Source organism: Grampus griseus (assembly GCF_964374135.1).
Source record: "Grampus griseus genome assembly, chromosome: 17".
In the NCBI taxonomy this organism is placed as follows: Eukaryota; Metazoa; Chordata; class Mammalia; order Artiodactyla; family Delphinidae; genus Grampus; species Grampus griseus.
Genome location: NC_139011.1, coordinates 35,495,852 through 35,567,940, shown reverse-complemented (window position 1 = coordinate 35,567,940; position 72,089 = coordinate 35,495,852). Strand labels below are relative to the sequence as shown.

At 40.8% G+C, this 72,089-nt stretch overlaps 1 protein-coding gene and 1 pseudogene across 2 annotated transcripts; one reads left to right on the top strand and one right to left on the bottom strand.

The window, feature by feature from the left end:
* The first annotated feature begins 4,859 nt into the window (after positions 1-4,859).
* On the top strand, positions 4,860-6,191 carry LOC309835632 (transcription factor-like 5 protein; annotated as a pseudogene). Its single transcript has 2 exons — positions 4,860-6,006; positions 6,149-6,191. The product of its transcript is annotated as a transcription factor-like 5 protein (transcript).
* Positions 6,192-25,233: 19,042 nt separating this feature from the next.
* Positions 25,234-58,075, bottom strand: YWHAZ (tyrosine 3-monooxygenase/tryptophan 5-monooxygenase activation protein zeta). The gene is made up of 6 exons (XM_082674393.1): positions 57,470-58,075; positions 54,292-54,596; positions 32,624-32,747; positions 31,679-31,842; positions 31,503-31,598; positions 25,234-27,435 (listed from the first exon to the last, which is right to left on the bottom strand). Exons 2-6 carry the CDS (start codon positions 54,583-54,585, stop codon positions 27,376-27,378), a joined length of 738 nt encoding a protein of 245 aa, XP_082530519.1. The 5' UTR covers positions 54,586-54,596; positions 57,470-58,075; the 3' UTR covers positions 25,234-27,375.
* Between the last annotated feature and the right edge of the window lie 14,014 nt (positions 58,076-72,089).

The window sequence follows — 72,089 nt, the reverse complement described above, 5'->3', positions numbered from 1 at the left end:
TGAAGAGGCCCCTAAATGCCAAATCTTGGACAATTTAAGCATCAGAATAAATCATGATGATAACCAGTTATAACCCACTGAACCAAATGTAAATAAATTAGTGAAAACTGATATAAATAAACAAATGGGAGAGAAGAGCTCTTTCTTACACTGGAATAAATTAAACACAGAAGGAATGATGAAAATAGAAAATTGTCATTTGGCAATCATCATGGTAATAACTGATTCATCAATTCATCAATGGATACTAAAGCTAGTGGATCAAAGTATCGTGATAAACAGCATATTTACATGGTCTCAAAGAATCTCTCTGTAAGACACTTATTAATTACAAAGAAAAAGATAGTAACTTAACATGGAGAAAACTGTCACACGCCATCATAACCAAGTTCACATTCAACATCACTGGTAATGGGACAAATCAGTATTGCATATCTCCTGACACGATGCGCTAAAAAAAATACAACATCTCTTCTGTAGTATTTCCTGCCAAAAATGTATAACCTGAATCTAATCATGAGGAAACAACAGAAACCCAAACTGAGGGACAGTCTACAAACTAACTGGCTAGAACTCTTCAAAAGTGTCAATGTCATGGAAGGCAAAGAAAGCCAGAGGAACTGGTCCACTCTAAAGGAGATTAGAGACATGACAAGCAAATGTAATGTGTGATCCAGGATTTTCTTTTGCTATAAGGACATTTTTGGGACAACTGGCAAAATTTGAGCCAGGTGTGTAGATTACATGATACATTATAAAAATGTGATTTTTCTGGGCTTCCCTCGTGGCGCAGTGGTTGAGAGTCCGCCTGCCGATGCAGGGGACGTGGGTTCGTGCCCCGGTCCAGGAAGATCCCACATGCCGCAGAGTGGCTGGGCCCGTGAGCCATGGCCGCTGAACCTGCGCGTCCGGAGCCTGTGCTCCGCAACAGGAGAGGCCACAGCAGTGAGAGGCCCGCGTACCGCAAAGGAAAAAAAAAAGTGATTTTCCGATTTTGTAATTCTACTGTGTTAATGAAAGAGAATTTTCTTGTTTTTAGAGAGATACACACTGAGTTATAGAGGGATAAAGAGTTATCACGTTTTACTTTCAAGTAGTTTAGTGTGGTGGAGGGTAGGTGGATGGAATGTTAACATTTGGGCAATTTGGGTGAAAAGTATATGGGATTTTTGGGGGGTACTATTTTTATATCTTTTCTGTAAGTCTGTAATTATGTCAAAATAGAAAGAGTTTTAAAACAATGATTTTCTTGTTCCTCCTGCTTCTGTGGGTTGTGGGGCTGGTCAGTTCTTCTTCTGGTCTTACTCAGGACCTCTTTGCCTCTACAGTCAGATGTCAGCTGGGGCAGGAATATCCAAGATGGCGCCTTGCATCTCCACTTCTCATCCCCGTGTTTGGTGAGGGTGACCGGGAGGCTGGGCTCAGAGGGACACTGAGGTGGGTGGGGGGGGCGGCTATCTCTCATATAGAAGGAGGGCTTCTCTATATAAGAGAAGGGCTTCTCCCTCTCCAGGCTTTTCCATGTGGTCTCTCCAGCAGGGTAGCTGGACTTCTTCCATGGTGCCTGGGGGATCCTACAAGTGCCAAAGAGGAAGTCGCCAGGCCTTCTTGAGCCTTAGGGCCAGAAGAGATATTTGTCACTTCTACTGTGGTCTGTGTTGATTCAAGAGAGCCACAGGGCCAGGCAGACTTCACAGAGCTGTAACTTTTGGGTGGCACACGGGTGCAGGTCTGGAGACCAGCTACCATAACCATAACGGAATTTGATTAGGGAAGTAGAACCACTGAGGGTACAAAATAAGAGGTTTGTTATATGAATAAGACCTTACACAATTGTGGAAGAAACTGAGAAAGAGGGGTTTAAAAGAAAGGGCTGGAAGACCAGCCTAAGCACTGGCATGGACGGACCAGTCAGTGCTTTCAGGGACCCTGGGGAGCCAGGAATGCCCAGCAGTTGGAAGGACCACACAAGGCTGGTGGATAAGCCCACGAGAGGTTGTTACCTCTGTGCCTGGGGTTGAGCCTGAAGTTGCTATTGGTCAGCAGGGCCAATGGTCAGAAAAAAGAGCTGGTCACAGATGTGGGAAGAATGAGGATAAGCTGGAACCTGCCAGCCCCTCTGGATCGTAATTTCACTACATTTAAAACAGCATGACTTTCAGAGACTATTGGTTAGCTTAGGCTAAATTCTTTTCTTTCTTTAATTTTTTTTTAAAGTTTTTTTTTTTTAATTAATTTACTTTTGTCTGCTGTTGGGTCTTTATTGCTGCGTGCCGGCTTGCTCTAGTTGTGGTGAGCAGGGACTACTCTTCATTGTGGTGCGTGGGCTTCTCATTGTGGTGGCTTCTCTTGTTGCGGAGCACGGGCTCTAGGGGCGCAGGCTTCAGTAGTTGTGGCACACGGGCTCAGGAGTTGCAGCACATGGGCCCTAGAGTGCATGGGTTTCAGTAGTTGTGGCACGTGGGCTCCGTAGTTGTGGCTCCTGGGCTCTAGAGCACAGGCTCAGTAGTCGTGGAGCACAGGCTTAGGTGCTCCGCGGCATGTGGGATCTTCCTGGACCATGGATCGAACCCATGTCCCCTGCATTGGCAGGCAAATTCTTAACTACTGAGCCACCAGGGAAGCCCAGGCTACATTCTTTTACAAAGAGAAAAAGCAATGCAAAGTCAGAGATTTATCCAAAACCATTTTCTAGCTTATATGAGCAATAATGATGATGATACCCAACATTTTTATACTCACTGGTATTAACACTTACCAGGCACCGTTCTTCTTCTTCTTCTTTTTTTTTTTTACCAGGCACCATTTTAAGAGCTACATGTGCTGGGCATCGTGCTAGCCTCTGGGGTTACCACGGTGAACAAAGCCTGACCCAGACCTCATCTGGTGGAGTGTCCAGACCAGTGGAGGTGGAAGCCATCATTTCAATGCACTCACAAATGAGAGTATAATTGCAGGCTGGTGTAGGATGAGGCAGTCATTAGTGATTCTATTATTCCCTGCACCGTCCACATACTAAAGCAGGAAAGTATATATTTTCTGGATAATTTTTTGCTAAAAGGGTCAAATTCCTTCTTAATATCTCTGCTCCCTGACTGCCTCCATCTGGCCCCTCCCTCTGAGGTCTGGGGCAGCATTTAGCTTCCCGTGTCTGTCCTGCCTCTCCACCTCACTCTGATTGTCTAATTTTCCCTTCTTGTCCTAGTATTTCTTCGCTTGTTGGGCTTGTTTGGCTACCAGCCCTCCTCCTGCCTCTGTTACAAAAAGGTAATTACAGAGATTAAAGGGAAAAAAGTAGTTGGCTAAATATTAAGTAGCCTTTCCCAAGAACGCTGAAGGCATTTTAAAACTGTACACAGCTATCTCCCCATTAGGTCATGCAGGCCTGGAAAATAGTGAGTGGTTTAAAATTTCTTCAAGGGGAGCATGAGTAGAAAACCGACAATTTAATCAAAAACAATCTCTGTAGGGCCCTAAAATCTTAATTGGTTGGAATGTGCTTTCATCCCGACTGACATCCTTCCTGGGGAAAATTGAAGCTAGGTGACAGCCAGTGCAAAGTCCCTAAACACAAGGAAAGGGCTTTTTATGAGTGACTGTCAGTGTTACCTATTAGAGAAAGTGCTTTGTTTTGGGTTACTATTTCGCTTTGGGGGTTGCAGTTGGAAGGGGTGAAAGTATAAGGAAGTGGAAAGAAACATTTAATAGACTTTGTGAGTTTTCTGAAGTCATTATGTCTACTCATTTACACTAACAAAATTTTTGTATTCTCAAATTTGATACTTAAGAGTCTCAACTCTTTAAGAATGAACATGTGCTATGGTCTGAATGTTTGTGTCCTCCCAAAATTCACATGTTGAAATCCTAACCTCCAAGGTGATGGTATTAGGAGGTGGAGACTTGGGAGGTGATTAGGTCATGAGAATGGAGCTCTCACAAATGAGATTAGTGGCCTCAGAAAAAGAGAACCCAGAGAGCTCACTTGCCCCTTTTGACATTTAAGTTTACAGTGAGAAGACAACCGGTTGTCTAGGAGGAAACAGGCTCTCACCGGACACTAGTGCCTTGACCTCGTACTTCCCAGCATCCAGAACTGTAAGAAATAAATTAATTTTCTTTATAAGCCACTCAGTCTGTGATATTTCTTATAGCAGCCTGAATGGACTAAGACACCATGGAAGTTCCAAAATCTGCAAATGTAACTCACCAGTTAAATTTGTGTCCCTGAGGTTACTGAGCAGGAATAATTGTTGAATGGGGCTAACTAGCCTTCTAGAAATCTCTTCTCAATGTGGCTGTGTGGTTCTCAGGGATGACTTGATCTCATTTAATCATCGCCTCTACCCTCTGGAGTAGTGAAATGACATCACTGCTGCTCACCACTCTGTCAGGTCCTCCTGTCTTTCTGGCAGGGAGGATTATGCTTCCTTTCCCCCTTTAAACTAGGCTTAGCCATTTAACTTGCTTTGGCCAATGAAATGTGAGTCACTTTTGCACGGAAGCATTTAAACTCTCTTCCCCTGCTACAGTGATCTTGGAAGCACATGTTGGTATAGAGGTGCCTTAAGACCAACGCACCCTGGAAAGAAGAACCAACTCATGGAGAACAGCTGCCCTGGAGAATCACTGGACCCACGGCTCTACTATGGAATTGCTGGACTTTTTGCGTGAGTGAGAAATAAACTGTAGTGGTATTAAGCAGCTGAGATTTGGGGGTCTTTGTTACTGCAGCATAAAATAGCCTATACTTTCTGATACCAGTAAATATTATTACCTTAATTTAGAGATAAAGAAATGGTAGAGCCCGCCCGGCCTAGCCCCGCCGGCCCGTACGCGCGCCCCACGCCGTTGGCGCCGGCATGTCGGGCCCCGGACAGCCGGAGCCGCCGCAGGCGGGCGGGCCGGCGGGCCCCGAGAGCGCGGACGCGGCGCTGGGCGAGGCGGGGCTGAGTTTCACGACCACCGACCTGAGCCTTGTGGAGATGACCGAGATCGAGTACACGCAGCTGCAGCACATCCTCTACTCGCACATGGAAGCGGCGGCGGCCGACGGCGAGCTCGAGACGCGCCTCAACTCGGCCCTCTTGGCGCGGAAGGCGGGGGTCTTCGCGGCGGCTGGGGGCGCGGCGGCGGGGGGCGCGCCGCCCGTGTACCCGGTGCTGTGCCCGCCTGCGCTGGCCGATGGCGGCTTCGCGGGCGCCAACCAGTGCCTGGGCCACATCGACTTCCAGGAGCTGCGCATGATGCTGCTGAGCGAGGCGGGCGCGCCCCCCGCCGCCGAGAAGACGCCGGGCGCCGACGGCCCGGGCGCCGGCGCACGCCGGCCCAAGGCGCCCGACGGCGCCGGCAAGGAGAACGTGGAGGGCGCGCCCGAGGCGCGGGCCAACTCGGCCGTGCGCGTCCGCCTGGAGGACCGCTTCAACAGCATCCCAGCCGAGCCCCCGCCAGCCCCGCGCGGCGCGGATGCCCCCGAGCCCGGCATGGCGCTCAACAATTTGGTAACTCTTATTCGCCATCCATCCGAATTAATGAATGTTCCTCTTCATCAGCAACAAAACAAATGTACAACATTAGTGAAAAATAAAACTGCTGCTGCAACTACTGCTCTGCAATTTACATACCCTCTGTTTACTGCAAATAGTTGCTCTACTAGTGGAAATTCTAATCTTTCACAAACACAGAGTTCTAGTAACTTATGTTCTGTACTTGAAGCTACCAAGCATCCAAGCTTTGCCTGAGCAGGTTTGGATTAAAGTAGGAGAAGCGCTATGTAAACAAGCAATAAATAAGAGGAGTCGGAGTAGGGTACGTCAGTTGGACACAAACATAGAACGAAGAGCCCTTGGAGAGCTCCAGAATGTGAGTGAAGGCTCCACAGCAGCGCAGGGTGCTTGGCAAGTCGGTGGAGTCGTCCCAGGCCACCCTCGGGGAGCAGACCCAGAGCGGGCCCCAGCGGGGCAGGTCCCAGCGCAGGGAGAGGCACAACCGCATGGAAAGAGATAGAAGGCGCAGAATCCGCATTTGTTGTGATGAGTTGAATCTTTTAGTCCCGTTCTGCAACGCCGAGACCGATAAGGCAACGACTCTGCAGTGGACCACAGCGTTCCTGAAATATATTCAGGAAAGACATGGAGATTCTCTTAAAAAGGAATTTGAGAGTGTATTTTGCGGTAAAACTGGCTGAAGGCTAAAGTTGACCAGACCAGACTCCTTGGTGACGTGTCCCACACAGGAGAGTACAGAGTAGCCCAGCTATGGAGATCAAGTGACTGGATGTGAACACTAATGCCTGGGAAGTAAACGGCTGTTCCTTCGTGACCCATAAACATTTCCTAAGACCCTGGAACTCAGCTCTGATAGTCTAACTCTAAAGGAACATGATTCAGCTGATGGGACTCCAGTGGGGACTTTGAAAGCACATTTTGTAAAAATATTTATCTAAAACAAAATGCTTACCGATTAATGTCCTCTTAGACCATTTGGGGAGGAAGACATCTTGACAATTAGTAAGTAATTTTTCAATTATCTGTCTGATTCCATCATGTTTTCTTAACATGATAACTTGAAAAATTAACATCCTTTGTAATTTCTTTAGTCTTAGAAGGTACATTGCTTTTTACTTATTTTATTTACATTTTAAATAAGCCCCCTTAGCAACTAGAACAAGTTAAATTGTTCTTAACTATAAGTAGTTTGGACATTTTATTTCATTTGTTTATCGCTTCCCCTTGTAATGATTTCTAGCTGCATAGAACTGTATTGCAAAATGCAGTCCTATTTTAAACCTTTCTGCTAGAAATTTTCCAGAGATCTCCTTTAAAGGTACTTTTGTCCATAAATGAAATATTGTCACGGTAGATTGCTTCAATGCCCTCATTTTCATATTGAGAGTCATTACTTTCTGTGTAATAAACTGTAGTGTTTGGAACTGAGTTTTTCAAATGAGTGGCTTTATTTATTACAATAGATAATACCAATAGACTTTAGGGCAATACAGTCACTTTCAATAAATACTGTCAATGGGAGATAGTTAAATGTTTGTACACAAAGGAGGCAGGTAAATCAGACGAGACCTTTGTATGGAAGGGATACTGTACATTAAATTCTTTATTTTTTTTGTAATACTGTGGCCAGTCATTAATCTGAAGATTTCATATATCGTTTTGTTTCCTAGCTATAGATCACCAGAACACTGAAGAATAAATATTTGAAAGTGAAAGTGACCAATGATTGTTTCTTTAATCACCCTGTATTTAGGATATAAGTCGTATGTTGCAGACTTCCACAGACTATGAGTTCCAAAGAGATCAGATTAATGTCAATCTCCAAAATACAGTGGTCCTGAGCCCCCAGCTGCTTGGCTGCAAGCCCATAGGCCTTGTCCCCGCCCTCACTCTGTTCAGTTCTCCCAGTTACTTGTAGGAGCCCCTATGTGCCCTCAAACCAGACTGTCTGTTGCTGGCAGTCACCATGGACTGTCCAATGTTACTCCTCTTATGCTCCAAATCCCACTCATTACTGTTCACTGCCTGAGATGCCACTGAAAGCTGTCTCACCATTGCCACTGCTGACTGGCCTTGTCACGGATGCTGCCCCAGGTGCAGTCTTGGCCGCTGATCCCTGGTGTGAGACGAGCCCGGAGTCTCACGAGGTCTCTGGTGAAGCCAGTTCCTTCAGTGCTGGTCCTCGGCCCCTAACAAAGGCTGTGTCCTGCTCAAGGAGCCAGGTGGGAAACAGCCAGCCCATGGTTGATCCCTTTCTCCTGGCCCTGCGCCTCTCCAGTGGCCGCTACACAGTCTACGCAACCCACTCACTCCTCTTCTCCACCACTCACACAACCAGGGGCTCCCGGGCAATCAGGGTGTACAAAGGAGCCAACAGAAGGAAGCCTGTGGTCCTTCTCCCCAGCTGCCCGGCCAAGATGCCCTGTTTGAACAATTCACAAGGATCTTGGGGGAAAAAAGAGCAACAAACAAGCAAAAACCTATAAATGTTCCTACACACAAAGCCTTTTTAAGTATGATGAAGAATTGGAAGAATTCTTAACTACATCTTTCCTCTTAGACTCTTGCATCTCTGCATGTGTAGGATGACAGCATATGGGTGTGGAAAACTGTACAAAATCTGAAAGGTGTCCACACCATATGATGGGGAACAGACTCAGAGAAAGAGTAGAAAAAGGAGATGAAAATGAAGGGCTGAGAAAGGAAGGGAGGAGTAACGGGGTAGGCATCCAGGCTGGAGCTTAATAATGAATGGTGTTCGCTGGCTCCCCGGGGAAGCCCTGGAGCCTCTACTGCTGATATAATTGAATTATTGATAGGAAATATATGAAGCTCTGGCCCAAACTGACAGCTGGAAGACAAGCTGACAGCAATTGAAATTGATTTTGCCCCCAATAAAGTGGAGGCATTTCTGATCTTCAGAGATGCTCAAGGCCCCTGTGGGCAGAGATGGTGAGGAGATCCAGGTTTTCAAAGGGTCTGTGACTCTCCCCGACCAGGTCTGGAAGCAGCAGGGGACCTTGGCCAGAATCATGGGCTTACCCAGTGATGTTATTTTTTATTTATTTTTTTTGTGTGTGTGGTATGCGGGCCTCTCACTGTTGTGGCCTCTTGCGTTGCAGAGCCCAGGCTCTGGACGCGCAGACTCAGTGGCCATGGCTCACGGGCTGAGCCGCTCCGCGGCATGTGGGATCCTCCCAGACCGGGGCACGAACCCATGTCCCCTGCATGAGCAGGCAGACTCTCAACCACTGCACCACCAGGGAAGCCCTGTTATTTTTTTTTTTTTAATTTTTATTGGAGTAGAGTTGATTTACAATGTTGTATTAGTTTCAGGTGTACAGCAAAGTGAATCAGTTATACATATACATATATCCATTCTTTTTTAGATTCTTTTCCCATATAGGCCATTACAGAGTATTGAGTAGAGTTCCCTGTGCTATACAGTAGGCCCTTATTAGTTATCTATTTTATATACAGTAGTGTGTATATGTCAATCCCAGTCTCCCAGTTTATCCCTCCCCCCTTCCCCCGTGATGTTCTTTATTTTAGTGTGAATCCCTGATGGCTCCTCCAGGACTCTGGGCATTTCTCAAGCAGTGTCCAGCTCCCACTCTAATCTGCTCACTCCAGTTGGAGCCTGTACTACTTTGCTAAGGGCTGATGTAACACAGTACAGTCGACCCTCAGTATCCACGGAGACTGGTTCCAAGACCAAAATCCCATAGTCAGCTTTCTGTACCTGCCATTCTGTATCCACGGCTCACCCAACTAGGGATCATGTCATACTGTATTTACTGCTGAAAAAAATCCACCTGTAAGTGGACCCACACCATTCAAACCTGTGTTGTTCAAGGGTCAACTATACCACAATCTGGGTGGCTTAAAAATGACAGAGATCTATCTATTGCCTCAGTTCTGGAGGTTAGTAGTCCGTGATCAAGGTGTCAGAAGGGTGGTTCCTTCTGAGGTTTCTGAAGAAGGCTCTGTTCCAGGTCTCTTTCCTTGCTGCTGGTGGTTTGCTAGCAATCCTTGGTGTTGCTTGGCTTATAGACACATCATCCCAATATCTGTCTTTATCTTCACACGGCACTCTCCCTGTGAGTGGGTCTGTCCCCATATCCAAATTTCCCCTTTTTATAAGGACACCAGTCACATTGGGTTAGGACCCACTCTACTGACCTCATCTTGATTATCCATTTGATGATTCTGTTTCCAAATAATTAAGAAATAAGGGTCCAAAGGGTCCTATTACCACAGTTTGCAATATATAAGTGTATCAAATCAAATAAATAAATGTACACAATGTTATATGTTAATTATATCTCAATAAAGCTAGGGAAAAAAGAAGCAGAAAACAAACAAACTCTATTACCAAATAAGGCCACATTCACAGGTACGGGAGCTTAGGACTTCAACACCTTTCTCTCCCGTTGCAGAGCACAGGCTCCGGACGCGCAGGCTCAGCGGCCATGGCTCATAGGCCCAGCCGCTCCACGGCACGTGGGATCTTCCCATACCAGGGCACGAACCCGTGTCCCCTGCATCGGCAGGCGGACTCTCAACGACTGTGCCACCAGGGAAGCCCTTCAACACGTTTTTGAGGGAGACAGTTCAACCTATAACAGAGCGGTTTACACCAGACCTGGCTTTCTCTTCTTTGCAATGACTCCTGGCCCTCTTCATATAGAAGACTCTGCATTCTGCTTGTCTCCCGGGCCCGGCCCCAGGGGCATCCCGGCTCAGTCCTGGAGCTCCATGCCTTGTCTGCGCCCAGCTGGCTCCAGAGCGCTCTCAGGTAGGCACCGCTGGCCCTGAAGGCCCAGGGCTTTTGGACAATAGTGCCCTGTGTCACCGCCATTAGTCTCATCAGCTTCTACAGGGTTCGGACCACTTCTGTTCACCTAGTGTGCTCAAGCACCAGCCCTGCTAAGATGTGTGCGAGCACCATCCTGACAGATGCTAAGCCCGCAGAGCATCTGTTAGGGTGATAATCAACATCAGGAAAGTGGACTTGCTACAATGTTCATGTATCTCAAAGGTTAAGGGAAAAAAACCCTGTGTTTTCTCAGTCTCTGGGGTCATCTCCAGAGCACAGAACTAGTTCTCAAAGGATCTGTGTAGGAGTCCCAGCTCCCACTTACCAATTGGAGTGGCTTTGAGCAGATCATCAAACTCTCTGGCACTTTCTTCTCTCACCTGGAACACACATGCCTTGAACTAGGCATTTCTAAGTTCTTTGGCTCTACAATTCAAGGAGAACAGGCAGAAATCAGGCAGGAAGTATGTGTGATATATGGTGATATCTATTCTTCCTGGAAGCTACAGGGCAAATAAAGTCTCTGTTGTTCACTGGTGAAAATTTAGGGCCCAGCACACTACCTGGGGTATGTAAGGTGCTCAATTGATATTTGCTGAATAAATACAAGAATCCACGAATGAAGGAATGTCACAGAAATGCAATGATTTTCATAAATTCTGACCCTCTCACCCTGCCTGAGACAAGCTCTAGGAATAAGATTCCTTACAGTCACACTGTGTTCCTTAACTAGATCGGAGCAACTCTGGCATTAGAGGGGCTGAGTATGCCCCTAAAAGGGGGCAGGGACCCCAGGAAGGAGACCAGCGCTGAATGGCTTTTCTGAAACAAATTTTATCTGCAAGTTTCTCAGACACCCTTTTCTCAGCTCCCACTCTCTTAACTTGGTGTTGACTCAATCGCCAGGCCACCTGAAACTCTGGCATTTAACTATTGTCCCTCCCCAGGAAAATTCTCAAGAAAAGGGAAAGCCCTTGAGTAAAACAAACATGTTGGCTTCCGTGCACTTGTTTGTAGAGGGGAATCCCAGAAGACAAAAAAATTCTCTCAGGATAAAAAAATGTACAATTTTTTTCCTCCCTCTGCTTCTTCCCCTCACTGTCCTTCTCTCCAACCTGGGCCTCTTCCCCCACCCAGGGCTCAGAAAAGGAGAAGAAGATAAAATAATTGCAGGAGAAACAGAGGTAAAGGAAAAGAAATGGACCAAACAAGGGATGTCCGAAGTTCTGGAGAGACTTTTGTCCTTTTTTTTTTACCAGAAAAAGGAAAAGATTATGTACATCCGGCATCTCAGCAAAAGAGAACTGGAGAACTCTAACCCCTCCTCCACCAAATCCTTGCACAACTGCCCCAGACACTGTGTGCCTTTCAGAATTGCCTCATCTGGCCCGGGGCCCCATGACCTGCAGCAGATCTGGAGCACCGTCCAGGGGGCTGGCCCGAGGGGCTGGGCAAGGGGGCAGCCGCTTCAGGAGCAGGTGTTGCAGGCCCAGGGCCAGGCGCGATGCTGAGTCCTGGAGATGCCTAGATGGGAAGGCAAAGGCTACAGGAGAGGCCCCGCAGGCACCACGGGGACCCACGGGGACCCACGGGAACGAGTTCTTGATTCTACATGGGGGCACCAGGGAGCCTTCACAGAGGAGCTGAGACTTGGGGGATAAGTAGGTGTTTGCCAAGGAGAAAAACAACGAGGGCGTTCCAGTCAAGGGAACAGCATGTGCAAAGGCACAGAGCTGTAATGGGAGCTGGAATAGTCTGTCAACCAGAAGCAATTAAGTAGGGCTGGATGGCACAGCTCGAGGTGAGAAGGAGAAGAAGGTGAGGTCAGGCTGAGAGGTGTGACTGTTGCTTGATGTGCTGAAGGAGGATACGGGAAAGGGACAGGGTGAGATTTGTGACCTAGACAGGGTTAGGATTCAAGGTCAGGCGACCAGAAAGAGCAGTTGCTATGGACTGAATGTTTGTGTGCCCCTAAATTCCTAACCCTCAGTATAATGGTATCAGGAGGTGGGCCTTTGAGAGGTGCTTAGGGTATAAGGGTGGAACCCTGGTGAAAGGGACTGCATAAAAGACCCCAGAGGGCTCCCTGGACCCTCCCACCACGTGAGGATGCAGGGAGGAGTCTACCGCCCAGAAGAGGGCCCTCACCAGGCCATGTCTGCACCTGCTGTCAGTCTTTCAGCCTCCAGAACCGTGAGAAATAAATTCCTGTTGTTTATAACTACCCGGCCTCTGGTATTTTCTTATAGTAGCCTGAATGGGCAAAGGCAGAAGCCAAGAGGGGAATGAGCTCTAGACGCAGCATGGCAAGGTGGCGGTCAGGGGCTTGGCGGTTGATACTATCTGGCCGTCGGACAGTTCCTTAACCTGTCAGGGTCTCTCCTGTGAAATAGCACAGCATCTACACTTGAAGGCATTGTGATTATGAGAAATAAAGCAGGTGCCTGGCCTATAGGAGGCCCTCAGTGCGGAGAAGCCATGATTCGAAGTACAGTGGAGGCCCACTTAGTCACACTAAGACTGTGCAAATTCAACTAGCTACGCTCAGCAACGCCCTCCAGCCCCCCCCCCCCCAAAAAAGTGCAAGAGAAAAAAAGGATTTCATTTTACTTATTGTGGTGCTTTAAAGATGGCCACAAATTCTTTGACACTCCTCCCATAGATAGCTGAGGTCTGTGTCTTGTCCCCTCGAGTTCAGACAGGCTCCGTACATGAATACAATGGAAACTTATCCAGCTATAAAAAGTGAAGTACTGATATCTGCTGCAATGTGGATGAACCTTGAAAACATCATGCTAAGTGAAAGAAGCTAGACAGAAAAAGCCACATATGCTATGATTACATGAATATGAAATGTCCAGGTCAGGTAAATCCACAGAGACAAAAAAGCAGATTGGTGGTTGCCAGGGGCTAGAGGGAGAAGGAAACAGGGAGCAGCTGCTTAATGGACATGCTATTACCTTTTGGGGGTGATGAAAATTGTTTAGAACTAAACAGAGGTGGTATTTGCACAACATTGTGAATGTACTAAATGCCACTGAATTGTTCACTATAAAATGATTAACATTGTGTTACATGAATTTCACATAAATACAAAAATAAAGGTAGTTGCCTTTGTGGAGCATAAAAAAGTATTTCTCATAATTTGGGGACTTTTTTCCCCCGTTGTAGAGAGCTTCAAAGGACATTTTGCATTTGTCAAAAATCACACATACTGGCCTGCCATGGAGGACTGAGTGCAGAATAAGAGAATTAGCCTTTTTCTTGCGGGGGAGGGGGGGGCATTTATTTATTTATTTATTGGCTGTGCCGGCTCTTAGTTGCACCGTGCGGGATCTTCATTGCCGCGTGCGGGATCTTTCATTATGGCATGTGGGATCTAGTTCCCTGACCAGGGATCAACCCACGCCCCCTGCATTGGGAGCGTGGAGTCTTAGCCACTGGACCACCAGGGAAGTCCCGAGGATAAGCCATTTTCTTTGACAAACTTGGCAGCATTTCCAAAATGATAAAATGGTTTTAATCACATTAGTAATTGGAATATACCCAGACTACTGGTTTAATATGTATATTCCTAGTAGTGTAATATCCTATATGTAGGAAAAAATCCACTAATGTGAGCACTTAGAATTTGTAGACTCCACTTAAAATTCTGTAGAGAATTGTTCTCTTATCAGGAGCGTATTGATTAAAGGGTAACAGTTTGAGGACTAGACATCCCACATGTTAATGCTGGGGGGGTGGGAAGGAGCGGCTAACAGAAGCAGGGAAATACGACGCTTGCTTCTGGGGCTTGAGTGTTTCCTTTAGCATTCCTGGTGGTACCAAGAAATGGTGAGTCGGGTGGGAATCACTGGGAATGCTTTGGCAATACGATGGATGAGTTGAGGACGAATTCTGGGGAATGGGGACAGCGTGGAGCTCAGAGGCCTGACTATTATGGTTTTGTGTGGGGTTACAGTCCGGGAGATCAACCAGGGAGACAAGTGCTGCTTTGAGCGGCAGTGCCGCCCTAGTTCCTAGGGAGCCGATGTTCTTTAAAACCTTGCCCTAGATTCGCTGAGCAGTCAGTCCTTGGAGCAAGGTGAGGGTTTTCAGAGGTGGCCCTTAAAAAGCCTTCTTCAAGGATCGACTTAGCATTTGGGGGGGTCATCACAACCTATTTCATTAAGGTGGAGATAAATACAAGGATTCAGATTACGAGCACAGGAAATACCCCGATTCGGGGTCAGGAGACCCGACTTACGGTCTCAGTCATGTCACCAACTGCATGACGTCAGGCAGGTCACTGAACTTCTCTATTGCCCGCTTCTGTCAAGTGAGAGGCAGCCCCAGAAGCCCTCCCCAGCAGTCGGTTCTAAGTCGGTATCATTCTAGAAGAACACAAACATATAGTTACATTGACCAGCTCATCTCTAAGCTAGAAGCCTGGGGATGAATATGTTTTATAAACTATAAAAGCCATGCGAAGGTAAGGAATTTTCTTCCGGAGGCTGAAAACACTAAGGTATATTTAATTCTCTCAATCAACAATCATACATAGGGCAACAGATACTTAGCGAGCTCTGTGCTGGGTGCTGAGAATATCAAAGAAATGTAGAACAAGCCCCTGACCTGGAGATGCCTAGAGTCAAGAGAGGAGACAGCCAAGGGCAGTGACTGTTGAGACAGGGGAGTCCTTGCACAAGGAGGCATTCAATCCGAGTCTCAAAGAATAATATTGTAGCCAAGGTGCATTTGTCTTCAAGGAATAGAAATCTCTTCAAAATAGGAATTGAGAGATCTCCTGGAACCTAAGCCAGGAAATGAGTTATGTAGTCCAGGGTCGTTAATCTGGAACAGGACAGTGGAAAGTGTAGAGGAGACACAGAGGCTCCCTGCCCCTCCCTTCCTCTCTGTCTCTCTCTTTCATTCCCCCTCTCTCTCTCACTCCTTCCCTCCCTCCCTCCCTGCCTCCTTCTCATTTCTGACTCCCTCTGTGTGTCTCTTCCTTCTCCTCTGTAGATCAGCTTCTCTGCTGGCTCATCAGTTTATAAGTGATCCCCAAATGGCTGTCATAGGCTCCAAGCCCAGAATCCAAATAAACTTCTACTACCATTTTTTTTTTTTTTTTTTTCGCGGTACGCGGGCCTCTCACTGTTGTGGCCTCTCCCGTTGCAGAGCACAGGCTCCGGACGCGCAGGCTCAGCGGCCATGGCTCACGGGCCCAGCCGCTCCGCGGCATGTGGGATCTTCCCGGACCGGGGCACGAACCCGTGTCCGCTGCATCGGCAGGCGGACTCTCAACCACTGCGCCACCAGGGAAGCCCTAGCACCATTTTTGATTTGCTTTGTTTTTGTGTATTTATCACTACCTGGCCACAGTGTATAGAAGCTGATGGATCCAGCTCAATTCTCCAATCCAGGACACCCAACTCACTAGCCAGCCAATGGTCAGCTGTTTGGGGCTCAGCTGACCATCTCTGGTCCAATCAACAGAGCGCGTACTATCGGGAACTCTCTCTTCCAAGGGCCAGGCAAGCTACGGAGGAGTAGCTGGCTTGTTTGTTGATGTTGAATCTCGTGGAGAAGAGGTAGGAAGAGAGATGGAAAGGGCAAGGTAGTAGCACGTGTGAAGGACCGTAGGTCCATCTTGGCATAATGAGGCATCTTGAGAGGCTCCGTAAAGGACACCTCCATCCAGAGGTACTATTTGAATAACAACATCTTAACTGGAGAGAACTGGGCACCAGCGCATCAGAACAGGCAGCGGCTGTCAACAGCCGGAATGGCATTAATGGCTGAATATCAGGCCTGCCTTTACGTATTATGAAAGCTTTTCATGCACCTGCATTTTCACTAAAGGGTGTGGCCCTCTCTTATCAGACTCCCCTGACCTCACTTTCTCTTTTATCAAATGGACAGTTCTCAGACCGGGGAGAAGAGTCGGCTCTGTGGGCTGGGTCCGGGCTGGGCTTCACTTCCACACCGCCTGTGGAGTGGATGGCACGGTTGTGCCTTCTGCCTGCTGCTAGGGTCTTAGGGGACTTGATCTGCCTGAGGGAGTTTAGGAGCTGATTTTCCCTTTCTCAGCCTTTCTGAGGAGAAGGAGAAGGAGGGAGCTAAGTGTTCGAGCCCCATTGGAGGCTGCAGAGAATTCTGGAAGAGTGAGTACTAAAAACAGGGGAAGTTTCTGAAAAGGGTTTCTCAGCCAGCAGTACTTTAGCCCTGGCTGGGGCGAGTCACTGCCATTCTGTGTAGACGAATGACTCATCTGAGTGACTCTCTCCCTCGCCAGAGGGGCCACTGGTACTTATGGAGCACCTCCTATGCGCCAGACATTGAGCTAGATGTGATGTGTATCATCTCATTCAATCCTTGCAAGGATTCGATCCCAGACTGTCTCCACAGCCCACACTCAGATTCACTGCATGAACTTTTGCATCCCAAACATCCTTAGAGCCCACCTATTTCATATGAAGCTCTGGGTACTGTCAGAAAAAACAACCAACATTTGGAAATAAGGCAGATAAGGTGGACGGCACATCCTTTCCATATCATAGCAGGAAAAGACCACCCAAGAGTGTCTGGAATTACCCTGCCCAATGCAATGGCCACTAGCCATTGCGGCTACTGGGCTTCTGAGTGGTTGCCTCTGAATTGAGACACGCTGTAAGCGGAAAATCTACACTGGATTTCATAGACTCAGCATGGAAAAAAACTGTAACATAGCTTATTAATAATTTTCATGTTGATTACATGTTGAAGTGATAATATTTCAGATATATTGGGTTAAATAAAATTTATGACTAAAATTAATTTCACCCGCTTTTTTAATACGGCAACTCAAAAATTTAAAATTACGTATGTGGTTTGTATTTTATTTCTATTGTAAGCACTGGTCCAGTGGAATGTACTTAGTACATCTCATTGTTTCCTATTGATTAAAAGTCCCACACTTAGTGATGTTACTTGTTAATTTATAAATTTTGTCCAGGGACTTCCCTGGTGGTACAGTGGTTGCTGGGGCAGTGATTAAGAACCCACATACCAACGCAGGGGACATGGGTTCGAGCCCTGGTCTGGGAAGATCCCACATGCCGCGGAGCAACTAAGCCCGTGCGCCACAACTACTGAGCCTCCGCTCTAGAGCCCGCGAGCCACGACTACTGAGCCTGCGTGCCACTACTACTGAAGCCTGCGCCTAGAGCCCGTGCTCCACAGCAAGAGAAGCCACCGCGATGAGAAGCCCGTGCACCGCAACAAAGAGTAGTCCCCGCTGGCCGCAACTAGAGAAAGCCCGCGCACAGCAACGAAGACCCAACGCAGCCAAATATAAATAAATAAATGAATTATAAATTTTGTCCAGTAAAGAGGCAGATAATTTCTGTTGAGTGGAACAAATAACCCTTAAGGATTAACTGGTTTTATATCTAACCCAGCCATTGTATCCTAACATTTTGTTATTAAATTTCGTTGTTAAATCCTAACATCTTGGCTTCTCACATATTGGTTCCCTCATTAATTAATGAGTTTCAAAGAATCCTTGACACGTTCATGACACATTTGAGAGTTGTGATTTTTACTTCTGAGACAAGCACTGTCTAATAGAAATAGAATGCAAGCCACATATGTAATTTTAAATTTTCTAGTAGTCACATTAAAAAGTAAAATTAGGACTTCCCTGGTGGCGCAGTGGTTGAGAGTGCGCCTGTCGATGCAGGAGACACGGGTTCGTGCCCCGGTCTGCGAAGATGCCACATGCCGCGGAGCGGCTGGGCCCGTGAGCCATGGCCGCTGAGCCTGCGTGTCCGGAGCCTGTGCTCTGCAACGGGAGAGGCCACAACAGTGAGAGGCCCGCGTACCGCAAAAACAAAAAGGGAAAATTAATTTTTAAAATATATGCCTTTTAATTCTATATGCACCAAACATTATCATTTCTACCTATAATCAAGATAAAAACATCTTGATTGATAAAAACGTTATCAATGAGATATTTTACATTCTTTTTTCATACTAAGTCTCAGAAATCCGGCACAGCTCAGTCTGGACCAGACACATTTCAAGTTCTTCACAGTCACCTGTGGCGAGTGGCTCCTGCACTGGACAGTGCGGATTTTGACTTTATCCTTTGAAGTAAAGAATATGACCAACAAATAAAGGCAGCTTGAGACATCTGGGGTCCATGTGTGAGCTGGAAGGCAGTTGTCTCTATAAAGACAACCAGAGGCCTGGGCGGAGCAGGGCTGTACCTGAAAGTGTGTCCCAGTGCTCACATCACTTCAGTGGGACTCCTGAAAAAGGGCACAACCTGAAACTAATGAGAAAACATCAGGGAAAAATAAACAATAAAAAAAGAAACATTCTATAAATTAATTGGTCTGTACTCTTCAAAATGCCATGAAGACAAAAACCGAGATTAAAGGAAACTAAAGAGACATAACAACTAAATACATACAACTGAAGATCCTGGATTGGATCTGAGACCCAGACAAAAAGTTTTTTTCTTCTGCCACAAAGGTCATTTGTAGGATAACTGGTAGATTTGAATAAGGTCTGCAGATTAGATATTAGTATCACATCAGTGTAAATTTTCTGGTTTTGATAATTATATAGTTTCATATGAGACTTTTTTTTTTTTTTTTTTGGCTGTGCTGCGCACCTTGCGGTATCTTAGTTCCCGGACCAGGGACCCGGCAGTGAAAGCGCTGAGTCCTTAACCACTGGGCTGCTGGGGAATTCCTGAGACTATCTTTTTTTAAAGAAATAAACACTCAAGCATATAGAGGTAAAGAGGCATCATACCTCTCAAATTTACTCTCAAATGATTCAGAAAAAAATATTTAAGGAGAAAAATGTGGTAATATATTGACATTTGGAAAATCTAGGTGAAAGGTACATAAAAATTCTTTGTACTATTTTTGCAACTTTTTTGTAAGTCTAAAATTTTAAGAAGACTATTTCACGTTTGCTACTCTAGTTAAGAATATGCAACGAAAAAAGGCCTTTAACTCCAAATTACCTGAAGTTCCACAATGTTGAGTCTATTTCTTTGATGAGAGGCCACTCTCAAGTTTTGCTAAATGATACAATCAAGATTTAAAAAATAAGATACAATATATAATAAATGTTTTTTTCTTAATAAAAGACAAGACTTTATTCTCAGGAAAAAATAGTTGCTGTTTTGTGTCATTAGGCAGAAAAGATTTTATTTCCTGGGAAAAGTAAAATTCCTCATTGTTAGTGTTTTGCTTTAAAGTTCCTTGAAAGAAAGAAAAAAAAATGAAACAAAAAAATCAAGTAGGAAATAGGAACATGTTTTCTTAGTTTGTTGAGCTGGGTTTTAGTTCTAAATTAGATTACTGGCCAGATTACTCAACTACCTGTTCAATTCATTTTTTTCAGTGTCTTTTTAATTTTTTTCATTTTTGTTTCTATTCTTTCTTTCACCTTCTTAATATATCAAACACATTTTATAACTTCTTTCAGATGGCTCTTTCACTCAAGCTCTTGGTGAGCTAATCCTTTGTCTTTTGCAGACTCACCCTTGTCATTTTTCACTGAGCTGAGATTGTTTTATAAGTGGGGATGAAGATCTAATTGCACTTCCTGTTAAAGCTCCTTTCCTTTGTGGTCCACTACTGGAGGGACTTGTGGGCAGCTTCATTCTCCATGTCCTCACCTGGCCCACTCCTCCCTCAGCCACTGGCTGCACTCGCTCCACCGCGGTTGCCTTGGGTGGAGGGCGGAAAAGGTCTCACAGGATGGAACCTGAAGGAAACTAGGCACTGCTCTCCTCTGACCATGACAGTTGTTACAGCCAACTTTCTTAGTCACTCGCTGATTCTTTGGAGACAAGTCACAGGTTAGATCTTGAGCACTCTCACCATCAGCTGCTGCTGCTCTGCCCCTCAGACTATGGTACAGGGATCCTATCCAGGCAGCCCTTTTAGGCCAAGTTCCTTGTCTTGATCCTGGCTTCCTGGAAACACGTCTACATTCTTCGCCTCCACAAACCCTGAGAGAGCGGACGATTTCTTAATGCAGTTACTTCTCACGGCTCTGCCATCAGCATTGCCAGCTAGACACTATCTCGACTTGAGAATTTCCAATGAGCCTAGCTTCACTCTGTGTCGTATATTAGATTCCAGAATAGTTTGTGAAGTGCCCCCCTCCTCTCCTCCACTGAGCAGGCAGGTGATGCTGGAGGGACATGCCCAGCACTCTAAAGCATTCTCCAAAGAAATTGTCTCATTTCCAATTTTTCTGGCTCTTCTACCTTGATCCTTCATAAGACCCTCCAAGTATGGACTAAAGTCACCAAAAATGACTTTCTGGACACCTCTCTTGGAAATCCTGGGAAAGAAAATAAAGGACCAACAACCATATGTCTATTTGACCTAGTACTGTTTATGGATCATATAAGTAGATTTTGTACTTTAAACTCAAGTCAGTAGACTTTCCCTACAGAAGCCAATTAAGAACTCTTCAATCCAAGAGAAGATGAGGAAAAAATATTGAAAAATTTAAGACTTGGCTATACATAGGGTACGATAGGAGATGCCTCAGTGATTCAGGACTGAATGCAGTATGTTTCCTCTAAAGGTTAAGAAGTGAGGAACCTTAGGCTGAATCTGCTGGCTTGGCTGGTATGACAAAATTCCTCAGGCCTCACAAGGACAGACTCAGAACGTGCTACCAGAAGTTCTTGAAGACTTTCCTCTTTCGAAACCCTTCACTTTTCACTTGCTTCCGTATTTCCTAATACAGCCTTCCCAGCTCAGTCATTCTGCCCAGATCTCTGGTTCTTGCTTCACGCTGCTGCGGAGTTAAATGGAAAGGATCGTAGGACAGTTTTAGGGTGTAATGTATGGGGCAGCAATTTTTAAGTCTCTATTGACAGTTTCACATGCTGTTTCATCAAACTTGCTATTTTTCATATTTTAAAACTGTGCCAATCTCTTTACCATTCAAGCAAGCCTTTGACTAATGAATTTATTGGCCTACTGTACTGTCTCATTTAGTTCCTTTCCTTTCTGTGACTTCTCATGCCCAGAACTGGATTAATCATAGTCCTTGTTTCACCCGTTCTTGAATGGATCTTTCTAATGAGTATTTGTGAACCCACCGCCCTGCTCCCAAGCTGATAACTTACACTTACCTTGTCTTCCTGACCTAGCCTGTCCCCCTGCTTCTCCTCCAGTTAACCTCTAAATTTTGTACTTGTCATTCATACCCTTGGCAAAGGAAAGTTTTGTCACATATTATGTACGCCTAAGCATAAGATCTGCTCATTTTTGAACTTTATAAAGATATTGTACTGTTTTATGTAGTTTACTGGGGCTATTTTCCCCTCAATATTGTTATTAAAATTCAACCATGTTCCCGACTGGACTATAGTTGACTTATTTTCACAAATGAAGACGATGTCATCAGGAAAATATCCATTTCCTTTCAATGAACATTTGGATCGTCTCCAATTTATTCGAATTCAAATTGTGCAGCTCTGAATAATCTTTTTCAATTTCCTGAAAGCACACATGCAAGTATTTTAAATACTTAAAAAAGATATGCTCAACAGAGAATTGCTCAGTTGTAGAGATGTGGAATGTTCAACTTCACAATACCAAATTGTTTTCCAAAGGGATGTACTAATTTAAACTCCCATCAGCAATGTATGAGATCTCCATCCACAACTTCTCTAACGTCTGGTATGGCCAGACTTTCAAACTATGCTAATCAAGATTGTGGTCTTGGTTTGCATTTTCCTGGTTAAGCCTCTTTTCATGTATTTATTGATCAGATATCTCTTCTATAAAAATGCACTTTTAAAATCTTTGTCCATTTTTCTATTTTCTTGTAATTCTTTATATATTTATACCAACTTTTTGTCCACTAGGTTTTTTCTCAGGTGCTTCTTTCCACTTCCTGATATAAAAATTTCTATGCAATTGAATTTATATTAACGTTCATATATAAAGATCCTGAATTTACATATAATTTTTCTAGTTAGGTTTTCTATGTCCATCTTAAGAGATTCTTCCTCACAAACTTCAAGGTCAGCAAGTTATTCATTTACATCTTATGAACATTCCAAAGTTTGCTTTTAAATCTTTCATTTTTAATTTGACTTTTGCCACGCCTCGTGGCTTGCGGGATCTTAGTTCCCCAACCAGGGATTGAATCCGTGCCCTCGGCAGTGAGTCCTAACCACTTGACTGACAGGGAATTCCCTGGATTTGATTTTTATGCATGGCAGGAGTTAAGGAAAACAGTAGAAACGGCATTCATTAAAAATACAAACAAACAAAAACCCCCATAAAATCATGTGTTACCTTTCTTCTCTTGACACACTAGAAGTTCTAAAGTACCTACCTGTTTCCAAACTAAACCAGGATCATTGTGAAAAACCTTTTGTGACAGGTAAACTTTATCATTAATCTCTGCTTGGGAAACATGATCTGCTGAGCAGATCCACAAACTTTTGTTTTGCAGACTGAAGTTCTCAAGTTTAGAAACAGCTTTTATTTTTGGGGGCTGGGGGCCGCCATGGTTTTACACGCCCTTGTTTTCCCAAACGTTACACATTCCCTCTCCTCCTATAGATTTCAGCAATGTGGACACTAAGTTATTACAGCTCATGAAGTAAATGCATATCCCTGGGCTTTAGAAATTAGAATCCCAGAGACTGGGTGCTGGGAATAAGCACTTTAACCCTGATTTGATCAAAAGCATTAGAAGTGAAAGCCACTTGCCTGTTACTTAGAAAGCAGAGCCTATTTCTTCTTCCTACACTCTCTCACAGAGTTCCTCACCTGTGAGTGCACGGAAGTCGTCTTTAAATTCTCCTATCTTGATGCCTTTGTTCATACGCCGTCGGATACCATCCATTCTGCAAGTCTGACTCAAACATAAATCTTCTCTGAAAAGTCCTTCTTAATCACTCAGAACAGTGACTGGCCCTAACCAACCTCCGATAATAAAAAAAAAAATGTAAGCCCCTACTGAAATACTGATAGGTTTTAGAAGTTCTTGAATTGGAAATAAATTTACTACGGACAAGTCTTCGACTAACATTAGTTAAGTTTGGTCTTTCAGACATTTTATGAAATGGACTTATAAGAAAAAAAGTACTCATCACCAACGGAGTCCCTGGCATCACCTAGGATTGATAATAGCTGTGCCTAAATATATGCATTCAATATATTCTTGGTTTCTGCATCCAAAAGACACATATGCTTGCTTGACCAGCAGGATGGTTGGATGTTCTTACAAACTGAGTAATTATGGTACACAGGTCAGAAGCATATGTCTTCCAAATAGTTGGTCTACCATCAAGTTTTGAAATACTTGGGGGTTGACAGTCATACATATCAAAGGACCCAGGTGAGTAGCATAACCAGACTTGGATGTATACAAGCAACATTTTTAAGGTTAGTTTTCAGACTTTTAAAGCAGATCTACCACTGTGTTGGGTTCTTGAATACCATGTTGTTATCCAAGAGTATCAGTTTCCTTAGAGGCCTGTTGTAAAGTTTCTAAAAAAACAAAAAACAAAAATCCTACAAAGACCCAGCAGTATCTTATGTTTAGGTCTCCAGTCTATTAAAAGGAACTAGAATTAATCGAGATTGTGACTGCTATAGGTCACACTAAAAATAACAGAAAAGTACTTTACAGATGCAATTTTCAGAAAAGTATCCAAGTCCAGCCATTTTCCAAGGGCCCCGTCTAAGCCACCACCTTAAGACTGTAGATATTTCAATTCCACCACTGTAATTTCCTATATGGTGTATAACGAAGTATAATAAAGCAATTTATTTAATGATTCCTTCACCTTTTCCCACAGGAAGGTGTGTATCTCTTAGCACCAGTTAAAGTTCCTCACACACTGCAGGCTCTCGTGCAGTGACTATGATGTACTTGAATCCAAACACACTGCCATTCTCTCCTAATGGAGAGAAACCATTTAAATGATGCCACCACCGCTGAAAAGGGTCACATTCTTAGATCTACATTCAGAGCCTCCTGAAGATATTTAAACATCTCACCATTTTTAGAGTTCCCAAATTATTCAATCAAGTTGAGACCTGACCTCAAATAATCTAAGATTGCAGATTACAAATTGGCTTTAACTAGTTTTAAAATATGTACTGGGCCATGGCAGGATTGGTGACTATTTTTAGGGAAGACAGGAAAAGGACTGAGCTCCTATAGTTACTAAGCCACTTGACATTACATTCTTTTAATTCTTTTGCTCCCCCACACCAATTTCTATCTTCATCACACAAAAAACTAACAGCTATTAACTGGAAAAGCCAAGACCATAGGCCAAAGTGGCAGCAAAATCCATCCTTTTAACTGATCACACTCCTGCCCACTCTCAAGGCACAACTCTGAAGTGGACATAATACATTTAACAACTCCAATACTACACACACACACCAAATACATTACATTGCTGGAGTCTCCAAATTCCTGAAACTGTTGACAGAAACAGACATGAAGCCTGAATTTGGGGCAATTTAAGAAATGTTATAAAAAATTTATTGTTCAAATCTCAAGGCAAAAAAATCTCAGGTTGAAATCTTCCTTTATCTACTGGGCACTACTATGTAGAAACCTATTAACACCTAATATTAATGAAGTATTATCACAATTTATTTCAGAATCAAAGTAGTAGATAAGACTGAGGCACATAAATAGGCAAATGAGAAAAGCTTTAGATTTTATTTATAATTTACTTGAATAAAACCCATCTCCTCAGTCTTACTTCATTCTCCATAGCTATAAAATGATTATTTCATGTCCTTGGCCTGGGGGTCAGGAAAAATCAATAGAAAAAGAAAAGAGCTGTGTGTGAAGATGCATTATGATGTTGTCCCAAATGCATAAGAGATCTTTTTCTCCTTGAAAGAAAGACCCCAAGGCCTCCATTGCACTTTTATTTGAATGTAACATTTGGGACAATTGTCCCAAAGGGCTGATATTTCCCAATTTAATCTGAGGTCATAATAAAACAAGCAACAAAACAGTATTCGGGATTTCAGTTCTCACCCTTATCATCAAGACTCACTGCCTCCCATCATCAGTATTTATTGAGCATTTACAGTGTACTAGGCACAATAGAACATACAGAAAACATTGTCCCTGCTCTCAAGGAGCTTACATTCTAAAAGAAAAAAAAATACACCTCTTTTAAAATGGTATTTTTGTTTGGTGTTTTCTGCAAGGTACTGAGGAAATAGCTTGTAGGGTGAGCTTTGGGTATAACTTAGCCCCATCATTATTCAGAGAGGAAGAGGAAGGATTTTAAAGGCAAAGACAATGACAGACCATTCAGGATAGGTAGGGTTTACAGGGAGATAAACACAATCTCATCAACTAGGGAGAGATTTGCTGCAGTGTATAGGATGAGGGAAATAGTTTGTGGGATGCAAGCAAAGGAAGCAGGGTATCCTTAGGCATTGAGTGGAGCCAGAAAGATCATGCGGCCTTTTCCCCAAGAACATGGCCACCAAGTAGGAACGGTTGGTGACAAGACACAAGGCTTAAAAAAGGTAATCCTGTGCACCTGACAAATAGAAAGAATAAAAGATCAAAATTGAAGGCAGGCTATAAGAGTATCAAGAAATTCTTAAAAACAAAAGTGATTTGGAAGCACGAAACTTACAGTTAATGCTACCCAATGTCATGATGGGCCAAGAACATTGCAGCTTCCTAAGTTAGAAAATGCCATATACCAAAATTTTAAATGGAACACATTACTTTTTTTTTCATTCAATCCCCCTGTCTCTGGAAAAAAAAAAAAAATTTTTTCAGGGGGATGGGGAAGTAGGGACATGGTTGGGAACAGTAGTAGCTATCTTAGTAGTATTTTGCTGTTATGATAAACTTTGTATTCAAACTTAGTAAAAGCCCATTTAGCTGCCAAGAGGGAATAAGGAATAAATTTCCAAAAATGTACAATTTTCTTTAGAGAAGTTTCAGAACCAAAAGACTAATTTACATGAAAAGCTGTAGAGAAAGTAGTTGAAAAGTCCATTCATAAAACTTTTATTCCACTTACATGAACTTAATACACATGTTCTTAACAATTATGCTTGGATTGTTCATGAAAATCTCATAAGACATTAAACAAAGCTAGCCATCATCTCAAGTTATTTCCCTGTTAACTATTTTTACAGCACATGCATGTTAGGCAAGTATCAAAAAAAAAAAAACCCAAAAAACAAAACAAAAACAAAACAAAACAAAACCCACAAAAGCAAAAAAAAACCTAAAAAATGTTAAATACATGGGTTTTTTGTTTTACTGCTGCGCTTGATACACATGAAGTAATGAATATCAAGCAATTCATTTTTACTGCATCTTTACTTGTACATTTGTTCTTAGGTTGCCTAAAACATTTAAATACAAATAAAATGAGTGTAGCAAAAATAATGAAAGCAAACAGCAGTTAACTTTACAAATAATGGAATGTGAACCGTTTCTGCCCTTATCCAGAGTAAATTGAGTCACAACTAAAGGAACGCTTCTGTAGCTGTAGTCAATGGTGTGCACATTGAGACTTGAGTATTCCACAGATAACACATGGTTTAACATGTAATATCCATGGGGTATCTATTTCTACTATAGCCTTATAAGTGCTCCAAACCTTAAAGTACCCACAGCTACACCTGTGACTGGAACCAATTATCCCTTTTATTCCCCACCAGGACAAACCAATACGAGGCAGTTTTCTTTGCTTAGACATGGAAGCAGTTTTAACACTGGCCCTTGTGAAGCCACAATGTACCAAAAGTACTATGCCAAACATTTATAACTTGTATAAAAATTCCACATTCCCATATTGGCCACCTCAAGATGAAAACAGATAACTCCCTAAATGTTAACTGGCTCTACTCCCCTAATATTAAACATAAAAACCACATGGGAAATATAGAAATTCAAATAGAAGTAACATAAACCTGTCATAAATCGTAAACAAAAAACTATTTGTGGGACAGCATGGATGACAAATGGTCTACTGTGTAAATTTTAGAATGAGGCAGACAAAAGTTGGAAGGCCTTTTAATTTTCCCCTCCTTCTCCTGCTTCAGCTTCGTCTCCTTGGGTATCCGATGTCCACAACTAGTTAAAAGAGGAAGGGGGGGGAGGGAGGGAGGGAGAGAGAGAAATTTTAGTATATTTCAGTTTAAAAAAACCTTAATATATATGCCAAAGTACCAGAATCTAAGCAGTTTTTGTTGGAAGGCTTTCTTTAAAAAATTGCAGCATTTAAGATAGCTTCAAGATGTAAAACGCCTCCAGGGAATTATATTCAATATCCTGTGATAAACCACAATGGAAAATAATATGAAAAAGAATGTATATGTGTATAACTGAATCCCTTTGCTCTATAGCAGAAATTAACACAACATTGGAAATCAACTATACTTCAATACAATAAATTTTAAAAAAAGATATAAAAGACATCAACATAATACATTTATTTCCTCCCTAATCATTCTGTAAGCATAGTAAGTACACAACAGAGTTGTCTTCAAATAACAAAGTCAGATACAGGAAATTCTTGGTTATTCATAGGTGAAGAAAAAGTAGAAGAAATCATAGAAACACTACAGTTCTAAATATCAATAGCTATCAGAATAGTAGATTGTCCCAAATAGCCCCAGTGAGAGACGGATGTGTAAGTTTAGTGCAACTAAACCAGAATCATCAAATTCAGTCCCCATGCTCAAGGAGCTCAGGCTGACTACTTTCCCCTGGTAGACTTTAGACTGCCACTCTAAAGAGAATACCACACTCTATGAAACTCAAGAGTCAGGATCAAGTCAGAACTAAAATACAAATTTAACTAACATTTTTAGTTTACAAAAAAAACACAAAAACTACCTTTGTGAATTTGTCTGATTCAAAATAAATAGATGAACACAAAACAGTATGGTCAGAACCAAATCTTCGAAGAGGTAAAAACTGAATTGTCCCATAGTAGTAGGCCTATGGTGTCTACTAATTTTTAGATTGTTACAGTTTTTCAGCAGTTTAAAAAGATGATTTCAAAATTATCTCAGCTGTTTCAAATATTTTTTTTACAAGTCTTAGCACTCTATAATGATTTTTAGAGGAAATTATAAAAGGATTGTTTCAAGATACCTTAAATTTTATATTGCTTATACACTGCAGAATGAAGGGGGGGAAAGCTCAATATTTTTCTATCCCCCAAATCACCCATTAGTTTTATTTATTTATTAACCAAATATGTTACTGGCCTGGAAAGGAGACTTCTTTGAACATCATACAGTTATCTGAATGACCTAGAAGTCTGTAAGCTTCTATTAAACTGGTGGTCTTGTAAGACAAGATGGAATTATTTTTTTATCATCTCTTTCCAGTTCTTTCATGGATCCTGTTTTTTCCATATAAACATTAAAATTTTGATGAAGGATATTTATATTTCTCTTCCTAGGGTTATGTGTTAACAATACTGGTCAACCAGATCCAGACTCAGATACTAGATAGTTTTGACAAAATTTCTTTACTTGACAGATAAGTGATCCAATCAACCTATAACGATAACAGGCAATACGACAAGAGCTCAGAGAAGGCACATAGTAAATAGTGACAGAATCAGAATCAGAACCTTGGTTTTCTTCTTACTCAGCTGTTGTAATACGCTCTTCATGCTATACTGATACCAAGATTCAGCTAGAAGTATATATTTCAGATCAGACCTTCTCAAAAAGTGATAACACAACTCAGTAGTGACTAGGTCTCAAGTTCTACCTTTCAGAACTATCTCATCATTTCAAACCAGAAAAATTTGAAAAATTCTTAATATTAAAATTAGCTAACAAACTGAAGTGCTTCTTTCATTTGATATACATAAAAAGATTCATTCTTTAAGGAACTCTATACCTTATCCTCTTGACTGAAATAATCTCCAGAGTGTGTAGGGAGCCTCCAATTATACTTTCTAAAATAATTTTCAGTGTTTAATAATAAACAAGTACATAATGACATTCAAAAAACTGCTGAGAATATAACTGGTTCAGAAAATTGGCAATGGGCTAGATAAAATAAAGCTGAGAAAAGTTAAATGTATACAATGATGATGTACAGTCCCCAAAACAAATGCCCCAAAGCTAATAAAAACCAGTAGCACTAAACTATAATCTTCATTCCTAGCTCTTTATCTGGCACACAGAAGATACTTGCTACTTTTTTCACCCAAGCCTCAAAACTTCAAATTTAATATTCATGTGAAGGAGAAGAATGTGAAAACCTATGGGACCAAAGAGACATATCAACCAACTGCAATATATAGACTATTTGGATCCCAATGTAAATAAAAAACTGTTGGAAGAAAAAAAAAAAAAGACAATACAAAGAAACACAAAAAGACAACTGGAAATTGAATGCTAGAAATTTAATATTATTAAGGTATTAACTATATATTTTTTCAGTGTGGTACTGGCATTGTGGTTTTTTTTTTTAGTCTGCAGTATACCAAGGACAATCATGACCTGCCACAGTAAGTCATTTTTTTTTTTTTTACTAAGAGACTAGGCAAAATAGATGTCCACTTGGACTCTGTAGAGTATCTGAAATTTTGTAACTAAAGTTATTAATGCCCTACCATAGCTACAAAAATAGAGAAGCAACTTTATGGTCACTGTTTTTAATGGAATTTAAATATGAAGAGAGGGCTTCCCTGGTGGCACAGTGGTTAAGAATCCTCCTGCCAATGGAGGGGACACGGGTTCAATCCCTGGTCCGGGAACATCCCATATGCCTCGGAGCAACTAAGCCCGTGCACCACAACTACTGAGCCTGCGCTCTAGAGCCCGCGAGCCACAACTACTGAGCCCACGTGCTGCAACTACTGAAACCCGAGTACCTAGAGCCCATGCTCCGCAACAAGAGAAGCCACCGCAATGAGAAACCTGCGCACCGCAACTAAGAGTAGCCCGACTTGCTGCAACTAGAGAAAGCTCGCACGCAGCAACGAAGACCCAACGCAGCCAAAAATAAATAAATAAATATGAGAACTTAAGGGACTTCCCTGGTGACGCAGTGGTTAAGACTCCATGCTCCCAATGCAGGGCACCCAGGTTCGATCCCTAGTCAAGGAACTAGATCCCACATGCATGCCACAACTAAGAGTTTGAGAGCCACAACTAAGGAGCCCGCCTGCTGCAACTAAGATCCAGAACAACCAAATAAATAAATAAAAATTATTAAAAAAAAAAGAGAACTTAAGTATGCTTTTGATACTAAAAGCAAAACTCTTCTGTGACTAAAATGGAAAGAAAAGAATCAACTATATTGAAATGAAAAATAAAACGGCTTATGTAATTGAAAGTTCAAAACCATGAATTACAAAGTCATTTTAAAAACCAGAATTTTTGGGCTTCCCTGGTGGCGCAGTGGTTGAGAGTCTGCCTGCCAATGCAGGGGACACGTGTTCGTGCCCCGGTCCGGGAAGATCCCACATGCCGCGGAGCGGCTAAGCCCGTGAGCCATGGCCACTGGGCCTGCGTGTCCAGAGCCTGTGCTCCACGACGAGAGAGGCCACAACAGTGAGAGGCCCACATACCGCAAAAAAAAAAAAAAAAAAAAAAAAACCAGAATTTTAACAATGGCTATATGTAACTAATGAAAAGATACATTTTTAGTCCTTAGTCTAATATTTCAGTTTCTGTAAGATGGTTTTCTTCAGAGTTTTAAAAGCAGATAGAATCTTACATTAAAAAAAAAAGAATAAAAAAAGCGAATATAAAAATAAACTGAGTCACACGAATTTTTTGTTTCCAGTGCATATAAGTTATGTTTACACCATACTGTAGTCTATTAAGTATGCAACAGCATTATGTCTTTAAAAAAAACCAATGTACATACCTTGTTAAAAAAATACTTTATTGCTAAAAAATGCTAATCATCAACTGAGCCTTCAGCAGTTGAAATTTTTGCTGGTGTAGGGTTCGAAACACTGAAAATTACCAAAATGTGAACTCAAGAGACATAAAATGAGCAAACGCTTTTGAGAAAAACAGCACCCATAGACTTGCTCAACACAGGGTTGTAACAAACCTTCAATGTGTAAAACTCGTAGTATCTGCGAAGCACAATAAAACAGAGGTATGCCTATAATCTCTTCGCCATGTTAACCGCTCATGATGCTGGTATGTACTTACTGTCAAGTTGTCTCTCAGTAACTGCATTATTAGTGTGCTGTCTTTGTATGACTCTTCACTTAATGTATCAAGTTCAGCAATGGCTTCATCAAATGCCTGTGATAAAAAAAAATACATTTCAATGCTCCAATAATAATGATTACTAAATTTCCACATAACAGGTAAAAAATACATACCGTTTTTGCAAGAGAGCAGGCTTTCTCAGGGGAGTTCAGAATCTCATAATAGAACACAGAGAAGTTAAGGGCCAGACCCAATCTGATAGGATGTGTTGGCTGCATTTCCTTTTTGCTGATTTCAAAAGCTTCTTGGTATGCCTGCTGTGATTGATCCACAATCCCTGGATAATAAAATGCACCAAAATGTATCGATAAAAGTTTGCACTTCACCTTCACCCCTCAAACCAAACCTTTACTATCCAATTATAAACTCTGAAATATTAAGCTGTAGCAACCTTAACTGATTAAGGCTCCTCAATTTAAAAGAAAAAAAAAAGAAAAGCTTCGTTTGGAAAACTACACTAGCCATTGATCAATGTCAAGACAAAATAACTCTAACCATCTCAGTATTATTTTTAATAATTAGTTTGTACTGCTCTACAGTTATACTATAACCACTATTAAAATTGTGAGGAAACATTCCTATACATAAAATTGGCTTGTTAACAAGCATACATTTCAGAATACCAATTATTCAGCAGTAGATATATAGTTGACCCTTGAACAACAAGGGGTTTAGGGATGACAACTCTTCATGCAGTCGAAAATCTGAGTATAATTTTGTAGGCGGCCCTTCATGTCCAACCTTGGATCATGTAGTACTGTAGTATTTACAGAAAAAATCTCTGTGTAAATGGACCTGTGCAGCTTAAATCTGTGTTCCTCAAGGGTCAACTGTTTAGTTGAAGGAAGGACGGGGGGAGGGAAGAAGGGGGGGGAGGGAAGAAGGAGGGGAGGGGAGGGAAGGAACAAAAGAGAGAGAGAGAGCGCAAAGTCCATTATTACTCTTCATTTAGTGCTCTGAACAATTAAAAAACAACAGAACAATTCTCTAACTCCAGAAGGGACTCCTTCCGTGCCGTGTCATTTTCTAGGCGCCCAGCGCAGGCTGAGGCAGCATACCTTTCTTGTCGTCACCAGCAGCAACCTCGGCCAAGTAGCGGTAGTAGTCTCCTTTCATTTTCAAGTAGAAGACTTTGCTCTCTGCTTGTGAAGCATTGGGGATCAAGAACTTTTCCAAAAGAGACTTGGGAAGAAAAGAAACAGTCATAATAAGACTAAAATATTTACAAAACTGAAAGAATCTGCATTTTTTAAGAGCATACTATAGCCTAAGTTATAAAACTTTAATACCCAGTCATTGCCAATAATACAATTTTTGAATGCTGTAGACTCGTAAATTTGTGGTTTAAGAGCAGAATGCTTTGGACAGTAATACTTAAAATTTGAAATTAGTGTTCAGCTTATTATTTAAGGATGATAATTTGAATATTGGCATCTCCCCCACAGTGCTATCAATTTACATGCTGATAAAGACTGCATGTTTCAATGAATGTGAAAGCATGATAGCTCATAATATTATATTTGTTATTATGCTTTATTATTATATTATTTAACAAAATGGCAAACTTTTCATTTTCAAGGTAGTCATGACACTAGAATGCAAAGAACATAAGAGATTAACTTTTTGGTACTCTGGAGGAATATATGACTTAAGCAGAAACCGATAGTATAATAGACACTACCAGAGTCCATGACAGAGGAAACAGAACAAAAGAACAAAACGTCATTTATAAGACTACAATTAAAGTAATACCTCACAACAGGTAAAAAGCTGTTCAAAGTTTTATTTTTCCTAACTAAATTAAGACACTGGTAGGAGTATGAGAATTAAAGATCTGAAGAGTAAACCTTTAGTTTCATTAAAGTGATTTTCAGCTAATAAGATACATATTTACCGATCACCCCAAACGGGTTAAACTTCATTCTACGTAATTCTGTTCAAAACTATAACAATCTAAGCTAAGTAAATCCTAACATGCTAATAATTATATTCTACAACGGATTTAAAGAAAAACTTGATTTCACTGTATTAGGGGGATAAGGCACAATAAACTAGTATTTTTTTTTTTAAGGGGGAGAAAGATAATTCCAGTAGTAGAATTAGGCAAAAATTTTTTTTTTAAACACTCCACTTCTTCCTACTAAATACACTCTAGGAATCAAGGTGAAAGTCAATTTTCAACTGGGCTTAGCCCCAAACAATTCTCAATTTTTACAAGGAAAAAGGGTATCTAATTCTTGGTTTCTATTCTTCTGGTAGTAACCCAGTAGTTTATATAGCACCTACTTATATGCCAAACAGGCTGAAAAATGCTTTTAAATAGTAACTCTAACTTTGTATGTCTACCTCATTATGTTCCAAATGGTGAGTGGGAGAGTAAGCTTTAACCCGGCTTCTCCCCCTTTCTGCAACTTAAGCAACAGATACTCAGATGAAGTGGGTAGTTCCAAGTTGGCAGTAGGAGCAGGTTGCAATGCATTACAGGAAAGGGTTGGAGATGAGAATTCAACCTGAAATAATGTTTCCTGTGATTATTAACTGATATTTGAAACCGTTGGCCTGAAATCAGAAGACCACTTTGGTTAGGATAACAAAATTCTTACTACACCACACCCAGACTTTCATATTCAAAGATCTCTCAGCTGCAAAAGTGTTTTGGAATTCATTCATTCATTGATTCATTTAAACTGTGAGGCAGCTTCTAGTGTGAAATCTCAACCAAACTAGAAATAAAGGAACCCTCTGGGCTTGGAAGACCACTGCTTCCTCCGAAGAAGGAATGCCTATAACCTAAGACTTGGCAAAATTCAAACTTCCCGTCATTTTGTCCTTTAAACACCATCATCCTCTTTGAGGCATGAACACTCTGTGAACACTATAGCTGCTCTTTGGGGATCTGCGGATCTGCCTAAACAGCAAAAGATAGTTCCATTTAGTATAGTAAGTGTTTTTTTTTAACTTAAGAAACAAATGACCAGGCTTTTTCAAGTTTTATATCTTAATACAAAATGCATTATTCATTCCACTATGGGAGACGGTATAGCATAATGGCTTTGGATTCAGAAGTCTAGGTTTAACCTGTGGCACTCCACACTTGGAAGGACAAATTCCACTTTTGACTGGCTAGGCTAAAAGTTAGACTATGAAGTCCAACTAAGGAAAAAGTGTATTGAGATTAACCAGAATTCACAAATCTCTTCAAATTAAATAGCGGGAAAAATATATATAAATCTAAAGAAGGTTCCATGTACAATTCGATTGTGAACTGCTCTCTGGCTCATTTATATATATTTAAGATTGACAAAGAATATTTTCAAACGAAAGAAGTGACAACAAGTAAAAGCCTAACCATGAAATCAATTCTCTACCTAGGCATTTCTGTTTCGTATTTTACTGCTTCAACATATTTTTTACATTCATTTATTCTTCAATACTTAAATGGACCGGGCTAGGCACTGAGAATAGTGAGCAAGACAGTCTCTAAGTCTGAGGATAAAATGTCTAGCAGGGAAGACAACAGAAACAGAATAACACTGCCTCATCATGTCCTTCACTTTTCAATGACTTTTATCTAACCCACTGTATATATGTAAAGATGAGGGCCACAAACATGTGCAGTTAGTTAAGGGTGAATCACTTAAAATGTAAAACTTTAAAGTATACGTCCGAAAACTTGCAGAAGTTATTTAGGCAAGGTGTCAATAAATGTCATAAGAAATTGTAACTCATCTTTTATGAGTAATAACTTCTATATCTCTAAAAACTGTTGTTTTACATTTGGGTAACCCACACTGAGAATTTTTTAAATTAGCAATTAAGCACCTCTTCCCTCAAGCTGAACACTGAATTTAGCCATAACATCTGATTTAAACAATAACAACGGCAAAAACTACTTTAAAGCTATTAACCAGAACCTACAAGTAACAAGAAGGCAAGATACCAGCAGTCAGGCTGTTTATTGGCCTAATGATAGACTAAAAGGACGAAGGATCAACAGTGGCGAATGTTTCTGGTAAAATGCTGACTACAAGAAGTTGAAAAAGCAAACTCATCACATTGTACCCATTAAATGAATACGTGCAGTTCTTTGTATGTCAATTATACCTCAATAAAGCTGTTAAAAATAAAAGAGTTGAGAAAGGGATGAGAAATTTTTTAAATAAAAGAGTTGAGAAAGGGATAAATGACAAACTTTTAAAATCTTCTGATGACATAAAGGTAAGAACCATTAAAATTTAAAAAACAAAAAGCAAGATAGACTGGATTAAAGATTAAATTTGGTTCAAAAAGCTAACTATGAAAGAACAGAATGTCCTCCACCAGTTCCCCTACCATCCCTGTTCATGTATGCCACTCCTCCTGTCAAGAGGTGGAATTCATTTCCTTTCTCCTGAGTCCGAGTTAACTTTGTTGTCTTGCTTTAACCAACAGAATGCGGTGAAAATGACTCCTGTTCCAGTTCTAGGCCTAATCCTTAAGAGGACTAGCAACTTCCCCTTTTGCCCTCTTGGAACCCTAAGCCAGCATTAAAAAAAAACAAAAAAAACCTATCTTTTAAAAAATTTTTTTAAGGTTTTTTTTCTTTCTTTTTTTCTTAAGTTAATTTATTTTATTTTTGCTGTGTTGGGTCTTCGTTTCTGTGCGAGGGCTTTCTCTAGTTGTGGCAAGTGGGTGCCACTCTTCATCGCGGTGCGCAGGCCTCTCTTGTTGCGGAGCACAGGCTCCAGACGCGCAGGCTCAGTAGTTGTAGCTCACGGGCCTAGTTGCTCCGCGCCATGTGGGATCCTCCCAGATCAGGGCTCAAACCCATGTCCCCTGCATTAGCAGGCAGATTCTCAACCACTGCACCACCACGGAAGCCAAAAAAAAAAAAAAAAAAAATCTATCTTGCTGGAGAGAAAGGTCAAGTCAGCCCCAGTCATGAAACATGTTTAGTGAAGCCATTTGGATATTTAAGCCCCAGCTGAAAACAGCAATGAGTGACCACAGCCAACACCATGTGAAAAACTGTCCAAAAGAATCCAGACAAGCCACAGAGTTACAAAACAGAATAAATCACTGTTTTAGTTTTGATCGGTTTGTTATGCAGCAATAGACAACTGAGAAAAATAATAAAAACATCATTTTCAATAATAAACATGCCATTCTTGATACTTAATCATTTTACATGGATTAATTTGATCCTTCCATAACCTTACCTATGAGGTACAAACTACAATTATCGCCATCTCATAGAAGACAACAAATGGCGCCAAGCTCAAAAACCACAGCTAAGTTGTGACAGTACAACTCCAACCAGGCAATCTGACCTGTTCTACAACATTATTCTACGTTTTCTCTGCCTCAGCAGGATGATATGCCTACTAAGAAGGAGAATATGATTCCAAGATACCAATTAGAAATCAAAATGAAGGATGATGATTCAGTTCTACGCTGTGCTGAGGAAACCAAACCTAGAGTATATTGTTCCTTTAAAAATAGGGACTTCCCTGGCAGTCCAGTGGTTAAGACTCCAGGCTTCTACCACAGGGGGGGCATGGGTTCGATTCCTTGGCCAGGGAACTAAGATCCCACATGCTGCATGGCTCACCACCCCCCCAGCCCCCGCCAAAAGTATCAAGTCAGGATTTGACAAACTGGAGAGTATCCAGGAAAGCAAGCAAGAGTGTTGATGAAAACTGGAAACAGTCATGAAAACTGAAAGAATATGACATGAATGGCTCCAGAAGACAAGACTAGTTAAATCTGGGCAGAGGCAGATTTCTGCTCAGTATGAGAAAGCTTACGAAACAAATTCGGAATAGGCCATCTCGTCAGATAGCAAGTTCTACTCTTCTTACAGAGATTTTCAGGAGAAATGAGAAAAATCACTATTTTTTAGAGGAGATTCACAAATAAGATGTGGTCTCATTCAACTCTAAGATATGGAAGATATAGAGTTCACTGAATTAAGTTAATTGTAACACTACAGAGGTGATTAAGTATGTTAATTTATCAAACTAACCAAAGAGAAATAAAAGTTCAATTTTCCGGATTTAAAAGCCAGAGGAGAAAGGCAAATGTAGGGAGAAGACCATGATGGAAATAAAAACAGGGGGAAAAAAGGAAGCAGCACTTATCAGAAAGCAGCAGTGACAAGAAAAACTGGAGAAGAGAAAATGAAGAGAGGAAAGAACTAATAGCTATTTTCAACATACAAAAACTTCAGAAAATACCCTGTGCTAAGTATACAACTTCCTATAGTTCATTCATGTTGTAGTAGTAAAGTGGAGGTGATGACAACTGTGGGACATTGTGAGAATCTAAATTTAAAAGGAGACATAGCATTAATATAAGGAAAGAAGCAAATGAGGTGTCACAATTTCTACTTATAAAATAATGGTTAGGCTGACTACTGATGAACCTTCCACTTGTAAAATTCTCCATATAACACTGACTTTCTAATCTAAATGTAATTTATAACAGAAAAGGATTTTCAGGTCAAACACAAACTTTAATAACATCTTACACTCAAGCACTTAACTGAGACTACAATGTTAATATTGAGCTGATCTCCATTTTAGCCAGTCAGAGAAAAAAATAACATGAAGGAGCATGTAGCCTGGAGTCAGTACCCACGGCCCGCATGTACATTCCATTGGTAAAAACAGTCACTTGCCTGCATTTAAGAGGGACACTGGGAAATTTGGTTTAGCTGTGTGCACAGGAATTAGAGGGGAGCCTCAGTTTTATTAAACAGATAGCAGTTTCTGTCACACAATTGATGGAAGCATTTTTTCTTAGTTACTGGTATTGATTATGAATTATTAATATGAAATTGAAAAGAACTAGTGAAAATGGAAAAATGGTATATTTTGTAGAAAAAATTAAAAAGCTAAATCTTTTTATAATCACTACCTATATGGTTTTTTAAAAATTTTCACATCAGCATTATATGCTAAATATGAACGTTAAAATGTTATCACACAACAGGGAGGGAGTAGTTACTTGTCTGAAGAGCAGTTGTACTGTATATAGTGTCAATACGGATCTTGCCGAAATAGAATTTGTTTTAGAGATTCACAGTAGTTCCCCTCAAGCAGTTTAAAAAAATGTTTTTGATGACAGCTACTGTCTTTTAAAGATAACCATGGCCATTTAAAAATACCTAAAATTAATCTGCTGAATTAGAGTTAATGCATATTCTGACTTTATACAGTAGCCATCCCCATTTAACATTATGTGGGATTGAAAGCATGAAGCCCACATCTGAAATGTCTCTGTAAATGGTTTATAATCCAGAGCTAAATACATGCTATAGTTCTGGAGAGGGCGCTGAACCTTAATCTAATCAATGGATAAATTATGTGGAGCTTGAGATTTTAGAGTTAAAAGATTTTTTTTTCCTCTACAGCACCATGTACAATTAACCTCTTAGGTTGTAAGAACACTTAAGATATGGGGTCAAGTAATGATTTTTTCCCCCAAGCCAGTCAATTTACCCAGGGCAGAATATATTAACAATAGTTTCTAGCACGTGCTCGATCCAAAGATGGTCTACATAACATCAATGCTTTGACTCTGGAGTGGATTAACATTAAGGAACCACACAAACTGACAGGTTATCTAGTTCTGACTGCCCTTCTTGAGCTAGGCTCAACCTGCCCCCACTAGGAATTTCAATAAACATTCAATTCTAACTGTGGTCAAATATTTCTAATAAAAAGTCTGTAAACTGAAAATCCATCTCTATTCTCGTGATATACCTCTCTCACTGTCCTTTAATATGATTACAGCTGGAAATTAAGAAGAGTAAAATATCAAATCTGTAGGAACAATCAAGACTACAAACTATCTAAAACACCAAAACTGCAGCCTGAGCTGGTGGCAAGGCCCTAACCTCTGGGCATCCAAGCACTTCTTGGAGCAACAGATTGGTGTAATAGAAACAGTATAAACTAAAATCAGGAAGACCTTAAATCCCACTCTCATCAATTTTGAGATTTCAGGCAAGTTAATCTCTCAGAGTCTTAGTTTTCTCATCTATTAAAGAAATAAATTTAATTTTATAAAATGATTTTTTAAATAAAAAATATATTTACAAATGATTAAAATGAAAATCTACTTCAAAAGGCCGCTACGAGGTCTAAATGAGAGTATAGTTTATATATACAGGAAAGCACCAATCACAGCTCCTACTCAGTTAGATGTAAATATAAGACATGGGGATCTTGACAACCAAAAAATCTGCTTTAGTGCACTTGTACTCTCAACTTTAGTACTTCAGTTCAGGTTCCGTAATCAAAAATTTGTGTATCTAATAAGAGCGGTGAAATAATGCACAAAAAACTTTCATTTAAAAACACAAGATTAAAGAGGGCGGGGACATGCTGAGCTCTGGGCTTTCCCACCTGGTTTTGTGGTGCCTCCTGAAGGTTCTGATGAAGGAATACACTGAAGTAATTACAGCAAAACAAAAACAAAAACAAACCTACAGGATTAAATTATATCAAAGTACATAAGATAAAGGAAACATTTTCTGTTAGTACTTGTTCTTCTTACAGCAGACTTGTAAAAGGCACAAGCTTACACTGCTTACTACCTATGTTCAAATCCCAGTTCACTGCTTACTAGCTATGTCAACTTGATGAAGTTCTGAAATTTCTCTGGGCCTCAGGTTTCTCATCTGTAAAAGAGACAGAAAATAGGTGTGACCTCATGAATCTCCCCCCAGCAGGACTCCCAGGGGTCCACAGATCACTCTAAGAACTGTTGACTGACTTAATCTGTACCATTCACCTTTCAATATACCCAGCTCTAACACTATGTTCTCCCTCAAGCCAATTCTCAAAAATATTCAGTTTAGTCTACATTTTCTGTACCTCTCAGGTCTGAAGAGCTTTCAACTGAAGGAAAAACAAAAGGAAATATCCCAATTTCTGTCAATATCAACAATGGACTAGCTAAATAAATTGCTACACTCATCAAACACTATACCGACGTTAAAAAGAATGCGGTAAGTGCCAGTATGGAATGAAGCATAAGATATACAACAAAGTGTGTGGGTTCAACTTACAGAACAGTTTGTATATGATCCTACCTGTGTATATTCTTCAAGGACAGAACTGTTTGAGTGGGCACTGCAAGTTCCCAGGAGGATACAAAAAAGATTAGACATTACCTCTGAGGAAGTGGGATGACATCAGAAGAGTTTTGTTTTTTGAACTTTATATCCTATGCTCTGCAACATGTTATCCAGAGCAAGTGTAATTTAAAATAATTATGATTTTGCACCTTTGACTTTTCACATACGTATTCTTAATCTACTTATAGGCTCCTTAAAGACAAACGTTTTGCACATATTAGGCACTCAAACATCAAATCCCCAGGCCGAATTTGTAGACTAATTTGAACTGCTTCATTTAAATATAGCAGAGGAAACTTAGAACAATCTTAAAGGAGAAAAGCCTAACATCAAGACTATCAAAAGTTCATCATCTTACCAAACTTCTAAATATATAGTTAAGATAAAATGTAGTAAAAATTGAGGTTGATATTGTAGGTTACATAATGAATATTTCGCTCAAAAAGGAACAATGTTCTGATTCTTTAAAGACCTAGAAATTGCTCAAAAATGACAGGTGTTTGGGTGCTGTACTAAGCACATATATTCAGAAACAGCAGCCAAAGGGCAGCCAAAGCATACCCTAATATGCTTTCAGGACCCTTGGATAAGCGCCAGGTACTATGTAATGCCTCTGGAGGGGGCAACTAAGGGAGACAAACAACTACAAAGCTTCACCAGAGATAGGGTGGGAGGACAGTTCGAAGCAGCAAGGTAGAGTAAATTTCTTTGCAAGTCAGGACACCTAGATTTTGGTACTACAACTCTGCCACCAAGAGGAGTGATGGGAGTTTCAAACAAAAATCATGACACCTCCTCATTCGATTTTCTTGTGTTTCACAGTAGCATTCATTTCAAAACCTTCCTTCTAAATTTCACCCCAGGAAAGCTTCTCTAACGCACTGAACACGTCCCGCCCCCCACCATTCCTCACTTGTCCTTTCCTTTTTTTTCTTAAATGGGAATCAGACAATGTAGAGAGTAAGGGTCCTTAGACTAAACTTTAAAAAATTAACAAGAACTCATTGTAAACCATTTATATATTTATTTCAGCCCTAAAGAATGACCACCTGCCACTATGCAAATTAAATCACTGGGCTAGTGGCTGTGATTTAGCTTGTCAATTAGAATACATGAAGCCAAGTAATGAAAATGTATTTCAAAGGAAAATCACAAGTTATAGAGCTGGGATTTTTCCCCCTTTCAAAAGAGTAATCCATTCATTATAAAATTGCATTACCCATTTAAAAAGGACTTTGGCAAACTATACTTAGTTCTAACCTTTGATAAAGTAATCATACTTATGGGGCATCTATCTTAAAAAAAAAATTGATACTTTTGCACCACAGGGTGTTTTTAGAAGTCCTCCCTGCTGTTTAAATTAGAAAATATAATGTCCTACCTAAAGACAATGGTTTGGTAACAGAACAACATGTGTCTCCTAATATGATGCACCAAGGAGGGCACAATATCATTTCCAGGAATTCTTCCCCAAAATGCACAATCTGAGTTTACTCATGAGGGATCACCAGACAAATCCAAACTGAGGGATATTCTACAAAACAACTGGCCAGTACTCTTGAAAAAAGTGGCAAAAGGCAAGGACTGAAAAACTGATCCAGATTAAAGAAGAGTAAGGAGACATGACAATGAAATGCAAACTGTGATCCTGGATTGAATTCTGGACCAGAATTAGGCAATTATAGTGGTATAATTTGTAACTGCTATAGGTTATATAATAGTTTATTTTATCCATTATTTTATTAATTTATTGATTTTGATCATTATACTGTAGTTACACATGTTAACATTTGGGGAATCAGGTAAAGGATATACGGGAAAATTTGAACTTATTTCAAAATAAAAAGTTAAAAAATAAATGGTTAGAAAGGCAGTTTAATTACCATATGTAGAAGAGGCTATTTTCACTTTTGGTTACTTAATACTACACTTATATAAAAGTAAGTTTTAAAGAAAAACCTTCTTAATAGTGACTATTTCTAGGGGACTTCCCTGGTGGGGCAGTGGTTAAGAACCTGCCTGCCAGTGCAGGGGACATGGGTTCAAGCACTGGTCCGGGAAGATCCCCACATGTGGCAGAGCAACTAAGCCCTGTAACTACTGAGCCTGCGCTCTAGAGCCTACTGAGCCACAACTACTGAGCCTGCACGCCTAGAGTCCGTCCTCCACAACAAGAGAAGCCACCGCAATAAGAAGCCCGTGCACCACAACGAAGAGTAGCCCCCGCTCGCCGTAACTAGACAAAGCCCGTCAACAACGAAGATGCAGTGCAGCCAAAAATAAATAAATAATTTTTTTAAAGTGATTAAAAAAAAATGACTATTTCTGGAAGACGACATTATCAGTGAGTTCTGTTCTCCACTCTTATACCCTTTATGTGCTCATCTATGTTTTTCAAATTTCCTTATTGGCCTGGTACAACTTGTATTTAGGAGAAAAAAATGTCACAAAAATAAGTGATGTGTTTGCAAATTAAAATGAGGGGTGGAGAGGAGGTTCCCACTTTGTCTTGGAGAGTATTCCAACAATTGGTTATACTGTTAAATTCAATTTCCATTAATTAATATACATTAAAAAGTCACTAAGCAAACAGTAAATAGTCCCAGAATAATAAAGCAAAAGAATCAACCTCTAATGAGACATTTACGGACTGCAATTTGAAAACATAGCTGGGCAAGTGTCTCCTTTGACTTGATTTCACCAGATGTGTGCACAGGGAAGACCAAGCCTCTACAACCCATTGCTCTGTTTTAGACTGTACTATCATGGCCCTCTTCCCTGAACACAAAGGAAAAGAGGCCAGGATATAGATAGTGCGCTTTCATACCAATCAGGCACAAAAAATGCCGATGGCTAAAAGGGAAAAGGTGCCAAGAACTTGAGGCACAAGGCCCTCAAGTGTGATTCTTGCTATTTTCATTTTAAGTACAGAACCCTAAAATATAGTCTAAAACTAAAGCCATCACTTAAACAAAGTGGTAATTTTTCCAGTTATAAGATGGGATTTAACCTTCTCTAAAAAACACTTCTAACTTCTCTAATGTCCAACTCATTAAACAATTCAAATACATGAAATTCCAATGCAACAAAAATTGGGCACTCCTCGTAAATTAAATGCAACAGGATCTCTCCTAGATTAACAAACAAGCATACAGGTCATGCAACTGGACAAAGTCTTATTTTGCTTCAGCTTCTTGATCTGTGAAAATGAAAAAGCTAGGGTAGATGCTCCTTCAAGCCCCAAATCCAATGATTCTATAAAATTCACCTCCCAATTTATTATTCAATTAAAAAACTCAAAAGCCCCACAAATGTCATTTTAAATAATATCCCCAATATGAAGTTTAATTCAAATTCTATAGCACAACAGAGAAGTTCACAATTCTGGTCCTGCACAATTCCCTTGTGCACAGAGAATTTTCTCAGAACTTTCACTTTATTCTGTAGAGCCCCTGAGACTTTTATCATTCCTAAAGTCTCAAAATTCTAAAAGGCAAGCAGCTATTTTCATTGCAACGAAGGCCCATCAATTTAGAAATTATTCTCTTACTCCCTCTTGTGGCTGCATTGCTCTCCTTTCTTTCAATTGCAACTCCACCAGTTGCTCCACCAAAACTGCTAATGAATTAGATGGTGTCAAGAACTAATTTGGTACGTATTTGAAGACTTTCTGTGTAATGTTGGCACACAGTAAAATTTTAGGTATTCTATAAATGATAAAGTCATATAGATATGAAGGGACAGAGCTTCTTAACTTCAAGGATGGAACCATAGAGGACTCTGACCAGTCACTTAACTGAATGCATTTTCCACTAATAAGAAATAGATGGCAAATCTGCACCATCTAACTTTTAAAATAGCAACAAGGAATTTGATAAAGCCAAGATATATTATTCTATGGTGTTTAAGGAATGTTGAAACCAGCCTAAAATTTCATTTTAATTCCCGTTAAAAAGCCAGAGTAGTTTGGCTCCCTGATTCTTACCAAAAACGAAACAAAAGACAACCACATAAAAACTCAATGCTGATAGAAAGCCTGGTGTGTTCTAAAATTTTTTTTTTTTTAAATTAGTATTTTAGTCATATTCGAAATGTACGTCCTAAAGATTAAAAGATGGTGAAAAGTACCAAAAAGAAATTATTGAGCATTGAGTGATAACTGCTAAAACTGTCTGACACTAGGGTCCCCTTCCCCAGAGCCTTTCTCAGAGCTAGCATTAACGTTGACCTACTTGGGTTGAAGTTTCTCACCAATCAAGGCCCCATTTCCCAATATTTCCATCACAAAGCACTTTTTGTTTTAAAAACCTCATTTTTTATAGTGTTTTTTAAAACTTGCACATGCACATTGTGTGTTGTGTATAATTCCTTAGTGGGACCAGATTATCAGCCACTTTTAAAAAAGAAGGTTGAAGACCAGCTCTTCTGAATTTGACTAACACACAGTACTTTCCCCTCTAGGCTGTTGAGATTCTTTTTATGAGCAGAGGCTTTTTATATTTATTATGTTTTTCTTTATGCACAGGGCTTATAAAGTAGCAAGTAATCAATAAATATTAAATTTAAAGTTTAAGCAGTTTATTAAAATTCTCTTAAATTTAATCCAAAATTAATAAATCAAGCCACAATGAAGTGATATCAAAGAAGCACAAAAGAAGGTAAGCAGTATATTTGCTATCTACTATTACCACGGGGATGTATTAACTCTATATAAAATATCCTAGAGGTAGATGCTATTATTATTTCCATTTTGCAGATGTGGAAATAAGAGTCACAGAGATGTAATACCTGCCCAGAGTCATAAAATGAATTTTAAAAATTCAAACACCAAAAATCTGCATAGTCTGTGCTAGGTTGTATCACCCCTTTAAAGTAAAGCAGCACACATTATAGTTTATTTTTTAGAAATATTCATAAGATTATTCTTCAAGTCTTATCCCTATGACCCAATTAAATTTAAGTCTGACGATAATCCTCTCTTATCAGATGGAAACTATCAAATGGTAAACTGAAGGGAAAAGTCATTACTGTTAACAAAGTGTTATGATCCATTTGATGTCATTTCCAAACATCTTCTAAACACCGTAGTAAAATACTCATCAAATTACTGACTTGAGAATTTGCTTGTTCTAAGAATACTACTGCCTACCTATACACTGTCCTCAACTGTCAATTTCCCAGAATCACATTTTAAAGGTAACGTGTTTTGAGTAGGATTTTCATCACGTTTCCCTTGGTTGAATGTGGTCCAAGTATTCCTTTGAAATTCTGGGCAATGGTGTTTAATGTATGTTGTTTTAAGGGGCAAAAATAATTATGAGTTGACAATTCATGAGTCTTGGATCAACAAGAGAAGTAGGTCTGTCTCAGAAAAGCATTTGTATTTAATCACTTAGATGAGAAACATTCAACTCACCACTGGGTTCCCTGGTAATACCGCTAATTTAAAAAAACTCGTAGATCCTGGAATTTGTTTGCGAGATGGAAGTTAACCTCCACTAAAACATTTCTAACTTCTCTAATGATGTCCAACTCATTAAGCAATTCAAATAAATGAAATTCCAATACTACAAAAACTGCACCTTTTCTAGGTCTTAAAAGAATGAACATGCATACAAGTCAACCAATTGGACAAATCTTAGTTTGACTTACTTAACTCTATAGATTAACATTTGACTGACTGTCATTACATTCTTACTTTGCCATCCTACCTGTAGTTAATACCATCGTAACCGTATTTTTATTTGGGGGAGAAGGGAAGAAAACTCACAAATTCTGTTGAAAGAAAGAAAAAGCTTATATGCTGAAACCTTTTAGTTATCTATTCCAATACAAACAAACATGAATGTGCCATACAACAGGACCATACTGGTAGAAGTCAGATATATTCAACCATGCTTTGTTGCCCCCAAGATCCACACTATAGCAAACTAACGTCACCAGAAAAACATTAGTGAAATCTGCCAAGATATAAGACTATTTAATACTACATCACTACTTATGTCACATTATACCTTACCAGAAAATGCAAAATTATATCAGTGACAAACGACAACTGCTACTGCATAGCAATTTTTACAGATACAAGTTTTCATCATTATAGGGAAATGCTCACTAGAGAATAAAGGAGAATGACCTGTTGCAAAGAAATGTACTTAGTACAATGGGAACTGATAAGAATGTGGTGGCTAAGCATGCCATTTCTCCCAAGCCAAATTCAAATTTGTGCCACCTAAATATTAAGCGTATCATTCCTTCAGCATACTGTACATATTAAATACCACAAATGTCAGTGGTCCTGTTTTTAAGGGGAATAAAGAAATAGAGCCAATCTTCTTAAGTTCAAAAACAACATGGATATCAAAATTAAAGTAAGTTACAGGGCTTCCCTGGTGGCACAGTGGTTGAGAGTCCGCCTGCCGATGCAGGGGACACGGGTTCGTGCCCCGGTCCGGGAAGATCCCACATGCTGCGGAGCAGCTGGGCCCGTGAGCGCAAAATAAATAAATAAATAAGTTACAAATCAGAGTAATGAAACCCTCAGGAAACCCTCGGGCCATAAAGATGGGAATCAGCAACGGCTTGTGTCAGGGAAAGTAAGACCAAACTAGAGCTGAAGGCGTTATAGAGGGTATTCTGGCAAAGATGGAGCAAATGAACAGAAGGAAAGCACTGTTTTATAAAACGGTAAGAAGAGTAAGAGCTGTCTGTATATAGCATAGAACCGGGAAAAGAACAGTAAAGATAGCAAGTCCGAGTGAATGACCACCACTAGCTGTAAAAGGTTTACAATTTAGCTTCTGTCCATTAAAATTAGGTCAAGTTTACCCTTCCTCACACCATCACTTTCTTGCCAATGTGCTTCTGAGTGGGAGAGTAAGGGGCAGAACTACTACTAACTAGTACAATGGCAATGGCAAATAATCCTGGGTACTACCCACGGGAGTGCATCATACAAATGAGTATCAACACTGTAAACGGTTGAGAACCTATGATGTAGGCAACACAGCAATAACTTGCAATCAGAAAATGAAGTCAAAGTTGAGTCCAAGATGTCATTTTGATTAAGTCTAGAAAATGTGCTAAAAATTAAGAGGCTAGAAAGGACAGGTAGTTTCAAAAGGAAGATGAACTCTTGCTTGTAGCACGCTGAAATTGACAGCAATTCTAAATCCTCTAAAGAGCAGTGTTTATTCTCAATGTAAAACCATAATAAAGAAAAGAGCTATGGAAACCAGGATGAAATCACAAGAGGAATATCTCAGGAATTCTAGAAAAAAAATTCTAATGCTTATTAGAATTGCAATGGACTACATTAATTTTTAACTTAGCTGACATCAGAACACCCATAATTTTGACTTTTAAAAAATTTCTCATACACACAAATGTTCTTCAATATAAATGTGTCAAAGATCACCTATTTTGGAATAAAAAACTTGTGGTCAAATTAATCTAAATGGTCCAATAACATTTAATATTATAAATGAAGAACTATTTCACATACTGGGCTCCCTCTACGTGGTAGAACCAGTCATCAGATATGAAAATAGGTAATATATTCATGGGGGAAAAAAAAAACCCTGTCTTTCACAGGTTAAAGCCCCAATTCCAAAAAAAAAACCCCAAGGTTAATATATGAATGTGATAAACTATGATGGAGGGCACTGAGAATCTATTTCTGACATTAGTAAAAGGAGAAAGTTAGTCCAAAGAACAGAACTGGATGATCAGAAATCCAAAAAAATGGTCAAATCAAAAGCTCTGATTTTCTTTATAAGAGTAGAATTATTTTTGCATGTCTATCAACACACCTTGTTGTTGGCAAAATCTGGTGTCACTTCCTTTGCCTGTTTCATACGGCCATTAAGTCCCACATTCCTTAATTTATAACATAGTAGACCCTTCATGATCTAACCAGTACCCCTCTCTCTCCTAATCTCTTGCAAAATTATTGGAAAAGGCTTTTAAATAAAGCAATGTTCCCACCTACTGTTCTGATAGAATGAACCATCACTTAATTTGCTGGATTAACCAAATCCTACTTACCTAATAGACTGGCTTTACATTAGGCCTTTCATTCCTAAGTAAACATCAATCATGCCCACGACTTTGGGCTAAATACTTCAGATAAGTTTTTCGGCTACTCTCTGGAACTCCCTTCAGCTTCTATCAGCAGTTATAGCCTTATTAAGAGTCCCATATTTGTTTCCCGAACTATGCCATTATACTTGGCTATAATTACTTAAAATGGTATGTTACTTAAGTGTTATGAAATATAAGTATGAAAAGAAGTGTTCCTATGAAAACTAAGCTGAATGCGCGAAACGACTAGTTTTTAAAGGAGAGTCACACACACACGCACACCACTTGGGTTATTCAAACTAAAAGATTAGAAAAATATTTCTAGGATTATGAACTGATTATTCTTCTAGCTTTCAAGTTCTCACTCTGCTATGCAAACTCAAACAGCATTTTGTAAAGGATGCATCTATTTTAGGGGTGTCTAGTAAATTATTTCCAAACTGTGGATCTATGCATATTCAAAGAAAAGGTCTTAGCTCCACATTAGCAATGGGCAAATGAACATACACATCTGTTTTAATTGAAAATAAATGTTTAGACCAAGTATGAACACATACTTGAACCACTTTCCAATTAAACAACTAACTTGGGTCTTCCTACTGTACCACTATTGAGGTGTTACCAGTAAGATTTCTTTACTGATAAAGTTGGGTTTTTAGAAGAAAAAATGAAAATCAGAATTATTCTCCATACGCTATTACAACTCTAAGGTAGCTTTATTTTCCCTCCTTTCTAATTCAAAAGCCTCTGCTAGGGCTGAATACAATTTCTTCCTCTTTCTTGGGCAGATTAGATGCATAAGTGTGCATGTTCCTCCTCTACTTTAAGATTTTACTCAGGTTTTTTTTTCCCCCCCGGTACGCAGGCCTCTCACTGTTGTGGCCTCTCCCGTTGCGGAGCACAGGCTCCGGACGCGCAGGCTCAGCGGCCATGGCTCACGGGCCCAGCCACTCCACGGCATGTGGGATCTTCCCGGACCGGGGCACGAACCCGCGTCCCCTGCATCGGCAGGCGGACTCCCAACCACTGCGCCACCAGGGAAGCCCATTACTCAGGTTTTTTGCTTTAAGTCCAATTTTGAATCCTTTCATCTTTTCCTCTTAGTTCACTTTTAACTATCTTCACAGCTCATCTAATCACTAAACATCTCCAGGTCATCTATATCTCCTCTTAGAACAGGCAGGAAAGACTTCATTCTTATCTAAGTATTGCTATGCCAAAAAAGGACAGGTAACCTGTTGCTCTTGATCAAGCTGTTATTCTTCCCCTTCCCACCAAACGGCTAACATCTACCTCTCCTTTCTTTGTTCCTTTATTTTCTTTCATTTACACTTCACACACCTCAGACTTCCCAAATATACAAAATACCTCACCAGGGTCAATGTTTAATGGTTATCATGAAAACTCTTTTAAAAAGACTACTGAATTTTATTCCCAAAAAGACTATCAAATGTACTCCTTCCTGGAAGGGACTGTTGCTATCTGCTATGTCACATAAGGTCTTTGTACTCTGAAACATACCAAAAACAGTTATTGACAAAAACATGTAAATATATATAGTAGTGAAAATGAATATAACACTGCAGAAGTCTTCTGAGAAGCCCTTATTCCAATAAGTGAACTGCCTAGTGATTTTCAACTTAAAAGTCTATATAGCAGTTTTTAAAGCCTAAGACACATATTAACACATTATTGACCAGGGGATTTCTGCAGAAACTAATGCCTGTGGCCAAAATCTGTCTCTGGTCAAAAATGTGTTAACATATTCAGACTAGGAAGGACCCCAAAGCTGCCCGGTTTCCTAGCTTGCTCCTGCTTAATGGCATTTCCATGAGCTAGAGATAAAACCCAGTGCCCAGCAACCACACCTTGAAAACCACACCTTAAAAATGTAGAGAAGCATAATAAAATGGAACGCAGTCAAGTTAACTGAATCACACAACTACTGTTGCCAACTGTTACAAATGGCAGACTCATGATTTTACTGATTTGTGAAAGGAAGCCATTCTTTACCTTATACCAGTGGCTTTCAATTTTTAAATGAAACCTTTGAAAATTTGCTGGCCAGTACGGGCCCTCTGCCCTAGAAAAATACACAATTTTTAAGGCTTCTTGGATCTTTTAATTCCAATTCTTGGACTCCTGAGTTACGAGACCTCTATATTATTAGAGGCAGGTTTGTACTATTGTCACTGCTTTAAACAGAAGCCCAAAACTGAGATAAATTGGGGCACTAAGAGTACCTGATTTTCTTTCTCCACAACAACCCTATGGGGTAGATATTATTCCCATTTAATTGCGCTCAGTTTTCTCTGAGGGATGGAAGATTTCTTTAGGCCACTCGGCTATTCAATGGTAAAAAGTTGGTTTGACTCAAAACCTGGAGCTCTTTTTACAACACTACATTCTTCTTTGAGTTTGAATTACGTTCAATCTAGTATGCATATCCTCATTTCATTTTCCATTTCATCATGTTCAGATAAAGTACCCAATTTTTTGGCTTCTTTTGAGTTTAGACAGAAGGTGTTGATCCCCTCCCCCACGAACACGAGAGCTTTTGGTCTAAGATCTGGTAGAAAAGGCAGACTACATTAGTTCACAATTTAACGACACAAGGAAGAAAACTGCAATTTTTTTGGCATAAAGAGAAGTCCATGCTGTGAAGAATAAAGCCAGTGACCATTTTCCACAGTAATGCTCTAAAACTTTTGTCCAAAGTAACATGTTCCCTGCTCTTTCTCTGCTTAAGTAAATGATATAAATTAAGCAAACTGCTCTTTCTCTGCTTAAGTAAATGATATAAATTAAGCAAACACTTGATAAAGTGCCCATAACCAGAATGGCGGTAACCTAATAATGGACTAAAGAGCTCTTCAGAAGAACTTTGAACCGTGGAGGTTAGTTCCCCCTAGTAGGAAGAAAGAATATTTTCTTAGCCAGTATGATACAGGTACTCAATAGAACAATGAAGTCTGGTTCATCACTGATGCCACCAGCCAATAATGTTAATTCTGAAAAGGAATTACCTGCTTGTTTTCCTCAAATTAAAAGTCAAAGTTCAGAAAAAAACTAGAGTAATAAAAATTATAACTGGTTATATTTTTATAAGTAAGATATTGAGATATAATTAAGCACACTTTCATTAATCATCAAGTAAATCAGTTCAAACAATTATTTTCTCTAGGAGAAATAACAGTTCTGCTATATTTTACTCTTCCATTTTACTAAAAAGGGGAAAAGGAATTTTATGCAAGATGTTTCCAGAGTCAACATGACCTGCCTGAAAAAAAGATGACAGGGAAAGAAAGAAGCCTGCCTGTAACGAATCACAGTATCTGTAAATATCGAATTTTCCCAAGTTGAAACAGAAAAGGCCTTGGAAAATTAGCAGTGCTGCTGACCTAGTTCTATTATCCTCTTTTCCAAAAGAAGGCTTTTTGCTCATTTACTTAACAAATACTTGAGTATCTACTATATGTTAAGAGGCATGAGCCATGCAAAGATCACTACTGGAGCTTTACTTTAGAAAAGACTAAGGCTGGAAGCAAAAGCTTGTTTAGGATTCTGAGTCTTCTGTATAATAAAGGAATTAAACTTTCATTTATCTATACTTTCGAAGTGGAAATTTCGTTTAGACTCGGTAAGAAGCCAGTGCTATTCTGAAGGAGAACATGGGTAGTGACCAGTATGAAACCCCCTTAATAATCATAACAAGGAGAAGCTATTTAGAGATTAATCCAGTTATTCTCACCCACAGATCCTATTTTTTTTCCTTGATAAGGAAACCAAAGGGAAGTAAAGTTAAAACTGCTATAGTCTTTTCCTAGGAAAATCCTCACAATGACAGGACCTTTTATACTTCTTGTGTGGAAAACATGCAGATACCTACCTGGAATCTCAAATAAGCTGTAAGTAGAGGGTAAATGTTACTGCGTCCCCCACTTATTCCTAAAATTGACTTTTGTCTTAAGGGAAATTATAACTTGTAGCAAACTCTTTGAAACCAAAATAAAAATTATTTGATCTATTAGGTGTAATAATCGGAGGAAAAATATCAGAGCGAACAAAACTCAGTAACGTACACAGGTGCTAATCAGTAAACAGCAAGGTGGGAAAAGCCCAACATGTTTTTTATTATAGGAAAACATCATATTTTCAAATTTTAAATATTCTTATTACCTTAGCAAACCACAAGATGAGCATTTGTCATCTAGTATCAATAAAAGCCAGAACTCCCTTCTCATCTTAGAAATGAATGATAGCTATCAATGTAAAGATTTCAAGTAAGCAATCAAAAACAAACCACACACAAGACAGATACCACACAAGAAGACTGGCGCCCACGTTAAGATAAAAAATATTATTGTTCTTTAAAAAGATAGCCTAAAGAAAATCATCATTTAAGAAAAATACTCATAATTTAGGAACTGAAGATATTCCATTAGTCTCAGACTAGTATAAAGGAATCATAATACCATTATAACTTTAACAAAAACTCCAAACCCCACAACATGAGAAATAATCCTATATCGCTCATTATAGTAGTTCTTCCGTAAACAAGGTTCAAATAATTAAGTAGTGCAGCTGGATTTTCAGAGGAATTGGGATATTGCATCCCTCTATATACCAGAGCCCTGCCATACTGAGACCCAATGTGTAACCTGAAGTCCTGAAATACAAGAGAAATCATTTAGTAAAACCCACTTCAAATATTATTCCAAAAACCATGGTTCATTAAAAGGGGAAAGTATTAGTGTATATAAGTTGTTACATGCTAAATGGTTGGATCGTCTACCAATTTATCCTCAGATTTAAACTTTTCTGCCACAGAAAATCATTTGTATGAAAATTTTAAAATTAACCAAAATGTAATGTTCAATTCTTTTAAGCTATTTAGAGAAGCAGTGCTTCAACAAGTAGATACTGAATACTTAAAATACTTCTTGAATGAACCTGGAAAAATCAAGCTTGAGTTTTTCATAATCTTTTATTGTGGTTGTCAGTGTTCAAAGTTGAGACCTCCAACACTTAAACGCAGGAAGAGGCAAAAGCAACTGTGAAGCCAGTTTTCCGCATGGCTGACTCATTACATTAACATTATAGTGGCTAATCCAGGGAAGGCTACTAAGTCTACAGTGAGTCTCCTATTACATCGCACCTAAAACAGGGTATGTAAAATTCCTGCATCCATATACGTACTTTAAAGAAAATCAGCTCTAGAACTACTACAAATATTCTAACCATAACTGAAGCGATATACAATTACTTTACCTTTTCAATTAGAACAAAACACACTACTAATCTATTTGAACTGATTGATAATCATCTTTGCATTTACCTTATACAACTGTTTTAACATCTTTTTGTAATGACACCCTGAAAGACTTGGAAATCTAGAACAACCCATTTGCAAAAGGAAAGGAAAAACCAAAGAAAGAAAAAGTTGAGAGTAACCTAACTGATATGCATTACAGGAACTCTATATCATAGCGACGCTAAACTGAATGGTTTGATTCTCACCAGTACATCATTGCAGATATCTCTTAGCTCGGTCTCAATTTTCTCTCTGTATTCTCGAGCCATCTGCTGTTTTTTCTCAGCACCTTCCGTCTTTTGCTCAATACTTGAGACGACCCTCCAAGATGACCTACGGGCTCCTACAACATTTTTATAAGCAACTGAGAGAAGATTCCTCTCCTCATTGGATAATTCAGCTCCTTGCTCAGTTACAGACTTCATGCAGGCCGCCATGTCGTCATACCGCTCAGCCTGCTCGGCCAGTTTGGCCTTCTGCACCAGCTCATTTTTATCCATGACTGGATGTTCTGCCGGGAAAAAAAAAAAAGTAGCATTTAGATATTTTTTTTTCCATTAAAACAAACAGACTGAAAATTATACCTTTTGTAAACAAGCTATGTTAACACCTCAAACCTAATTACCTATGGAAGATTCTTTACACGAAAAATTTAATGCAGCCTCACAAAAGAATGCTAAGAAAAAAAATACTGGCATGCTCAGCATGCAGAGGGTACATTTAAAGCCATTAACACTGGTTTAGCAAAACTAAAATTACATTACCTCATCTTTGTTCAGGATCCTTATTTCACATAAGGTTAAAGCACATTCACCAAGAGGCGGCCTTAAAAACCAACCGTTATCTTACTTGGTCAAAATCTCAACTCCAGTTTCAAATATCACTAAATAATCCAAAATTAAGCAGCTTTTAGTGAAAACACCACCTATGAAGAACATTACACTATCACACTCCCAGAATCACGATACCTGTCAGTTGAATGTAATTCATGTCCTTTTACTTTGGTAATAGCTACTCTTGTCAGGAGGGTTTAAATTTTAGTTGGTATCCCCCCCACCCCAAGTCCACTGATCTTTGCAACAGCTGATCGTAGCATGCCAATTTTCTGGGAGAAATGACCAAACTGCTTGTTTTAATATATTGTGAATGTAAAACCACCACCAAGGATCAATACATAACTGACCCTAAGGCTTCATTTATCTGTACCTTGTTATATGCACACAGGCTTAAAAAATAACACCCATGAATCCTGGAACTTCGATTCTTACTATCTGCGAGCACTAAAATGTATCTATTAAGTGCTTCCCGGTGTCACCAGTGTTTCTGATGTCACTGTTCAGTTTAAATGCAGAATTACTGCATTGTTCCTAGTAGTCAAAATTTAATTTAATACATTATCACCCGAGCTGCCCTTATATCGTAACTTCCTAATTCTTTCTCATTTTAAAGCTCCTTCGACTTTTCAATTTCCCCCGTTTTACTATTCCTTAATATATCCTTTTGAAAGGTCCTAAAGCAGCACAGAAAGATACTAACCCATACAGTGGTCCCACAGGGTACAGGATTTATGATGAACAGAAGAGTCACTGTCATTCACTACAGGAAATGACTCCCTTTCTTTACCTTCCCAGGGAAATCCCACAATACTTTTTGTTTCAAAAAACCAAATCGGCACAGGTCCTCTGTGTTTGAACAAGCAATTAGCGAGCTTGAATGGGAACTAGACTGTTTCAATGCGAAAACTAAAATTTGTGATCGCATAACCTCCCCACCCCCCTCTTCTTGAAATTACTAATTTCTCCCCTCTTCTTGAAATTACTAATTTCTTCCCTAGGAACTCAAAAATGCTCTCGGACTAACGCTGCTTCTAATGAAAATTATCTAAGACCAGTACAAAGGTTTCTCTCCCCAACTCCTCGGATGCAAGCGGGAAATGGATTAGGTTTCTCAGAATAACCAGCGCTCCAAGGACTGGCCGCACCCATTTAACCCTTAGCCGGCCTAAGACGTCGAGGTGGGTGAAACGAAAACGGGCCGACTGCGACTTTAAAGTGCAAACCCTTCCGTCCGCGCCATCCGCAACCCCCCTCCTTGGCTCCGCCCAAGCTGGTGCCTCCGCTCGGTCCCCGAGTCTCCCTCTTTGTCATGGCGGATCTGTGTCAAGGAGCCCAACCTACTGCCGAGTGTTAATTCCCCCACCGGGGCCGGAGGGAGGAGCCGCACGCCCCCGCCCGAGCCGGGGAGGGGAGCCGCCCGCGCCGAGGGCACCGACGCCAGCGCCGCCCGCAGAAGCGGAACCAGACGAGCCGGCCGCGGACACACCCCACTCTCCCACCGGCGTCCGTCCGCCACCGGCCACCGCGGGTGCTCACTTAGTCTACGGGGACCCGACAGCTGCGGCAGGTGGGGGAGGGGCGAGCCACACCCAGGCGAGCAGGGCCACCGCCGGCTGTTATGCTCTGGCTCACCCGCCCCGCAGAGCGGGGTCCCCGTCTACACACCCAGACCAGGACCCTTCAGTTCCAGCCCCCGCGGGAACGAGCGAGACGCGCGGCCCACCGTCTTCCCCATCCTCATCCCTACCTGGGTTTCCAGCCCCCCTCCACCCGGACATAGAAAGCCAGCCCATCCCCCACCCCGCCAGGAATATTCAAGTCCCTCCGCCGCGGAACCCAGGAAATTCGGCTCTGGGTCGCGGGCGAGCCCCACCCCGGAGCCGACTCGCCCGAAGTGCGGCCTCGCCCAGGTCTACCTGGCGGGCGCTTCCGGGCCGCCTCGGCTCGCAGCCCGGTGCCCGGGCCTCCCGCCGCGCCGCCACCCGGGTGGGGGAGGGCTGGGTGCCGCCACCGCAGCGCGGGGCGCGGAGGCTGCGCCGAGGAGCGGGCGGGAGAGGCAGTGGAGGGGGGAAGCGGCGGGGAGGGGGCGGCCTCACCTGCGCCACTGCAATGCCCGCAGCCGCCGAGTCATTATCTCGGGCGGAAGCGAGCAGCGGGGAGGCGCTGAAAAGGGAGCTTCGGGGGCGCGGGTGGGAAAGGATCGCAGCCGGCGGTGCCTCGGCCGGCCGGGAACCGGCGACCGGGCGGGTCCCGGGGATCTGGCGTGTGGGCGCCCTTCCCACCGAGGGGGCCGGCACCGGGGCCGGGCGCTCATCGCGGCCGATGCGGAAGCAAGTAGCCCGAAGCAGCCGCTAGCCGCCCGCCCGAATCCAGCGGAAGAGAAGCCGCCGCCCGTCTCCGCCTGAGGAGACTCCGCCTCAGCCCAGCGCCGCTCCCGCCGGGCGAGTGGGGCTGAAGGGATGCGGAGCGGGGACGGCCCCCGCGCTTTCGGAAGGCTGGCCGGGGACAGGAAGGAGCCGGGCGAGGCGGCGGCGGCCGGATCCCTTACCTGTGTCCGGAGTGGGTGGCGACGGACGGACGGGGCTCAGCGGTCTCTGGGCGGCAGCGGCGAGGCTGAGACTCTGTCCCTGGATCTCGCTGCTCACAGGCTACAGCCGCTCCGCAGACACGGGGTTTCCTCCAATCACCAGCCCCGGCAGCAGGGGCGCCACACGCACGATGACGTCAAACGCTGCTATGGCAACCGTTGATTGGTGCCCACAGCTCAGGGGGCCCAGAGCAACCGCCGCTCCCCAGCGCGGGGCCGTCCTGCCCGCCCGCACTAGAGGGCGAGCGGAGGAGCGCGCGTCCTCTCCGTTCCCAACACTCCTCCCCAGCCCGTTCGGCTTCCAGCTTTTCTACTCCTGTCCTGAGTGCGCCTGAACAGGAAGCTCTTTTTTTTTTTTTCTCCTGGCCACCAATACCCCCACCCCTTACTCGCCTTCCCTTCGGATCCCCCCGCTACCTCCGCCGGCTCACTCTTCTAAACCAGACAGGAGGAAATTTCTCCCCACCCCCACCGTAGCTTTTCGTGCGATCCTTCTGCGCCTGCGCCAGTTACTCCCTCTAGAAGGGGCTCCCGTTCAGCAACATCCGGGACCTTTCACATCCTCCCCCACCACCACCTCCCAGCCGCCTGGCCCGCCCCGCCCTCCGTGTTTCGCGGTGGTAGCTGCCCCCGGGGCCATCCGAGGGGCGGGATTACGAGAGCGGCTCCGCGGCGCTAGCATCCTGATCTGGACTTGGGGTAGTGGGAGGGCGCGGTCAGAGGGTCGGGTAGGGGCGTGGTGGCGCGCTAGCCTGCTAGCCCGCCGCTCCCCCACGCCGGGCGGGGCGACCGGGGCGCGCGGCCCCTCCCTTTCTCCTTTCCGCCGCCGCGGCTTTACCTGCTGGCTCGGGGAGAGCGGCCGGAGGCCTTTTAAGGCTCGGCAGAGAGTGAGGCGTCCGGTCCCAGAGGGTGGGCTGAGCGACGGGATGGTTTTCCAATCGGAATTTGGGGATCAGCGCGCAGTGACAGCTGCGAGGGGACAATGGGTGGGCGCGAAGTGGGGCTGAGGTGGGGCGGGCGGGCGGAGCTGAGGCCTGGAAGGAGGCTCTCAGAAAGCCTACAACCTCCGAGGGGAAAAGACAGCTTCCTTAGATGGAGGCTTTGAGGTGGCCGGGGAGGCCTTAACAAGAAGGGAGGCAAAGAAAGAGGTTTGACCGTATTGCCTCGTTTCTCGTAGGTTACATTTTTGTGTCCAAATAAAGCTTTCACTTAAAGACCTCATGCTGCAGTGGTTTAAAACGTAATGATGATTACGTATTTTCTCCTGAAGCAAGGTTTTAGGGACTCGGAGGTTCCCGGGGCCCGGATTGACCCAGCTGGCGGTGGGCCGCAGGCAGGGCGAGGAGCAGGGACCGGCAGCCAGGAAGAGAGGAAAGAGAAGGGCGGAAATTGCAGGTGCCGCATTAACGTGCCAACCTAAAACGGTAGGGCCTCCACCCAGTCAATTTAAGGAAGTTCTAAGAGATGAATTCACAGTGTGAAATGTCCCTGATCCGTGTTCCTTTAAATGTATTAGAGCTTAGAAGAGATTAGTGCCTGGTTGACCTGCAAAACCAGTTGCAAAAGTCGTCTGGAGTTTATAGAACTCAGAGCTCTTCCTACTACCCATGTGTAAACTCCATCTTGGCCTCATTGACTTTTCCAACATCTCTTTACTGAGCACTTACTAGGGCCCTGCTTTAGGCACAGCTGACAAAGGAGCCTCACAGGAGTGGAGCCTCACAGGAGTTCAGCCTCAAGTTCCGCAGAGGATTGAACTTACCGGTAGCAGACACATAAAATGTTTCCTCCTTCGTCCAGCACCTGGTTCTTCCGAGCACCTTGTCTTGTTCTGTATGATGGATACAGTGTCTGTGCCACAAGACTGTTCTACAAATGACGTTTTGCCTGAAGTTCCAACTGGCATTTATATAGTAAAAGATAAACCAGGAAGAGAGTTTTCCAGTGACCGGTTCAATTTCAGTGCTTTTTATTTTCCCCATCGGAACAGAGTCATAGTAGGCCGAATGGATGAACAAATTGATCAGGGTTTTGTTTCTGGGATATTAAAGTCACCTTTCTTTGACTCCCAAGCAAATTCTTTTAGGGAGTGACTCACTTAAAATGACTAATATTTCAAAAGATTTCTTAAAAAAATTTTTTTTTGTCTCCAGTTTTGTGCTAGGCACCAGAAATTTGACAGAAGATACTAAGTTTAAAACATCTTTCTTAAAAGGAAATTGATGGGAGTTCCTGGTGGCCTAGTGGTTAGGATTCCAGGCTTTCACTGCCATGACCTGGGTTCAATCCCTGGTCGGGGAGCTGAGATCCTGTAAACCACGTGCTCCCCACCCCCCAAAAAAACTGATGTTTCTTTAATATCTCAAATACATGTCTAGATAGAATATATGCCGTTTGTTTTAGAGGAAGTTTAGGGATTTCTCTACATAAATAAGTTGTGGATTTACCTTAGGAAACAGCTAAGTTAGGTTTTTGCCTCCTGCTTTAAACAGCAAGGCTTTTTGGTGAAACGACAGGAGCTATTAGGTTTTACATACTCAGATCAACATGCTCATTGAATAAAGTGTAATGAGTTGCAGGGGAGCAAGGATAGGGAATGTCATGAAAGCCCCATTTGATACGTATTGTGAGGAATAGGAATAATATATGGCAAGGATCATTGAAAACGAAGAAATAGAACCTATGAACTTGAACTCTAGGACAATTACTAGAGACTTTGAGTAGTAGCCTAACCTGTTTTTATTTTCTTCACTGCTCAACTCTGTTGCCTCTGTCAAGTTGCTTAACCTTCTGTGCCTTGATATCCCCATCAATAAAATACTGGTAATAAAAACACTTAACTCATTAAATGGTGTTGAGGATTAAATGAAGACATATATAGGGGACTTGCCTGGTGGTCCACTGGCTAAGACTCTGTGCTCCCAGTGCTGGGGGCCGGGGTTTGATCCCTGGTCAGGGAACTAGATCCCACATGCTGCAACTAAAGATACCGCATGCCACAACTAAGACCCAGTGCAGCCCAATGCATAGATAAATATTTTTTAAAATAAATAAATGAAGATATATGTATACACATACATATATATACATATATAAATGTATAATAAAGGTATCATATAAGCAATTATATGAGTATCTTAAAATGTGAAAGATATACATATGTATAATATAATAATGTATAAGTGATGTATATTATAGATATATATTATACTTAATTATCCTTATTATAATATATACAATATTATGTATTTTATATACATAGTGTCTAGCAGCATTCCCTGCTAACTTAGCTATTATTATTCATTTGTAGATGGATATATCTGATGTATCTGCTCTTCAAAGGGTTGTGAATATAAAATGAAACCATATATTTAAAAAACTTTGAAAAGTATGAGGTATAAAGGTGTTCACTCTGGAAATGCAACTTTGTTAGTATGTTAGCGCAAAGGAGCCGTAAGTGGTAGGACAGTGATTATTGCTCCATTCCTGTACAAGAGACTGCAAAGATCTCCTCAGATCTATGTTATACATTAAAATGGGAAAGCGTTCAGGTGAATTAGTGTAAGTCCATCGTTTTAATTGGAAAAACATCTCACAGGATGGACTTTATTGATGATGTGGCAGTTACATGATCTTTTAAGCTTAATCACAATTCAGTCAGGTTATAATCTCACTTCAACATTATGCTTTAATTGTAGAAATGCAACATAGTGCAGTGGGCTTTGGAGTCAGAATGGGATACAAATTTTCGTTTGTCATTCAGAGCTACATGACCTTAGGCTACTAAATTGGACATACTAATATCCAATTCCATCAGATTATTGCAAGAATAAGTAAGAGATAGAGTAAGGAGAGAGCTACACATAGTGCTCTATATCACAATTATCTATTGTTGGAATAACAGCCTAGAGTTTGTGGTAGAGGCAGACTAGTTATTCACCAAGCCTATTTTTCTCTCTCAGAGCCTCAGCTGGACTCCATTGCCCAGTCTCCCTTGCAATTGGGTGTGGCCACGAGCCTGATCAGTAACTAATAGGATGTGACCAAAGTGATGTGCTTCACTTGTGGCCTTGGTCCATAAAAACCTCCCTGTTTGAACCTTTATTAGGTCCCTTAACGCACCTCTCTTTGCCACCTGAAATGGAGAGGATTTCAAGGATTTAGAGGAGAGGGACTGTAAAATGAAAGGAGCCTGAGTCCCTGAAAGTCTATGAAAGTCGGCCTTGAACATTTTGGACTTTATTGAGGGATATCTTCTCTTTTTTAAGCCACTGAGATTTAGGATTTATCTGTTATAAGAGCTAGCACTATAATGTCTGTAGATGTCATTGGCAAATCCAAAGCATGGTAAAGATTTTTTTAAAAGAGAAAATGGGAAAGAAAAAAGGGGGTTGGGAGGGAAAAGAAGAGAGAGAGTAAGAAAAGGGAACCTGATCTTGTGATAAAAGGTATTTTATGTATTTGCAACTAATCTATTGACTTTTAGCATGACCTTAAGAAAGTAACATTTACTCAATTCTAAATCAATCTAAGGGACTTCCCTGGTGGCACAGTGGTTAAGAATCCACCTGCCAATGCAGGGAACATAGGTTCGAGCCCTGGTCTGGGAAGATCCCACATACTTTTCAAAGACGTTTTAAATATATGGTTTCATTTTATATTCACAACCCTTTGAAGAGCAGAGACATCAGATATATCCATCTACAAATGAATAATAACAGCTAAGTTAGCAGGGAATGCTGCTAGACACTATGTATATAAAATACATAATATCGTATATATTATAATAAGGATAATTAAGTATAATATATATCTATAATATATATAAGATATAGATCCCACATGCACACCACAACGAAGAGTAGCTCCCACTTGCCGCAACTAGAAGAAAGCCCGCGCGCAGCAACGAAGACCCAACACAGCCAAAGATAATAAATAAATTAAAAGTAAATTAATCTGAGTCTCACTACTTTACTTTTTAATTTACTATTTACTTCATGCCATCCTCATTCTGTTGTCTACTACTTTAGCCTTATTTTTCCAAAAAACACTTTCAGTCCGTACCTTTTAACTGTATCCCCACATCCCAGACTCTAGCCCTGTGTTCTATGATACTTTGGTCACAGACTGAGTTTTTTGCATGCTGATTAAAAAAACAAAAATGTAAACCAATAAGAAAGCCAAGTCAACTGTGAACTCTCATTTCATCCCTTCTTCAGGCACTTAACTAGGGCCCACTGGTCAGAGATGATGCTGCACTGGAGGGGTAAAAATGCATGGATCGTGCTCCCTCCCTGAAGGAGCACACAGTCTAGGGACAGAGCCAAACACCGAATGCAATTACAGTGAAGCACAGTGAAGTAAGGGCTTGTAAAGGTAAGCAGATTGTGTTTTGAGAAATCAGAGCTGTGAGCACTGTCCATGGAGGAGTGAGGAAGGTTCCCCGAAAAACTCATATTCATCCTATACATGACTGATTTGCTCATCAGCAGAGTCAATTTTGCTTTTTTGCCTCCAATGGCATTTTTAATTCCACAGTGAAATTTTTAGCTTCCTTACATTTTTTACCTTACCAGTGACTGATAGATACCATATCTCCCCACATCCTATTAAGTACACAAAGAGACATTTTCTAAAGTTTTCTTTTCCTATAGTAAATCATCTTCAGTTGTATACTCTTCTTTGGAGTCTTCAGATAGCACTCTGTTTCCTTGTGCTATAGAGTTTTTTTCGATCCTATGATGGGGTGGTGATTGTTTTCCTATTACATGTCAATAAGGGAAGTTCCTTCCAGTCTCAGAGTTGGCCAACTGGCAGATGAAATTTCCTCTGCTTCTCTTGACCATCGTCTTGAAAACAGATCTAAAGTGGTAGGGAGAGTGCAGGAACACACTCACCTACCCAAATGCTGGAATCCTGCAGACATTTACATTTATCACCTGTTGAGCAACCGCCACGACAGGATCTTCCCCTGACCCACTGTTCAGTTGTCTGCAAGGAGGAGAATTTATGTTGACAAGAATCAGAGGCTATCTGGGGTTCTTCTTTAATCAGCTGTGATAAATGGAAAAACTACAATCTTAAATGCTGAAGGCTGTCAGCATGCTTCCCCACGATGCTTTATCTGCAGCCCCTTATGCCAGGGGTCTATCCATCACATTCTGTAACCAGCCACCCCTGCCTCCCTGGTTCTCTGTAATTCTACTGTGCCTTCTCCTGGGATTTGGAGATTCTGACTGAATAACAGTGTGAAGGCTTAACTTCTTCGTACCCATTTTGCTCTTCTTTCTCAGAGGATCAAGTATTCATGACAAAGTTTCTTGGTTTAGTTTCCTCTGCACTGTAGTCAGTGGAAATGCCCCTTGCAAATGGCTGACTCTTATTTTTCAAAAACTTTTTCATGATATTTTAATGGCAAAATGCGAACCATTGTAGCAAAGATTGTAGCTTGGCACCATTTTAACATCTTAACATTTAAGTCTCCTGTTGCAGTCTCCAGTAGAATTTTTTTTTTTTTTTTTTTTTTTTGCGGTACGCGGGCCTCTCACTGTTGTGGCCTCTCCCGTTGCGGAGCACAGACTCCGGACGCGCAGGCTCAGCGGCCATGGCTCACGGGCCCAGCTGCTCCGTGGCATGTGGGATCTTCCCAGACCGGGGCACGAACCCGTGTCCCCTGCATCGGCAGGCGGACTCTCAACCACTGCGCCGCCAGGGAAGCCATCCAGTAGAATTTATTTTAGGTTCACAGCAAAATTGAGAGGAAGGTACAGACATTTTCATATAGCCCCAGCACCCCCTTATGCATAGCTTCCCCTATTTTTGACATCTCCCACCAGAGTGGGATATTTGTTAAAACTGATAAAATTGATTTGTTAAAATTGAGTGGTATTTTGTTAAAATACATTTACAAATCATTATCACCCAAAGTTTCAGGTGTACCTTTGGGTTCACTCTGGGTGTTGTCCATTCGATGGGTTTGGGCAAATGTATGATGATATATATCCATCATTAAAGTGTCATATGGGGTAGTTTCACTAAAAACTACTAAAAACTGTAGTTTCACCTAAAAATTCTCTGCTCCATCTATTCATCTCTCCCTGCCACCCGCAGTAACCACTGATCATTTTACTGTCTCCATAGTTTTCCCTTTCCCAGAATGTCATATAGTTGGAATTATACAGTAGCACCTTTTCACATTGGCTTCTTTCACTTAGTGATACACATTTAAGATTCCTCCATGTCTTTTCATGGCTTTCCTCCATGGGTTTTCTTTTCTTTTTTTTTTTTGGCCATGCCCCACGGCATGTGGGATCTTAGTTCCCTGACCAGGGATTGAACCCTCGCCCCCTGCAATGGAAGCATGGAGTCTTAACCACTGGTCCACCAGAGAAGTTCCCTGGATTTTCTTTTCTTTTCTTTTTCAGGGCTGAATAATATTTAATTGTCTGGATATACCACAAAACTGTGATACACCCATTCACCTACCAAAGGACATCTTTGTTGCTTCCAGGTTTGGATAATTATGAATAAAGCTGCTATAAACATTCATGTGCAGGTTTTTGTGCAGACATTAGTTTTCATCTCCTTTGAGTAAACACCAAGGAGTGCCATTGCTGGATTGTATGGTCAAAGTATGTTTAGTTTTGTAAGAAACCACTAAACTGTCTTCCAAGCGACTATACCATTTTGCATTCCTGCCAGCAATGAATGATAGTTCCTGTTGCTCTACATCCTTATCAGCATTTGATGCTGTCAGTGTTCTAGATTTTGGCCATTTTAGTAGGTGGGTAGTGTTATCTCATTGTTCTTTGAATTTGCATTTCCCCAATGACATATGATGTGGAGCATCTTTCCATATGCTTATTTGCCACCTGTATATCTTCTCTGATGAGGTGCCTGTTAAGGTCTTTGGTCAGTTTTTTAATCCAGTTGTCTTCTCATTGTTGAGTTTTAAGAGTTATTTGTATATTTTGGATAACAGTCCTTTATCAGTCATTTGCAAATATTTTCTCCCAGTCTGTGGCTTGTCTTCTCATCCTCTTGAACAATTATATTTTTTAATATATTATATTTTTATATTTTGTAAGCAAAGGTAAAAACCTTAATTTGGTGTTAAGCATTAAAATAACTTTTGGAACTTACCATTGAGATTAGTGGTGCAGAAATGAAGGTGCTGGCTTATGATATTTACCAGAAATGTCTTCTGAATTCAGGAATCATTTTATATGAGAGGTACTCATATGTACAAAGCAAAATGAAAAAAGGTACAGGTACCACCATGTCTGATCATCTTTTGGAGATTGCCACCATTTGATAACGGTTTGAGCAAGATGGAAGCAGCTGGGAACTCACAGTTTCAAAAGTGTATCATTTACAATTCAAAAGCAATCATGGAGTGGAAAGGTCAGAAGAAAAATTTGTCCCCTTCTGGCCTGTATTTCAGTCCTGAGTACCCAAGAATAAGCAAAGGGAACATGTGGAATTCATTAAGGGTTGAAAATACAATAAGAATGCATATATATCAGAAGACTTAAAATAAAAATTCCCCCCTTTAGGCATCTGGAAAAGGCATCAAGGGCAATGTGAATTTCTGGCAGTTTTCCCAGGACCTGATATAAAATTTTTCTGGACCTAAGAGCAGAATTTCTGTATTCTAGTTTCCCTGCTCTTTCCTCTGGGGCAATTACTCTCAACTTGAAATTATTTTTAGGAGGAGTTCACACACTTTCTTAACCATGAAATCCTCAGGAATCCCTGAAATATTTCAATATTTCAGCGACTAGATAGGAAATTTAAACCAAACTCACTCTATAGGACATGAGATGGTTATTTTGGGCAGTCAAGATGTGTGTTTTTGACATGACTAACTTTCATACAGTTAACGCCTCACTTATTTGTTAAACATTGATTTTTCAGTCAGGTTAGTATAGTCAGCAGGCTTCAGGCTTGGTCAATTAAAAACTGAATAAGTAACAACTGCAGGAACATTTAAATTGGTAAGGGACCAGTAGAAGGAAAGGGCACATGTGTTGAACTGTTTCTCTAAACCACCATTGGCCAAAAGATCTATCTAAGCAATTTATAAGATGAGGTCACCTTCCTTTTGTGACTTTCCTATCACAGCTTTGCAGCTAGCAATAGCTTATGCATGCAAGTGGCATAAATAAATCAAAGCGTATCTGCTAGGCAGCGGCTACATATATGAGAAGGTAGGGATTAGAAACAGTACAAAGGTCAAGCTTTAGAAAGAACAATCAAACCTGAACTGCCGACAAAGAAGACTTGATTGTTTTATTAGAGTAAGTTGAGAGTCAGAGGTCAGGGAGAAGCGAGAGCTGTACTTGACTGAGAATAGAGGGAAATATAAATGCAGGAAAAGCGCCGACATCTGCTGCAGAGAGACGGAGAATGGAGAGTGCATTCTAGGACAGGTCTTCCGTATGGTACCCTAATGTTCTCCTTTGCTGAAACATCTCAAGGGCCTTTTTGGAAGGGCAAGTAAATAATATCAGAACCAGGGGATTCTGGAATGTCAGTGAAACACTCAACATCATCATGGATTGTCTTCATTGTCTTTAGGAAAACAGAACAACATCAACGGATCTGGGTTCTGGAAAGACCACATTTATTCTTTCATTCTGAACAGATGTTTATTGAATAACTACTTAAATACCACATGTAACAGGTGCTGAGAGTGGAAAGATGGAAACTTCTAGACCACAATAGAGTCATATTTTTGTGGGAAAGACAAATATATTAGCTACCTCTTTGTAGGCAATTGATAAAGACTGGTTGAATGGAGGAATAATGAATAAATAAATGGATTTTTAAAAGACAATAGCATGTTGGAGACTACTGATATTGCTACATATGAATAATAACATGAATAAATGAAATTCACTGATAAACACACTCTCAGTATTTATTTAAACCCAGAAATACTAGGAAGTATTTCTTTATTAAGAAAAACTGAGTAAATTTACTTTATGTCCATTTCTCTGCAGAGGACCCCAGGAGAGATTTGGTTAGTGATGAAATGAGGTAGGGGAATCAAAGGAGAAGAGAAACAAGTCCTGGATAATCCAGTTACATATAAATATTGAACATAAAAAGGACCTTGTCATTTTAAAAATATTTACTTTATTCAGGGGACAGACTCAAAACATAAAATTAAAAATGGCTATTAGAATTAAAATATCACCTTCAAGTCTATTTTTGAAAAATATACACATAAACAAAGGATTGTATTATAACAAAAAAACCTAATATTCTTTAAAAGCCAAAATTTAATCCCTTGTTGGTTAGATCAATTTTATACAACTTTTTTTTTAACTTCAGACTATTCTACAAAGCTACAGTAATCAAAACAATATGGTACTGGCACAAAAGCAGAAACATAGATCGATGGAACAGGATAGAAAGCCCAGATATAAACCCACACACCTATGGTCAATTAATCTATGACAAAGGAGGCAAGGATATGCAATGGAGAAAAGACAGTCTCTTCAATAAGTGGTACTGGGAAAACTGGACAGCTACATGTAAAAGAAGGAAATTAGAACACTCCCTAACACCATACACAAAAATAAACTCCAAATGGATTAGAGACCTAAATGTAAGACTGGGCACTATAAAACTCTTAGAGGAAAACATAGGAAGAACACTCTTTGACATAAATCACAGCAAGATATTTTTTGATCCACCTCCTAGAGTAATGGAAATAAAAACAAAAATAAACAAATGGGACCTAATGAAACTTAAAAGCTTTTGTACAGCAAAGGAAACCATAAACAAGACGAAAAGACAGCCCTCAGAATGGGAGAAAATATTTGCAAATGAATCATCAGACAAAGGATTAATCTCCAACATATATAAATAGCTCATGCAGCTCAATATTAAAAAAACAAACAACCCAATCCAAAAATGGGCAGAAGACCTAAATAGACATTTCTCCATAGAAGACATACAGATGGCCAAGAAGCACATGAAAACCTGCTCAACATCACTAATTATTAGAGAAATACAAATCAAAACTACAGTGAGGTATCACCTCACACCAGTTGGAATGGGCATCATCAGAAAATCTACAAACAACAAATGCTGGAGAGGGTGTGGAGAAAAGGGAACCCTCTTGCACTGTTGGTGGGAATGTAATTGATACAGCCACTCTGGAGAACAGTATGGAGGTTCCTTATAAAACTAAAAATAGAACTACCATATGACCCAGCAATCCCACTACTGGGCATATATCCAGAGAAAACCATAATTCAAAAAGAGTCATGCACCTCAATGTTCATTGCAGCACTATTTACAATAGCCAGGTCATGGAAGCAACCTAAATGCCCATCGACAGATGAATGGATAAAGAAGATGTGGTACATATATACAATGGAATATTACTCAGCCATAAAAAGGAATGAAATTGGATCATTTGTAGAGATGTGGATGCATCTAGAGACTGAGTGAAGTAAGTCAGAAAGAGAAAAACAAATATCGTATATTAACGCATATATGTGGAACCTAGAAAAATGGTACAGATGAACCAGTTTGCAGGACAGAAATTGAGACACAGATGTAGAGAACAAACGTATGGACACTACGGGGGGGAAAGCGGTGGTGGGTGGGGGTGGTGGTGAGATGAATTGGGAGACTGGGTTTGACATGTATACACTGATGTGTATAAAATGGATGACTAATAAGAAAATAAATAAATAAACATTAAAACAACAACAACAACAACAACAACAACCAGGTATTCTTAAAGAAACTACAGATCAATAGTAAGGGTTTTGGTTTTTTTGTTTTGTTTTGTTTTGTTTTTTGCTACTAATCATGAGGGATATTTTTCCCCTTGAGTGTGTTTTTATCTTAATGATTTAGCATCTAGCACAGTTTCTTGAAAAAAGAAAGTATGTTTATTGAATGGATGATGAGCCAATTAATGAGTGTTGGGTGTTTTTTTTATTGAAATTTTTATTGAGATAATATTAGATTCACATACAGTTTTAAGAAATAATACAGAGAGATACCTTGCACCCTTTATCCAGTTCCCCCAATGATAACATCTTATAAAACTATAGTATAATATATTGACTACCATATTGACACTGATACAATCTGCAGATCTTATTCAGGTTTTCCAGCTTTACTTGTACTCATTTGTGTGTGTGTGTGTTAATTCTATACCATTTATCACATACATGGTTTCCTCTGTCTGCCCCTAAAGTTAAGTTACAGAACAGTTCCATCACAGGAGGGATCCTGTTGCCCTTTTATAACTATATCCATTTCTCTCCTGTATCCCCACCTCCTTTTTCACCCCTGACAACCACTAATCTGTTCTCCATTACTAAAATTTTGTCATTTCAAAGTGTTACGTAAATGGAATCATATAGTATGAAGTTGTTGGGAATTAGCTTTTTTTTCACTTAGCATAATCTTGAGATAATCCCCTTGAGATGCATCCAAGCTGTTACAAGTATCAATAGTTCATTCCTTTTCATTGCTGAGTAGTATTCCATGGTATGGGTGTACCAGAGTTTGTTTGACCCGTTCATCTGTTGAAGGACATCTGGGCCATTTCCAGTGTTTGGTTATTTTTTAACATCGTTATTGGAGTATAATTGCTTTACAATGGTGTGTTAGTTTCTGCTTTATAACAAAGTAAATCAGCCATACATATATATATGTTCCCATATCTCTTCCCTCTTGCGTCTCCCTCCCTCTCACCCTTCCTAGAGTGTTGGGTATTTTATATTTTTATAGAAAAGTCATATTTTTTGTTCATACTTTTCAAGAAGAGAGAGACTTGAGAACCATTGAAGAAACAAATGTAAATGTGGCCTGTGGAAGAGTCTGCAAGTTTTCTCCAATACATCTTCTTGCTTTCTTCTAGAAACAGTAATAGAATTTCTCATATTCTGCTGGGCACAATGTTCCCTGGCAAAAAGACCACATTTCTTACCACCCACCCAGGTGGGCCTTGTAATGGCCAAGACATGTAAGGAGATGTTTGATGTGAGACTTCTGGGAAGTATCCAGAAAGGGAAAGGATGCTCACTGCTTTGTCCCTTCCCCTTCCTGCTGGCCAGAGTGTGGACATAGTGAGCGCTAGGTAAGCCAACCTGAACTGAGGCAGAATACCAAGAAAAGTGGAGCAGACAAGCAGAAGGAGCGTGGGGCTCTCAGAACTTCTCGGAACTGCTGTACTACCCCTAACCTGCATTTTTGTTGTTTTTGTTAATGAGATTAAGCCCCTGCTAGTTCAGAGTGTCTATCATTTGTAGTCAAAAGATTGGGATTGACATATATACACTAATATGTATAAAATGGGTAACTAATAAGAAACTGCTGTACAAAAAAATAAATAAAATAAAATTCAAAAAAAAAAAAAAGTAATCCTAGGGACTTCCCTGGTGGTGCAGTGGTTAAGAATCCGCCTGCCAATGCAGGGGTCACGGGTTTGAGCTCTGTGGGTCTGGGAAGATCCCACAGGCCGTGGAGCAACTAAGCCTGTGAGTCACAACTACTGAGCTTGTGCTCTAGAGCCCACGAGCCACAACTACTGAGCCCGCGTGCCACAACTACTGAAGCCCGCACGCCTAGAGCCCATGCTCCACAACAAGAGAAGCCACCGCAATGAGAAGCCCGTGCACCACAACAAAGAGTAGCCCCTGCTTGCCACAACTAGAGAAAGCCCGCGCGCAGCAACAAATTAATTGGATACCTAATAGGTGCCAACTTGTGTGCTCAGTGCTTTATATATGAATTCTCACAAAACTAACACAGCCTAAATAAATAAATAAATTTATATTTTTTTAAAAAGTAATCCTAGCTAACAGTGGCATAAATAGTCCTAAAATTGTTACCTATTCCGTATACTTGTTGTGGATTCTATGACTCTAGTTTGAGATTCAATTTTCTTTTTTGCCTATAGATGTCCAATTGCTCTAGCATCATTTTTTTTTTTTTTTTTAAGAAAGATATCCTTCCTCCATTGAATTGCTTTTGCACCTTTGCCAAAAATCAGCTGGGCAAATTTTTGTGGCTCTATTTAGTTCATTCCCTGTTATTACTGAATAGTATTCCATTGCATGAATAGACCATGGTCTCCTCATCTGTTCACCCATTGCTGGACATCTGGTTGCTTTTTTGGTTTTGGCTATTACGGAGAAAGCTGCTGTGAACACTGACGTACCCATTTTTGTGTGGACATCTGCTTTCATTCCTCTTGGGTAAATATCTAGGAGTGGAATTGAAGGGTCATATGGTAGGTGTATGTGTAATTTTATAAGACACCGCCAAACTGCTTTCTAAAGTGGCTGTACTATTTTCACAAGAAATGTATGAAAGTTTCAGTTGTTCTATATCCTTGGAAACACTTAGTGTCGTCAGTCTCTTTAATTACAGCCACTCTAGTGAGTGTGTAGGGCTATCTCATTGTGGTTTTAAAATGCATTTCCCTAATGACTAATGATGCTGAGCATTTTTTCATGTGCTTACTTGCCATTTGTATAGCATCTTTTCTACATTTTGAATTTTTTTGACTTATTAGGTACATGTTTAAAAAACACCAAATAAG

What these genes read in the sequence shown, in the direction of transcription:
- YWHAZ (XM_082674393.1), bottom strand. Translation starts at nt 54,585, where the DNA reads ATGGATAAAAATGAGCTGGTGCAGAAGGCCAAACTGGCCGAGCAGGCT. An exon ending in ATATCTGCAATGATGTACTG is followed by an intron (nt 32,748 to 54,291) that starts GTGAGAATCAAA and finishes TTTCTTCCCAAG; the next exon opens with TCTCTTTTGGAAAAGTTCTT. An exon ending in CCTGCTCTCTTGCAAAAACG is followed by an intron (nt 31,599 to 31,678) that starts GTATGTATTTTT and finishes TTTTTATCACAG; the next exon opens with GCATTTGATGAAGCCATTGC.